Raw genomic sequence first — 72089 nt, 5'->3', positions numbered from 1 at the left:
ACAATTGACCTGCTAGATTCTGTGGTAACACACTACAATCTGAAAAATAGAGTGTCTATACTGATTGATCACTGCATCATAATTAGTTAGTTTGCCTCTGGCACATAAAATAGATATCAAAGTACTTATTTTGAGTCCTTTTTCGTTATCTGTTGATCTTTCTTTAACAACTTAGATATTCTGAACAATGGCCTTTGAGTAACACAAAAGTTTGCAGTTTATCATTGCCATCATCTATTCCTTATAGACTTGGCTGTTTTAGTTGATATAAGGGGGTCTTGTTAGATGACGGAGTCTTCAATTACATTTATGATGGATGATAATTCATAATTGAGATATGAGTATGTAATCTTTGCATCAAATGAAGGTCTCGTCTAAATGTAGCTAAAGCTAACTGTAATACGATTGGTTTTTGACTAACTGTTTGTTTAATTCATTTAGATGGCCAAAGAAATGGAGCAAATGGAGATGTAGCCCATGATCACTACTTGGTATTAGACTTGCATTTCTTTTATAATTAGTCTGTACATTTAAATTGCATAACAAAGATATGAAAAAAGATCGTCAAATTAATTTTATCTTATTCTGATTATTACAGGAGGACATTGAGTTAGTGTAGTCATTGGGGGTCAATGCTTACAGATTCTCAATCTCATGGGTTAATGCCACCAGCAGCCTCTTGTAGGACAATGTTCCCAGTCCTTTTTAGTTTCCTTTTCAGTCTTCTGCCTCCAAGTTAGGTTAATAAAACCTATCCAATATAGGGTATTCCATAAGAACAACCAAAATAGACAAAGTTGTATAACCATAGATAGTGTTTCTATATCACATTCACTAGCACAGATAATATATATGCTCACTTCACTCAACCCTCTATTTTGAAACTCACAGCACTTGACAAGAAATTAAATCTTTGGTTGGAAATTAAATCTTTTTGGAAAAGAATTTATTGCTCTTACCATCTAAACTGCAGAATAGAAAAGATAATTAAATAAGGTTTTGTCATTGGATTTTTGTTTTTGAAGACAATGGATAGTGGAATATCTATATTTTAGTGAATAAGCAAAGATAATCGCCTTGATTTGTCAATCATTCATGTGAAAGTTCAAAACTAAATTTGATGCATGATAGATGACTAACTACTCTGCTGTGATCCCATTGAGCTGAAATAATTTTAGGGGCCACGCTTGGTGTACTGTGACCCCGTTGAGCTGAAAGAATTTTTATTTTATGAATAATTTCATCTATTTGAGGTTAGTTTGATATAATTCTAACTTGGGAAGAGGGGGAATTGAATGACCCCTTCAAACAAAATTCCTAAGAGTGTCGAGAATAGTCGGTGGCTGTGGAAAGCCAGAATTGCTATTTACTCATCATAAAGACAATCTTCTACATAATTCATGTAACTAACTAATTTGAATAATGATCCTTTTGCCAATTCTTGATGTTGGTATATATTTATATGAATTAGAGATGGTAATTTGAGTGAGAAACTCAAATTTGCTTTCATCATAAATTCATGATATGGAATTTCCAGTGATTATCTTTGTCTTTTTTTTCTCTCTAATTTTAATTGTTTATAACTTTCTATAGTTTCATTTTGGATTTTATTTTTTTACTTAAGGATGGTTTGACTGAATCCCCAAAGTTGAAGAGCTCAAGGATTTATGATAAAACCTGAAGGTTGGGAGTTAGAGTAGAATAAGCCCTAAACTTAGTCAAAAAAGGGATTTCCAGGGGCCAAAATTCAAAACAACCCCCGAACTACCGTGTGGCTCACACGGATAGCTTCACCATGACAAATAGGACTTATGAGAACTGACGGAACGTAATTCGACCTGTAGGTTGGGAGTTAGAGCCGAAAACGCCCTAAACTTAGTAAAAAAAGGGCATTTCGGGAGCAAAAATTCAAAATAGCTCCTGAACCACTGTGTGGCTCACACTGACAATTTCCCCATGACAAATAGGACTTGTGACAATTGACGGAATGTAATCCGGACCAGTAAGTTGGGAGTTAGAGCTGAATACACTCTAAACTTAGTCGAAAAATGACTTTCTGTGAGCGAAAATTCATAACAGCCCCTGAACTATTGTGTGGCTCACACATACAGTTCCCCCCTGACAAATAGGACATGTGAGAATTGACGGAACGTAATTTAGACCCGTAGATTGGGAGTTAGAGCTGAATACACTCTAAACTTAGTCGAAAAATGGCGTTTCGGGGACTAAAATTCAAAACTGCCCCTGAATGACGGTGTGGCTCACACGGATAGCTTCGCCATGACAAATAGGACTTGTGAGAACTGACGGAACGTAATTCGGACCCGTAGGTTGGGAGTTAGAGCCGAATACGCCCTAAACTTAGTCGAAAAAGGACATTTCAAGGACGAAAATTCAAAACAGCCCCCGAACCACCGTGTGGCTCACACGGACAGTTCCCCCATGACAAATATGACTTGTGACAACTGACGAAACGTAATCTGGACCCGTAGGTTGGGAGTTAGAGTCGAATACACTCTAAACTTAGTCGAAAATGGACTTTCCAGGGGCGAAAATTCAAAACAGCCCCCGAACCACCGTCTGGCTCACACGGATAGTTCCCCCGTGACAAATAGGACATGTAACAACTGAGGAAACGTAATCTAAACCCGTAGGTTGGGAGTTAGAGCCGAATATACTCTAAACTTAGTAAAAAAAGGACTTTTCGGGGGCGAAAATTTATAACAGCTCCTGAACCACTGTGTGGCTCACACAGACAGTTCCCCCATGACAAATAGGACTTGTGAGAACTGACAGAATGTAATTCGGATGCGTAGGTTGAGAGTTAGAGCCGAATACGCTCTAAACTTAGTCGGAAAAGGGCGTTTCGAGGGCGAAAATTCAAAACAGCTCCCGAACAACCATGTGGCTCACACGGATAGTTTCGCCATGACAAATAGAACTTGTGAGAACTGACGGAACATAATTCGGACCCATAGGTTGGAAGTTAGAGCCGAATACGCCCTAAACTTAGTCAAAAAATGGCGTTTCAGGGGCGAAAATTCAAAACAACCCCCGAACCACCGTGTGGCTCACACGGACAGTTCCCTCCATGACAAATAGGACTTGTGATAACTAACGAAACATAATCCAGACCCGTAGGTTGGGAGTTAGAGCCGAATGCGCTCTAAACTTAGTCGAAAAAGAACTTTCCGAGGGCGAAAATTCATAACAGTCCCGAACCACCATGTGGCTCACACGGACAGTTCCCCCATGAAAAATAGGACTTGTGAGAACTGACGGAACATAATTCGGACCCGTAGGTTGGGAGTTAGCGCCGAATACGCCCTAAACTTACTCGAAAAAGGACTTTCTGGGGGCGAAAATTCATAGCCCCCCCTGAATACGCCTTGCACTTAGTCTAAAAATGTGCAACACTTAGTTAAAAAAGCAACAACTTTATTAAAATAACATCTACATATTCTAATAATTGCCTTTATATATTTATAGGATGAAGAAATTACATATTAACATTGTTTGTGCAATTGGTTGGAATAAATATTGCATGATACATATATATATATATATATATATATATATATATACTTTCTTTTATTTCAAAGAAGACATTTCTCGATTGTTCTATCTTAAATGCATGTTAGAACATGTTCCATATGGTTGGCTGAATTGATATTTTGCAACCAATTCTAATTTTTCGTTTTTTGTTTTTTTTTTTTTTTGTAGAGGGCTTTGTTGCATGGACTTGTGGATAATCCATATTGGTGTATGGAGAAGAATTTTCATTTTTGTGTAGAACTAATATAATACTTTTGTTGTTCTCAGCTTTTGTGTAGTTCATTATTACTGATACAGAAAAACTTTGGCAATCAACCGATAATGACTGTCATGGTACATAGATCACCTTCTGTCGTGGTACATATATACCATTTGTCGGCGTACATATAAGACGTTTTGTCATGGTCCATAGAAAACTTTTGTCGTGGTACATATATCATCTTTTGTTGTGGTACAGATTACGATGGTACGTAATCTATACCATGTCAAATGGTAATTTCGCTTGGTAGTAAATGTATTTTTTTTTTATATGGAGGACTTTGATTTTTGTATGATATATTTTGTATAGAATTATTATTTTAGTTTGGACAATAGTTGATTTGTATGGACTTTGATATTTAATGTTATTTATTTTCGGTATATGAATGCAGATTGTGGAATGATTGATAGTATGTATCATTTTGTTTTTATACGTATTACAGGTTGCATTGTATATAGACAGGTTGTGGAGAAATTATAATTCCGCGATAAAACATAATATCATGTTTTTGGCAACTAAACAATTAGTAGCTAAAAAGAAATTGGGAAAAGACATTTGGCGACTAAAAATTTTGTAGCAAAAAAAAAAATAAGACATTTGGCAACTAAAACTTTAGTAGCTAAAAGAAAATCAAACATTTGGTGACTAAAATATTTCGTAACTAAAAATAAAAAACTAAATTATAAACACACTTTTGCCGACTAAAATTTTAGTAGCAAAAAATGTAGAACTTTAGGCGACCAAATATTTAGTAGCCAAAGAGGAAATCTTTGCCGACTAAACATTTAGTAGCCAAAGATGGGGACTTTCGGCGACTAAATTTTTAGTAGCTAAAAAAGAACACTTTGCCTACTAAAATTTTAGTAGCTAAAAAGATGGGGCTTTAGGCGACTAAAAGTTTGGTCGCTGAAAATGGTCTAATTTTATTTAATGTCCAACCTTTTGACAACTACATATTTAGTTGGCAAATGAATACATTTGGCAACTAAAATAATTTTAGTCACCAATTAGCTTTCCCGACTACTCTTTGGCTACTAATTTTGCAACCAAAAAATTTAATCACTAAAGTCCTTTGGCGACTAAAAATTGACTTTTGACGACTAAAAATTTAGTCGCCAAAAATAAAAATTCTTATAGTGGTTAGAGGTGAAACAAGAGAGAAAGAAAAGAGCAAAGAAAGAGGGAAGAGTTTGGTTGCGTCACCACGTGTATACCACTTATATGCATGGATTTTTTTGGTCATTTTGTTTAATTATGTCTTTATAGATAGAAAGATTTAGTGCGTGGACTACTAGCCAAAGAAAATTCAAATTTAAGTTTTTCGTTTGAACACTCGTACCGATAACATTAACAATTTTGAATCCATACGTATAATTATATAAAATCATTATTAAGATGGATAATCTAATTTAATTTTTAATGTAAATATTCGGTGGATCCCTCAATGCACCACTGTGGAATCATACCTTTTTTCCTTATTATATTAGTAAATCAAGATTTCATTAATCAGCACTAATTAATTATTTATTATTATATAATTCAACATTCGGTCCTCCTTTTCTTTTCGTTCTTTTTTTTTTTTTTTGGTCTATTTAATTATTTATTTTATAAATCGTTAATTCTCTTGTAGTTGCCAATTGTTCCCATGCAAACTTGGCTAATAATTTGAGTCTAATTGGACCAAAAAACACATGTAAGAAAGATTTAACAATAGTTAATCATTCTGGCATCCACTAATTACTTTTTTATTAAGATTATTACATTATTAAAAAATGTTTATTTGTTCAACCTCATGTACGGTAGTCATATAATAGTGTCGTAAAGTTGACAGTTAAGTCCAACTTATGGAATCACTTATACCCATCGTTGGGTGTTCTAATTGATTTATTTTTGTAATTTATAAATTAATTTGATAATTTTAATTATATATATATATATATTTTTTTTTTTATATAAGTTGGTGGATTGCATCGTTCAATTTGCCTTTTGGGCTCACTTCGGTTCGAGTTCATTTTGATGGTCTGACTTATTTATCTTATTCTTATAATTTTCATTGAATATATTATTGATAAATATATATATATATGAAAAATGTATGTCTTAAAAAAATATATAAGGGCGAAAATAATTTTGCTTGTCAATGTGCAAGTTTTCACTCCCATACCTACCCACTCCTACCCCACATGACATGACCCCACCCCTTTAGCAGCTGAGCTAAGCTACAAAAATGTTAAAACATATGTAAAAGTGCTCTAATTAGTTTTGCAAATTATATAAAAGGCATATACAAATATTAAAAAAATATATTTTAAGATATATATAAAGATTATAAATATTTTATATTTTGTGATCCTTAAAGACAGTCCGCTTAATATTTTAAAAATCCTAATATTCAAAAGACAAATTCTCTTTTTTTTTTTTAACCCTCTCATTCCAACCACCAGCCTTTAAAAAATATGAGATAAGTATAGTTTTGAAAATGAATTACTTATTTTAAAAAATATATATAATAAAATTACATATTTCTGAATATCAGAACAATTTGAATTTTTTAGTGAATGATTTAAACACAAAATCCTACCAAATGGACAGATCCCAACACCTCTTTAGTCAACAGTGAACAGGAGGAGAACTCCTTCCCAAAAATTGATAACATGTTGGAGCAGAAAAGGAAATGTGGGCCCGAAATTAGTAGGAAAGGATATCTATAACATGTTGGAGTAGAAAAGGAAATCTATAACATGGTGATATTGATTAATTTGATTTTTTATAAGTATATTATTTTTGATATTTTTTAAAATTTGAACAATTTTGATCATTAAAATAGGACTTAAAATGAGTTTTACAGGTCACACAACAGTCACTGTTGTGCTTTATGCACAGCATCCAGTGTCGATGTTGTACATGAAACACAGTAGTGACTGTTGTGCGGCCTAAAAACTCATTTCAGGTCCTATATTAATGATCTGAACCATTGAAAATTTAGAAAATATCGAGAATAATCATACTTGTAAAAAATCAAGTTGATCGGATATTAATAACCTCCTCATCAAATAACATTTGTATTTAGTTTCATACATACATATTCATTTTTTTATATATAAAAATGTTATTTGATGAACAGGTTATTGATATCTGATTAACTTGATTTTTTACAAATATATTGTTCTCGATATTTTCTACAAATATATTGTTCTCGATATTTTTTAAAATTTGAACGATTCGAATCATCAAAATAGGACCCGAAATGAGTTTCACGGGTCACACAACAGTCACTGTTGTGTTTCACGCACAGTAAAAACAACAATGACACTGACTCCATATATAAATAATAAAAAAAAGAAAGAAAGAAAATGAAATCTTGGACTCTAAACATAAAAGAACAAAGAGATTGAAGGTTACCCAAGGTGGAATTATCTTGTGATGACAGAAACTTCTATAATAATATTGATAATACCCAACATACTTCACAATGAAGCTTTTGTTGGTAGGTTATAGATCTTCTAGTTGAAAATAATATCTATCCTATCTCTATCTATTTGTTTCTTGTTTAAAAAAGAATGACCTTTAAATTATTTAAATAGAGGGTCCATTTCATTTTATTTTGGAAATGCATTGAGTGATAAATTTGCAAACACAAAAATCAATTACAAATATATATAGACGAATAAGATTTTTTAAAGCCCCACTAACAAATTTTATGAAAATTTATTAATTTATGTGTATTTTGTATTAAGCTTTGTGATTAATTTTTGTGTTCATAACAGAAATAGTTCATTGAGTGGCTCTCACAATTAAGAAATGCATGGTGTGTGATTTGATTTCTCGGACATTATGAGAGAGAGAGAGAGAGAGAGAGAGAGAGAGAGATAGATGGGCTTCAAGATTTTGGTGTCTGATATTGGAAGTGCCTTTGAATGATAAAGAAGATTCACTAGAAAGTTACTGAACTATAGCTTTCTCAATTATTTGGGGGGCGGGGATGTGGGGGTGGGGGTGGGGGTGGGGGTTTGAGAGAAACATACAAAAAGCCCTAGAATAGTGGTGGCCTTGTAAAGGTTAGAAAGATAATATATACATATATGTTCAAAAGATGCATTTATGTATATGCTAGGGCTGGGAGCCCTAATAAGACATTGGCTAGGTTTCTTTAAACAGAAAAGACCTTGATCATTAAAAAGTGTTTATTTGGTCTTTGATGAACATTATGTGTTATCTATGAATATGATATATATTTTGGAAAAATTACACTTTATTCCTTAATTATGGACAGTTGTTACTTTACTTTTTTCAATTAAAAAATGTTACATTTTGTTTCCTAATTTACTTTTTAATCTTTACTTTCTGTTAACATTTTTCTATGAAAATAGAATGAAGCCAATTTTATAACAAAATATATATATATTTGATTCACAAGGAAAACTTTATTAAAAACATGCATAAATCAACTTTTAAATACAAATCTTTGACATATATATATATATATATATATATATATAAATCAACGGTTGAATGAGCATTTTGAATATAAAATTAGTACAGAGAGCTCAAATATCAATTTTTTTTGTCCCCTTCATTATTGAGTGTTAACATAAAATTGAGATTAAAATAAATTAAAAAATAAAGGGTAAATATAGTAATTTTTTGTTGAGGGGTAAGCCATAACAAACCTTTAATTGAAAGGGTAAAGTGTAATTTATGTATACATATGCTGCATTGACCCTCATTGCATGAGTGGACTTGAAGATATTATTACATTAATTGAACAATGTTTACAAGTTTTTTCATCGTGAGAGTGCCAATCAACCCCACTTTCTCTAGTGGAGAGACAACTTTACCTCCCAAAAGTTAAAACATTTCATTATGGTATAATATTTCTTTATTGTGTTTTGATGCTAGATTTAAATAAAAATTTAAAGAATAATAATAAAAAATTGAGTAAAATAAATTGATATTTTAGAGGGACTTATGTGTAGATCTTACTAAGTGAATTTATTATCCAATAGGTCCTATGATCATTAATGACGTTTTTCATCAAAAATTATGAAAAAAACGTCACTAATTGTTAATTTTCAGTGACAGTTTAAAAATTTTACCCTAAAAATGTCACTAATTATAAGTTTTAGCGACAGTTTTGAAAAATCGTCACAAAAAGTCACTAATTCTGAGTCGAGCCAAATTTTTCTAAGTTGGACGAAATTTCTCTGAGTTTGACAAAATTTATTTGAGTCAAATTTTTTCTACGAAAATGTTAAGAGACCTTAGCTAATAAAAAAAAATATATCTTAAACATCTTCTACTACACAAACCTAGAAATGAATATTTAACTAATTTTTCTTCTACTGCATTGTTTTATTATCAAATAAATCTATATTTTTTTATTATTTATTTACGTATTGTTTTTTTGTAAATAAGCTACACACAGATGAACCGGTCATGTGCATATGTGGGGTTGAAAGCAAGCTCAACTTGACACTCACAATGCAACATATTTCCCGAATTCCAAAACTTATTTCCACTACATGATCAGATTAAAAAAAATCTACTAATTTTTTTTAAAAAGCCTTGAGACGAAGGAGTAGAAAGATCCGGAGAGAAGGGCCTGTTTGGTACAATTTTAAAAGTTAATTATAATTTATTTTAATTTAAAAATTTGTATCAGACTGTTTACTGAAAAAACTGAAAAAAATAATTATTTAAAAGTTAAAAAAATAATATTTTTAAATTCTACTTTTTAATTATCAGCTTAAAAAAAATTCCACCAAACAAGGTTAAGATCTCTTTGACTTTCCCTTCTTGCTCCTCTAACAAGGATGATGAAGTTTTTTCCTTTTTATATTTTTTTATAAACAACAATAATATAACATGATATCCACTCCACTTATTTTAATAATTTTAATACCAAACATTCTCTGCAATTTTAGTCATGCACATAAAATTATAAAAAGAATTATCAACAGCAAGAAGTTATAAAGTGGTTATAATGCTTAATACATATCAATCATAATACATGTAACGAAGGTCTTTAAATTAATTTATCTCTAGCACTTTTTTAATATATTCCATTTCATTTTATTAATTTAGTTGTACCAAGATTCCAAAACTGTTACTTATAAATTGTTGAAAAAAAAAAAACAACAATGATTCATCCCACTAAAAATATCACCACTAATAGCACTAATGCATTAAAAAAGTAAAAAAATAAAATAAAAAATACAACTCCAAGACCAAAACATCACATCATTAATGACGGGACCCACTGCCACCTAATTAGTGGGAGCACTAATTAGTGCTCCCAAGCATTTTTCAAAAAAAAAAGTGTTAGGTACTATAACCCGTGCCTTTCTTTTTTTAATTGTGCAAAAAAAGAAAAAATATTTGTATAATTTTTTACTATAAATGGCAAACATTTGTGGATACTCTGCACCATTTTCTTTTTTATTGCAAGTAGCCAAGTATGAGCTCATATGGGTATAAAAAATTAGGACAAAGTATTAGTTTTAAATCAATATTAATAATCGGTAGAGGTTGGCTTGTCCTTTGCTCAAGCCACAGTTTTGCACAATTCATTATATGAGATTTGGATGCCACAACACCAATTTGTCTTCTCTCCCATGTACCATTAGGTGTTTTTTCTTTTTCTTTAATTGGTAGGAGGAGAATATCCTAAGAGAAAGCTGCAACGCATAGCAATTAATTAGGGTGGCAAACGATTTGAATGGAGTCGAATTTTAGTATGTTTGAATTTATTTATTAAGATTTTAACGAGCTCAACCTAAATAAAAATTTAATGAATCGAATTCTAGTCGAGTTAACTTATACTTGACTCAAGCTCGAGTTTGCTCACAAGACTTAATGAGTCAAAGAAATTATAAATTCATACTTGCGTATGAAACTAAATTTATAATTCAAATTTTGATTATACAATTTTATATATAATTGTAGACACCCTATTTTGATCGCCTTTAAGACTTGGGCGCTTCACTGTAAATACTTGATGATGAAATGTTACGCTATGCAATCATTCAAAATCTTCAGCAAAAGGATTCGGTTTCAAGCTTCAAAACCTAAACCTGTACCACCTTCGGACCAAAACCTTATTTTTTCTAGCCCGACCACTTAGCTAATAGCTAGCCAGCAGATGGCCAGTAGACCATTTTCATTGGGCTGGCCATACATCCTCATGGCTGGCCGGCCATGTTCAACGTAACAGATATTGACAACTACCAACTGCTCCCATGCACATGCTTTGGACTAGTTGTCTTCTTTACAGATATTTTCGACGTGAGAAACTATTTTTCTATAAATACAACACCCCCCCCCCTCTCATGGTTTGGGGCTAAAAAAATTCGCCAAGAGCGTATAGCTTGCCCAACCATCTTCTCTATCCTTTTGCAATATAGATACACAATGCATACACCTTACAAGCTTAAACTTAAAACTTTTGCTGAGGTTCTTGAACACAATTTTAGTTGCTTGAGAGTATTTGGATTGTGGTTTGTGAACTAAGAAAAACATCCTCTCTTTCAAGAGGTGATCTTTGAACTTTTTCACCATCTTTTCTCCCTCTTTTCTTTGTTTTTTATACTGATTTCAGAGTTATTTTTAAACTTAAAATGTAATTAAAACTTTGTTAAAAATGAGTAAGCTAGCCACCCTTCCATTGGCTAACTCACTAGTTGTGCAACCCTTTGTTTTCTTTCATTTTTTTTACTTTATTTTCACTGCATTTGGTTAAATTCCAGTACCTTTTTAGCACTGTTTTTAGGTTTTTTTTTTCGTGATATGACTTGAATATGTGAATATGGGCTTATAAAAGGGTCCTAGTCTTCCCAGCTACATCTGCTCTTACTTCCTATACTTTAAATATCATATTTGTGTTGTTGTAAGTCCTCTCAGATCTGGCGTGTTTAAAATATAGCGGCCAATTCATTGAGTTGATTGTTTTTACTTTGTTATAGTTTTCCTTATGTAACTTGGAACCTTGTGGTCATGGGAGGATTAGAGCTTAGGCTTAGCCACCCCGCCACAAGTTTGCTTAACTAGTGATAAATTTCTTGCTTTCAAATTATTGTTGTCCATCTTGTAGCTAGGTAGTAACTTCTATGTTCAAAGTGTTGAAAAACTCTTTTATCAATCATTTTTGAAACATGGAAATGGATGTATCATCCTTGTTCCATGAAAAAGATGAGTTGTCAACAACTTTGGCTAGTTGTATGCTTAAGTTTTGATAGATAACTTGTTTTTTGTCTTTTTTTTTCTTTACTTGTTTTGTTGCTCCTAGAAAGCTCTTTCTTGAGAAATGTCGAAAGCTCTCTCCTAGTTCCACTTTGAAGCATGGAAAGGGATGTTTCATTCTTATTTCATGAGTACAGAGATGAGTTGACAACACTTTTTGAGTAGTTACTTTTGTTAGGGCTGAGCAAGGAATCCGTGAAATCCGTAATCCGATCCAGTCCAGTCCAATCCAGTAGGTTTGGATTGATTTTTTGAATCCGTAGTTCGGTTCTGGATTGAAAAATTAAAAATCCGTAATTCACGGATTGGTTTCGGATTGAACCCCACGGTTCCGGATTGGAACCGATCCGGACCGTATACAAATAATCTATATTTTTATTATACACCCTCTTACGTAGTAACTTCTTTGATTTCATATAAAATTTAAATCCAAACCTAAACTTACATAGTATCTTCTTTTATTACTTTTGTTTGCTAGTTTTTAGTGTTAATTTATAATGGTCTAAATACTTATGGTGGAACTAGTTTTCTTATGGTTGTTTAAATTCTAGAATAGTTTGTCGCTATTATGAAAAGACACGTTGCTATTGTGAAACTAATATGGTGCTATATTTATATTTTTATGAAATTAAAGTATTATATATATTTTTTTGTTATTTAATTATGTAAATCCGTGGTCCTAAACCGATCCAATCCGTGTTTAAATGGATTGGTTCGGATTGGTTCCACGATTTAAACGGATTGGATTGGTTCCAATTTTTCAGGATCCGTAGATAACGGATTGGTCCTGATTTTACTTCAATCCGGTCCAATCCGGACCATGCTCACCCCTAACTTTTGTTCATTTTGGTTGCTCTATGATTATCACGTACTATCTTGTGACTTGATGATTTGTGAGTTAAACATGTCTACATTTTCCTTGAATACATTTCATAATAGGAAGAAGGTAAGGAGAATAGCTTTGTTTTGTATTTAGCCAAGTCTTTTCCTTTTGCTTTTAAAGATCATCATGCAACAAATTTGTAATGATTGATGATTTGAGAAGCAAACCTACTACTTCCTTGAAAACCCTCATGACAGGAGGGAGCAGGGAGGATGAACAGCTTTCGGAAACCCTTTTTTTGCTCTATTCCAGTTCTACTACAACAGAGTATTCTCTAGAAATAGTGGCCGGCCGACCATTATTCTGTACGGCCAACCATCTGATCAAGCCGACCGGCCAAGCATGTTGTACAACAGTGGTAATTTTTTAGCAAAACAGAGCAGATTTTGACGCTAAAACGGAACTTTTTTCTGACTGTAAACAGAGCAACTTCTGGCAGCAAACAGAGAGGTTTCCGGAAGATGTTCTCTCTTGTGTGTATGCGACTCGCCGCTCATTCAAGTCCATTAGTGTAGAAGTGCTCGAACGTCCCGGGAGGGAATCCCGTTTTGTTCATTTTGGGCTTACTACAGTTCGGACTCAATGTCACGGTCCTGTATCTAATCTCGCAGAGTGCAATGCAAGACCGATGAATCATCAAAAAGTCCAAGTCCGGCAAATCGTTTTGGAAAACAGATTTTTAGAAAGAAGTGCCAAACATGGACTGCTTTGCCAGATACAGAGTCGCCACCTAAATGTTTTATTTTTGAAAAATTTAGGAAACCCTGACTCGTGCCTAAAGCCACGTGTCCGTCATCACCAAAGTTGCCTCGGCTCAGGAACTTGGGTACGATTGGGGAAGGTCAGCTATGAGCACCCCCGCTCGCCCGATCAAAGATCGGCCACTACTAAACATGATATCTCGTTTTTGAAATCACATGCGTTCTTATTCCGATTAATTAGCTAGAATTACTATGTGATGCGCGCAGCAAAACAAGTATAGACTAGATCGCCTAATTTGGAACAAAGCATCGCATATCCGTTTGTTTGGAAAATGATTTGAAGTTTGCTACTCGTAAGTAGGCTAGAACACGGATTTCAATGAATTATCCCAATTCAAGCAATCCAACCTTCACCCACAGGCATTCAGGCAGTTATATCACCTATGCAATTAGCCTCATGGAAAGGATGCTGTCATGTTAACATTCACATTCATGCGAGATGCTAAATCATAAACACTTACAGTGTACTCCGAGCTAAAACAAGAAACTAGTTAGTAATCATGCATGATCCTAGTTCATGTTAAGATGGCTAATGCAACGCATGCAAAATGCAACTAAGATAGGCTCGGCTATCCTAAGAATGGCATATGAGATGCAACAATCCAATACATGTATTCAACTTGGAATTGAAATACAATGCAATTAGCATGATGCGCCGAGCTCGGTGCATGCAATACTGATGAATGATGCAAACATGCTATCATAAGTATGCTAATTGAAACGTGCCCTAAAACTAACCATTGAAAGCAGGTAAGTAAAAGGGAGAAAGAAGTGGGGGTTAGAAGACATGCACACACTTACGCACACTTATTACAACATTGCCCTCTCTCGGAGGGTCCGAATAAATAATACAAACCAAATAAATAATTAACTACTCTAGCTAATTAAGTATTACAAAATTCTAATTAATTAACAAATTAATTACAAAAGAAGGTGGCCGCAGCCCTGCCTCGGAATGATGGGACGATGCATGCTCGATTCGCCTCGCTTGGAAACCCATTGCCATGCCACACGTTGCCTTTGTTTACACTGTTCTGCACCTCTGAGAACTACACAAGTCCCAAGGATGCTTCTGAACCACCTTTTGAGTACTGTGGAAGGTCACCGGCCAAAATGAAAGGCCACCGGCCATTGGAAAATGGTCATCGGCCATAAGTGGAGCACTCGGCCAACAATACATGGCCGACTGGCCATCTCTTCCTGTAGAATCCTGTTTTGCTGCAGCAGAGGGCAAACAGAGCATGGCAATGCATTTTCAAAGCAATGTATGCACAACCACCCTCTCTATCATGTTTAAGATTCAATGGAGTGTAGTCCTCGACCCTCGGACCATCAATCACGCATTTGAATGTATGATGGCCAAAGAAGTCAAATATGCAACTCGATATGGAATAAAATGCACAAAACACATAATAGGCCTCAACCTCTATCATGATTGATCAAGAGGCAAGGGATGCACACACAATGCAATGCAACTTAGGCAAGCAAGCGAGCATGCAAATAACTCAAGTATGCAACAAATTTAATGCAACATGAGCATGTTAACATGCAATATGCAATAGGCATACAACCTAAACATGTGGACATGTATAGCATGCAACAACATGCAAAATGAAACAAGCATGCAACAACATGGTGAGATGGACTTACACTAACATGGGTAGCTCTCAAGCATGCCAAAATCGGTGGCCAAGATGATGCAAACAAGGCACCGAAACTCATGCAAACATGCACAATGCAATGGCCCCAAGCCTAAACCACAAGATGCAACTCCCCAAGAGCATGGCAAAGATGAAACATGGCATACAATGGCATACATTCCAGCTCTGAAATGGCATACTAAATGGCTCCAAAAATGACTCCGAAGCATGCAAACACTCATGTAATGCATTGTTAAAGACTTAAACATCGAAGCTAGTGAAATGCAATACACTATAGACATGCAAAGCGATGCTCAAATGATGAAACCAACCCCAAACAGTCCCTATGCAAACCAAAATCAGTGGCAAAATGTGTTAGGATGGTGGCTCGGAATGCATTTACATGAAACTCATGCAATGGCTCATAAATGGGGCATACAAGCACAACTCTAAGGAGCACTTAAAACATGGAAAATATGGAAGTGTAGCACCCCTATAAGCTCTGAAATATCATGCTCAATGATGTCAACACATGCAAATACTTCAAGTTAGGCAAGCAAGAGTGCTCAAAACTCAAAACTAGTCAATGCTATTACACAACAAGTATGCATGGCAAGAATTTTTTGACCATGAGGCCACAAAACAAAGCTAAGGCAGCCCAAATCATGAACAAAATCAGTTTAGAGCAAGGTCAAAATGTGCTAGAATGGAGGGCCAAAACAACATGCAATGTAAGCTAGTAAGCATGAGTTACACTACAAGCCTATGAAGCATGTGAGGGACCACCAAACTAGCCAAAAAAAGATTTATGGCATGCCAAAATATGACCGAAAACCCACTGAAATAAGGCCAACATGAGCTAGAAGGACATGCTCAAACATGAAGCAAACAAGACTAGTTTGTAAAATTTACACTACAAGTGTATAAACCAAGCATGGATTGACCAAGATAGGCAAAAACAGTGGCATATGACAGAAAAATAACCACAAATACCAGCTAAGACATGGCCAACATGAACTTAACAAAGGTGCTCACATATGAGGCCAATATGACAAGTATTGAAGACAACAAGGAGAGGGGATCCCTCTCCTTCTTAGGACCTCAAAAAACCATCCCCACCACTGAAATCCCTCTGGATTTCAGTGGTGAGAAGGCCAATATAAGGTGGTCCCGAAGCTCACAAAAAAGGCACAAAAATGAGACCAAACAAGGCCTAAGAGAGGGGAAACAACCCCAAACACAAAAGTGATCTTAAACAAACTTCAAAAGCATGCAAAAACAGAATTTTTATCAGTTATACACTAAGCTCAAAAAAGCATGCAAGATAGGCTAAAAGCTTGTGCAAAAATGGGGAATAAAGAGGGAAAAGAGATTACCCTTGAAGCTCAACAAGACCAGCAGCTTCTTGGACCAAAAACCAGCTCTTTGAGACCTCTCAAGACCCTCCAAGAACCTTAGGTCAATGGTGGAGGTATATGGCTATGAGGTGTGGTGCTAAAAGCCAAGAACAAACACTTTCTAAGCCTAAATTATAGAGACAAAGAGAGATATATGCTTCTTGCCTTAAACAAATTTTTTGGAACCTCTCTAAAGGAGAGGGAGACCCTCTCTTATAAAGAAAGAAGAGGGTTCAAGCTTCTTGGAGAAGCTAAAGAGGTTCAAGCTTCTTCAAGAAGCGAAGAAGGTTCAAGCTTCTTGGAGAAGCTAAAAATGTTCAAACGGTTCAAGCTTCCTCAAGAAGCTAAAACAAAGGTTCAAAAGGTTCAAGCTTCCTCAAAAAGCTTAAAACAAGGTTCAAAAGGTTCAAACTTCCTCAAGAAGCTAAAACAAAGGATGCAAATCCTCCATAAACGTGTATGGAGGGCAAGGTCTGTGCCACCTGGCACTAAATATCTACATAAAGCAGATGAACAGGGTTCAGCCAGCAAAAAAGGCCGATCGACCAACACAAAGGGCCGACCGACTAAATGCATTGCCGACCGGCCATCACTTTTGGCCGGTAGCAATAAAACAGGGCCAGTGGCCTCAGGCCATGGCCGGTGATGTATGGGGATAGCCAATAAGCCATTTCCCGCCCTCAGGTGCAAAGACCACAAGTCCTTGGTCCAACCAAGCACAAAACAAATAAGTCGAGAGATCTTGAGGCAAGGCGTGTGACCGAGACCTCCGAGAACTCAAGACGAACACGAACATGGATGATCATTGAGTGTTCCAATGATGATGTCCAAGTCTTGAGGACGGTTAAAAATGGGGTGTCTACAATTAGATTAGTAGCTTTGATATTTATTTTGTAATAAATAGTTCATTCATTTGTGTTTGTAATAATTAGTTAATAAATAGTTAATTAGGTCATTCAAACCCTCTTGTGCGAAAGCCAATTTGTAATATGTGATGTATGTCTTCCAACCCCCATTTCTTTCTCTCTTTTATTTACATGCTTATCGTGATTGTATATAGTATCATGTTTTCGTTTCATGTTATTGTCATGCATTGCATCCATTTTTGCATGCATTAAGGTTTGGTTCATCATTTTTGAAGATCATTATCATTTCCTACTTGCTTGAATACGTATGGTACCGCATGCTTTGAGTTAATCCATATGACATATTAATAAGCCAAACCTAATAGTTGTATTCTTATATGTGTTGCATTAGTCATGTGCATTGTTAGGTTCATACATTTTTCTAATTGCTTTCTTTTTCTTTGGCTTACCTTGAAGTACTAGGTGAGCACTTTTTTGCTTCAGCATATTCATATGTGTAATTGTTGCCACGCTTAGCATCTTACCATGAGGCTACGTGGGTACTCGAAATGAACTGTTTGAACGCTTGTGGATGAAGGTTATTTTATTTGCATTAGGGTTGATTTTGATGAAATGTATGTACGAGCTCATTTATTTCCTTTTGAGTTGTGTGCACTCAAAACTCTTTTCAAAACCATATAAAATCAAGTCATTTCCAAAGCAAACGAAACAATCTATAATTGTGTGTCTCGCATAATAAGTTAGCATAATAAAATCAAAACAAGAGTATATAATGTTAATAAAATTCATATCATTATTAGTAGAGACCGATCTTTGATTAGGTGAGAGGGGTGCTCAATTCATGAACTTCCTCTCTCATACCTAAGTTTCAGAACCGAGACAACTTTGGTTACGATGGATAAGTGGCCTTTGGCACAAGTCACGGGTTTTCTAAATTTTCTAAAAATATTTAGGTGGCGACTTTGTAATTTGGTAACGCAATCCATTTTTGGCATCTCTGATAATTAATAGATTTTCTAGGATTTGCCGGATATGGGCTCTCATTCATTTTTCTGATTCACATTGCACCTGTGAAACCAAATTCAGAATCACGAGAGTCCGAATTGTAGGGCTATCGTACCCGATAAGACTAAATCCCTCTGAGGGTCGTGAAAAACCAGCTACAATAATATATATAAACATACTAAAAAAAAGTCATTATTTTACCAAAATAATAATATCTACCACCACTAGTATATAAATGTATTGTCTATAATTAGTTATTATTTACATATAAATAAATTTAGTCATTATCTACATTTACATTATTTAAATTTATAAATAACTTATTAATTCTATTGTTTATACATATTTTTACGTTATTTAATACATTTATTCCATTATCTAAATAAATATTAAACGAGCCTAACTAACGAGTCGATATTTAGTATATTTAAACTTATTTATTAAAATTTTAACGAGATCGACCTCGAACGCAATAAAAATTTAATGAACCGAATTTAAACAAGACCTTACCGAGTTGAGTTCGATTCTGTTTATAAACAATTCTATTCATTTGCAACCCTACCAACAATAAGACTCAAATCCAACATCAAGTCTCGTATAAAAAGTGTCTCATTCAACAAGTTAACATTAATCTTCATGCACCGTAAATTAACACATATAATTGTCATAGAGTTGAGACCTTGGTGATTGTAGAAGTTTTTTTTGATATCTTGGTATTTAGCTCATTGGATTGATTAATTTGGGAGACTGATTTTATCGTTCAGTGTTTTTTTTTTTTTTAATGACTGGCGTCCGGGTTAATTTCTGCACATTTCAACTAATCTCAGAACCCACGTAAAGCACCCCCTTTACGTGGATCGGGTAAATCTCGAGTAGTACCCATGTGTGTGGTCTCAAAGAGTTAATAGCACATAATGGGAGTTGAATTTGAGACCGAGAGGGAGCACACCTCCAAGCCCCAAGTTGCACCCACCAAGCCAACCCCTTAAGATATCTCACTGCCCACTTGTGAAAGTCTAAATTAAAGCTAGGCCAAAGTCTTATATACACTGCCATCAAAATTATTTACACCTAAGAGATTTTAAACCTAAGATCTTGTAAAAATTAATTATACATAAGTGTGTTGCAAATATAGATCTATTTGGCCATTTTTTAAAAATAAATTTAAGGGCGGTATATTATCTTTTACCCTTATAGTTTGAGGTGAATTCTACTTTTTGTCACTATAATTTGAATTATTATTTATTAAACTTTATGCTTATTCCATTTTGTTCAACATGTTATTAGGGATCCCATGTGACTTTCTTTAACCACGTCGAGCTCATGCAAAGCTAACATTTCCTTCTTTTTCTTTTTCTTTTTCTTTTTTTTAGTCCTCCAAATTCATGACAAGGAGTAAAAGAATATATTTAATTGAAAAAATAATACGTTACAATTGAAATTACAAAAATTAATGTGATAATTTCAAGTTAAAAATTTAATTTACCCTCCATTGAATTAGTAATACAAGAATTTTATATCGAAGGATGAGTTAACGAAAGAGCATGTTTGTAATTTATGAATTCAAAGTAGATCTATTATTAATTTATGAATTTTGTGTCAAATATATTATACATGAATGAAGCATTTACATGATATTTAATCCTACCACACATTGTACATCCTCAATTATGATCATATACTCATTTTCTTTCATAAAGATGCATATGTCTAATGGAATTGGCAATGCACATGAATGCACATGAATATGTCTAACATGAATTAAGTGAATTGTTTCCCACTGGACATGATTTCTCGTGGTATTATTGTAACACTCCAACTTTTCACATGTTATCGATATTGTTCGTTTGGGTCATGTCCACACGGATTTGTTCTTCCCAGTGGGTTACCCATCCCAAAACTACTCCAGCCTAAGCACGCTTAATTGTGGAGTTCTGTTAGGGATTTCACCACCTGGGAAAAAGCCTCAATGTTATATAAGAATCTAGGTTTTTACTTTTATAACCCAGAAACTCCCTTTCTATTCCTGATGTGGAACTCCAGGACCTTACAATTATCACCATATTTAAATGATGTAATTAATATTTTTTTAGTGAAACTTAAGACAATACATCAATTGTTGTGAATGTACCACATCATATTATAAATAAAATATGATAAATATAATATTATTGAAGGTATATATTGTACTTGAGCTTTATTTGGTCGTGCAATCTATTTTAGAAGCTTAGAAGTCAAAGTATTTTATTATGTGCTTGGCTAAAAACTAAAAGTAGTTACAACCACTACAAAAAAAATTGACTTTTTGCGACAGTAAAATACCGTCGCTAATACTCCTAATGCCGTCACTAATACTTTTTGCGACGGCAAAATGACTTTTTGCGACGGCAAGAGGGGTGTCGCAACTGCAGGGGTTGCAAAAGAGTTTTTGCGACGGCACCGTGCAGTCGCTAATAACGTTTGAAATTTCTTGACTTTTTTGCGACGGCCATATTTTACCGTCGCTAAAAATGTTATTTGAGACGGCAAAAAATACCGTTGCCAATAGTCTTTTTTTTAAAAAAAAACACTGTTTTTTGCGACGGTGTGGTGCCCGTCGCAGAAAGTATAAAAAATATGAAATTTTCTATTTTTTGCGACAGTGTAATGCCGTCGCAAAAAATATTAAAAAATAATAAAATTTCTATTTTAAATAATAAAATTTCTATTTTTTGCGACAGTGTAATGTCGTCGCAAAAAGTAAAACCTGTAACAAAATTAATAAAAATATTAAAATTTTCTATTTTTTCCGACGGTGGTGCCGTCTCTCTCTCTAAGAGCTGATTATTTACATTCCATTCACAGAAACATCATAACAAAAAATAAAAATAAAAATTGATCAAACCATCAAATTCAATATTTTACAAAGAACAATTAAACTGTACATGTTTATAAAAGCATATTTAAATTATAAAATTCACCCAAATCCTAAAAAAATAAATAAATAAATAAAATCTAAAATTCACCAATCAGCACATTGGATATTTAAATGCTCTTACAAAAATTAAAAAATTTCCAACAAGATCTCAATTTTGAGCCTATTTCAAAAATCAAGCTGCAAATTCCTTACTTCTAGAATCAGATCTTCCCCTCGGCAAAATTTATCCTTTTGACCTACAAATAAATAGATAACAGTTGCAAATTATAATCTTTTGGAGAAACCAACTATTTAAACACCAGTAATGAAGACAATGAAGACTGTGGAAAGAACACTTACGTTGTCATCAGGAACAACTGCATACCTCTCAATTGGAGAAAACCAAAGCTTTCCCTGCTCACAAAAAATAATAATAATAATAATGGAATTCAACGTAGTCCAAAATAGTGCAATAAACTCTTATTGTAATATACCTGGGGAATTTTTTCATGTCTGATGGGAGTGGGAAGGGTTGGACTTAAAGGGTTCCTACCTGTCTTGGATTGTAGAATACACAAATTTATTTTGTAGGAACTCACATGCAGAGGGTCCATCATAAAGAATTGTGAGAAGAATACTAATATGTGATTACAATTAACTCTATATATGGTAGTTAATCAGGTGTAACGAAAAAAATTTTACAAAAAAATAAAAAAAAAACAAGGTGTCCACTAAAAATTAATTTTTTTTTTTATTTTCTATATTTTTTGTGCAATAATTTATGATCTATGGTTGTTAGGAAAGATGAGAGGGAGACGATATAAATGCTTTAGAGCTCTAATATTGGAGTTCTAATAGCTCTAATGGAAAGTGGGTTCTACTCTGATATAATATTTTAGTCTTATTTTTTTTATCAATAATATTTGAGAGCTCTAATACAACTCTAATGATGTGGAGAGTACTCATGTGAAGGTGGGGTTCACACTCCTCTCTTTATTTATCTCTACTCTCTTTTTTCTACCTCACTAGAGCTCCATTTAGAGCTCTTAAATTAGAATTATGTTTCATTACTCTATTTTTCACTTTACTAGAGTTCAATTAGAACTCTAATTTTAGAGGGATGAATCATAAGCCAAGAGACAATGAGAAAAGAGTTGAATAGGAAAATGGATGATTGGATGAGTGAAAGCGTAGGAAAGTGGGTGACAAGCATTTTTGTTACTCCTACTCCTATGCTAAACATTCAACCTTCCGAATTTGTCTCCTACCGATCCCAACTTTTCACGCCACTTTGTTTTTCTTAACTTTGTACCTTCATTCAAATTTAATGTTTTCCCATCCCTATCTTTGTCTCTTTAACAAGGGAGGTGGGATTTCAAGAGGAGAGAGAATAGAGAACTAAAAGCTAAAGACAAAAGAATCTCACAAAGAGAAGGAACTTGAATCGATGTGTTTTGAATGGAACCATTTAATACAAGTTCCGTCTCAAGAACACCCTCTTATTCTCTCAAGGTTAAGGCCACCTCTGTTTTCCGAGAGGGAATCTCAATGCACTTGTCTGGATGGAATGGCCTTCAAATGGCCATCCAAAACAAGTGGGGAGGCAGTGACTCTCTCAAAAATTTCGACCAACTCACCTCTGATATCCTCTCTTGGTTCTCCCAATCCAAAGGTCTATTCCTATTCTTGCTTCCTCATAAGCCACCCGCACCAGAGATTCCATTCCATGCACACCAAAACAATAATGTTTGTTTGTATGGTTTGTAAAGACACTATTCAATTAAAAATACTACCTGCTTTAGTCTAGTCTTGAGCTTTCAACCCAAAACTTATTTTATTGGAATTAAAATGATACACAAACTTTTTGAGCAAGGTCACTTGAAATCAATCTTTACCATGTAGAACAACAATAGTTACAGATTTTCATCATGTTATATATGCTCGAAATTATTAAAATTTCATTCAAAATAATGAAATGAAAAGAAATAATATTAAAAGTGTGTATATTGGATTTCTATTTGTCTGATTTCCTTATATTGTATTCTTTTTTTCTTTTTTAAAAAAACCCATTACAACCATCTATACATATGCTCTCATTGTACAGATTGCTTATTTTGAATATATTATTTGTGTTGGCATCATGTCATCGCTAAAAGGAAAAATTTCCATCACAAATAAGTTACAATGGTAATGCTACTGTTGCAAAAACTTTTTGCAATCCCAATATTTGTGAACCCTTGTTTTGCCATTGCCACGCCATCACAAATACTTTTTTCAACGATTAATAAAGTATTTACGAATACAAAAAATATAAATTAATTAATTAATAATTTGTTTAGTTTTATTATCTTGCATATACTTTTGCTCTTCAACTTTATCAAATATAACGCTACGAAGTGAAATTGAGGCAGCAAAGTTGTGCACGATAATTTTCATCTTGACTTCTAATCGTATCGCTTTGAAATTGAAACATAACCCCCCCTAAATGTTTTTTTTTATTTGTAGAACAACTTCAGGTAGATCAGTTATATGACAAATCACTTCTCGTTTTGAAATTGAAACAATATTGAGTTACGTTATTTATTACATACATTTATTTTTTTCCTTTTGATTTGTAGAACAACTCTTTCCTTTTGATTTGTAGAACAACTTCACATAGAAGATTTGGAGAACTTGTTGCACGAGAGCTTGCTACTTACTTTCAACACAGATATTGAAGATGGCAGCATTGAGGAAGTACGTTTTCTATTCGAATAGACTATTTTTATTATATTTTTCTTTTATTCCCATGACATCGATTTATTGTATATTACAATGTTGAGTTCATAATTTGTGATGCTCATGAGCTATTAATATCTCAAACAGGTCGCGGAGCAATTGATGATTACGCATGAAGAATTCTTGCAAGGAAGTCATGCATTAATGAACAAAAGAGTAATTGAAATAAAAAACCTTGGAAGAACAAGTTCATCTTCATAGTTCACAGGTAATTAATGATGGTTAAACTTGTCATTATGTGTACTCACTTTTCATCCTCACTTGTCCAACATTGTAATAGTCTAAGAATAAACAAGAAACAACTACATATATGTTAAAATCCACCTACTCTCCACCTACTTCACCCACTTAAACCTACTCCACTAAACCTAACCCACTACACCACTACCACCTCACCTACTCCACTAAACCTTCACCCACTTAAACCTACTCCACTAAACCTAACCCACTACACCACTACCACCTCACCTACTCCACTAAACCTAACCCACTACACCACTACCACCTCCACTTCACCTACTCCTCACCTACTACACACTCACCCTCTCCTATATATAGGAATCATTGTAACCATAACATATCAATCAATAATAATACATACAATTTATTCTCTCTCTTTCTCTATACATTATTTCTTACATGGTATCAGAGCTGGTTTAAAACCTAGTATTTTCGCTTCCCCGGCGGGCGGCAACCTCACCTTAGCCGCCCGCCGGACCTCAACCTATTCCGCTGATAAAATCAACAAAGATTTGTGCAACTGTAGTCATGTGTGAGGCTGATGGAGAAGAATTCTTCACCTCATATGACGAGACAGTCTGGAACTGGAAACACTGCAACATTCTGCTCTGGAATTCTACAGCAGCTAGATTATAGCTTGGTTGAGTGCCAAGCTTAGGTTCTTCCTCCCACTCTTGAACTTGCCCAGCAAAGTGTGAAGGTTCATGCTTGTGTTGGAGGGACTAGTGTGCGCGAAGATCAGCGCATTCTCTCCAGTGGGGTTCATGTTGTTGTTGGTACTCCTGGTCGTGTGTTTGACATGTTGCGGAGACAATCACTTCGCCCTGTTTACATCAAAATGTTTGTCTTGGATGAAGCTGATGAAATGCTGTCACGAGGTTTTTAAAAATCAGATCTATGATATTTTCCAGTTGTTGCCACCAAAAATCCAGGTTGGGGTGTTCTCTGCCACAATGCCACCAGAGGCTCTTGAAATCACCAGGAAATTCATAAATAAGCCTGGAAAGAGAAAAAGCTCATGCTAGGATTTGCGAAGTGATTCGCTGCAGGAATTTTGGCTTTGGATGAAACCCTTACCATACTCCACTCATTCTCTCCAACTGTTCTAACTTTTTATTTTTATTATTATTATTATTATTATTATATCAAATAATCAATGCACTCATGTTCCCCACTAACAGTGTCCACTTTTGACCCAAACCATTTTCAATCCATCATTTCTCCTTCACCTTTTGCACCCCACTCACCGACTCTCTCTCCACTTTATCACATGGGTTTGTCCCTCTCTCTCCTCCATTTGATTTCAAAAATCACTTATTTTTATTTATTTTTTCCAAGTCACTTTTCCTCTTTTTTAAATACCCCACTTTATTTTGAAACAATCGCACTAATGTTTTTCATATAATCCATCTATAAATATTTTTTATCTATTTTCTTTCTCCCTTGTTTTCTTTCATTTTATTTTTATTTTTTCAACAAAACACTCCCAAAAAAAAAAAAAAAAAAAAAAAAAACAACATTTTACAAACTTGTCATTTCTTCATGCCGGGGATCAACCCCGATCAGCATTTTACACCATAAAAAAATAAATAAATAAATAAAAAATAAAAATAAAAAAACACAAAACAAAACAAAACACAACCAACACAAATCGGAACAGTGGGATTTTTCTTCTCGCCTATTCCGCCGGTCTTTTCTTCTTGCCTCCGTCCTGAGCGGTCCTTGACGGTGTTGCCTCCGTGCTTCCTCGACCACCAAGCAAGTTGCCTCCTCCCTGCTCCTCCACTGCAGCATATGGTGGACCTCCAAATCGGAACATCACGGTGGCCTTCCGCTTCAGCTCCTTGTTTTCTGCCTTGAGCACACTTATCTCTGCTCGCGCATCCTTATACATGCGTTGGAGCAGAGCCAGTTGGGCGTTTAGCTGCTGCACCTCATTTGTTCTACTTTGCAGCCGGTGCGACAAGTTTGTGACCGCCGTCATGGTCTCCACACATGACTTCAGAGTATACTGATTGGCCTCAATATCAGTTTGCACCGCCATTTTTTGCTCCACCGACCGCATCGGAAAGTTCAACGGAGCAAAATCAGAGGTGTTTGGTTGAGGTTCACGGGCCACCGCACCAGTTATCTCTCTTGTTGACTCGTTGAGGTCTGGAAAGAGAGTGAGCAGACTATGGGACGAAGAGGCCATTTTCTGGGCAACCGAGTATTACAGAGTGTTTCAAGATTTGCAGCTCTTAGAGACACTCTCTCAGCAAAAGGAACTATCTCTCTCAGCAACACGAAGAGTTTTTTTTAGAGTTTTTTAGCGGGTTTTCTGCCTCAGCCTCAGCCTCCGCTTCGATTTATAAAGACCATGACAAAGAGGCCGACACGCGTTCTGTCGATCACGTGCATCGCCGCGTGTCTGGCGCACCTTTTGATGGCACGCCTTTTTATGGATTGGGCACGCCTTTTGATGGCACGCCTTTTGAAAACATGGGCACGCCTTTTGATGCACGCCTTTTTATGGATTGGGCACGCCTTTTGATGGCACGCCTTTTGAAAGATTAGGCACACCTTTTGAGGGTGCGACTTTATAAGGGTCCGACAAGACTCTGTAAACTGTCCCGACATTGATTCCGGTTAGCTCCTTTATGGGTCCGACAAGACTCTGTAAACTGTCCCGACATTGATTCTGGTTAGTTTCTACAAGGGTCCAGCAAGACTCCATAAACTGTCACAACAACTGTCACAACATTGTCTGCTACAACGGTCCGACATGACCCCATAAACTGTCTTCTACATCGGTCTGACACCGCCATCCAGTGTCCTCTACACCGTTATGACACCCCCATACAGTGTCCTCTACAACGTTATGACACCACCATCCAGTGTCTTCACCAATGGTCTGACACGACCATACAGTGTCTCTTATCCTCTTTTATTTTTATGTATTTTCTTGTTTTGTTACTCTCTCCAAACTCAAGTTGGTTAGTTCCTATCCCCCTTGAGTTTGCGGGGGGCTGTTAAAATCCACCTACTCTCCACCTACTTCACCCACTTAAACCTACTCCACTAAACCTAACCCACTACACCACTACCACCTCACCTACTCCACTAAACCTTCACCCACTTAAACCTACTCCACTAAACCTAACCCACTACACCACTACCACCTCACCTACTCCACTAAACCTAACCCACTACACCACTACCACCTCCACTTCACCTACTCCTCACCTACTACACACTCACCCTCTCCTATATATAGGAATCATTGTAACCATAACATATCAATCAATAATAATACATACAATTTATTCTCTCTCTTTCTCTATACATTATTTCTTACAATATATATATATATGGCATTTAGCTTATTGGAGAAAAGTTGAACACTAAAAAAAATTTAGCTTATTGAGGAATACTAATATGTGATTAAACCATTTAGCTTATTGGAGAAAAGTTGAACACTAAAAAAAATTTAACCATCACATCGTTCTAAACCAAGGTTCACAGTCTAAAGAAAAAGAAAAAGAAAAAGAAAACTGCTTCATCAGGTAAGTAGAATCCATGTTGTCTACAAAAAAAAATGTAAAAATTCTTCATACAACATTCAAACCCTTCACAAAGATAGCATGCTTATCAATTAACAATCAGAATCAATTTTCAGATCAAACAAAACAAATTCATATTTCAGATTCAGATTCAGATTCAGATTTAGATTTCAGAATTAATAAAATTAACATACAGATTTCAGATTTCACAACTAAGATCAACATTACACAGTGTGAGACACAACTAAGATCAGATTTCAGATTACACAGTGTGATCAACTAAGATCAACATTTCAGATTCAGATTAACATACAGACATTACAGACATCACTGAATGAGGGAGACATTACACACAGATTCGATCGGTGCAGTGCAGAGATGAGAGATCAGGGAGAGAGAGAGAGAGAGAGAGAGAGAGAGAGAAAGAGGCTTACCTGTGAGACAGTGTGAGTCTATCGGGGCGAGAGAGGGAGGGACAGAGATGAGACTGATCTGATGAGATGAGAGAATGAGGGAGACAAATTAGATCAGAGATATATCTGATATATATATATATATATATATATCAGATATATATATATATATATATAAAACAACCATCGGGCCGAGAGAGAGAGAGAGATTGAAAGAGAGAGTTTACCTGTGAGTAGATCGGCGGTGCGATGATCGGTGCGAATCGATGAGATGAACAACGAGAGAGTGAGAGAGTGATCGGTGCAGAGATGAACGAGATCGGTGCAGAGATAAACGAGAGGGTGAGAGAGAGAGAGAGGCGACTGAGAGAGTGATGTGAGGGAGACGATTAGATTTAGGGTTTTTTTTGTTCTAAAGAGATTAGGGATTTTGGGGTGCGGGAATGGAAAAAATGGGGGAACCGAGCGGGCGGGATGGGGAAAAAAAAATTTCATCATAAATAAATATTTAAATAATAAAAATAAATAAATAATAATTTTTATTTTCTTTCCATTATTAAGGCTGATTTGTTTCATATATATTTTAATGAAAAATATTTTCACTAAAATAAAAGTTAATTTTCTGTAGTTAATGAAAAATATTTTTCTGCGGCCTATTTTTTTTTATTACTAAAAATTATGAACTAATTTTTTGTGATAGAGGAAAAGGAGCGGCAGCAGTAGTGAAGGTGGTGGATAAGAGATGGTGGTGGTGGTGGTGGTGGTGGTGGTGGTGGTGATGGCGAAAGAGATTAGTGGTGAAGTTGTGGTAGTGGTAGTGTAAATGGAGTGGCAGGGGTGAAAGAGAGGTAATGGTAATAGTAGTGGTAATGGTAGTAGTGGAGTAGTGGCGATAGTAGTAGTAATGGTAGTGGTAGAGGTGAAGTGGCTACAGTAGAAGTAATGGTGGTGGTGGAATGGTGTTTGCAGTAGTGGTGAAGGTGGTAGAGGAGATGGGTGGTGAGTGAGAGACAGATAGAGGAGAGAGAGAAAGACAGAGTAATGAGCGAGAGAGAGATAAAGAGAGAAAGAGATATAGAGAGAGACAAAGAGAGAAATAGATAGAGAGAGACATATAGAAAAATAGAGATAAACAAGAGATGAGAGAGACATATAGAAAGAGAGCGAAAAGAGATGAACGATAGAGAGAAGAGAGATGAGCGAGAGAGACAGAGAGAGAAAAGAGATGAGAGAGATAGAGAGAAGAGAGATGAGCGAGGGAGACATAGAGAGAAGACAAATGAGAGAGATAGAGAGAAGAAAGATGAACGAAAGACACACAGACAAACAGACAAACAGATAGATAGACAAACAGACAGAGAAATAAGAGTGATGAGTGAAAGAGAGAAAGAGAAGAGTGGTGGTAGTTGAATGGCGTTTGCAGTAGTGGTAAATGTAGTAGAGAAGATGGGTAGTGAGAGAGAAAGATGAGTGAGAGACGAATAGAGAAAAGAGATAGAGAGAATAGAGAAAAGAGATAGAGAGACAGAGTGATAAGCGAGAAAGAGACAGAGTGGTCGCTAAAAGTGCATTTTCTTGTAGTGGATCGATAAATCGATAGGGAGCTCAATAAATAAAGAAGACAGATAATTCAAAACTCTGTTCAAAACTTGATTCAAATCAATTTTTAAAATATTTTAAATATTTTAATATTTTAAAAATATTTTAATTTTGTAAGAGACAGATAAAGAAGAGAGATAGAGAGAGAGAGACACAGAGATAGAGTGATGAGCGAGAGAGAGAGATAGACAAAGTGGTTGCTAAAAGTGTATTTTCTTATAGTGGATCGATAAATCGAGAAGGAGCTCGATAAATAGAGAAGATAGGAGTAAGAGAGTGAGCAAGGCGAACATAGTGAGGGAGAAATAGACAAATAGACAAGTAGACACAGAAAGAGAGAAGAGTGATGAGTGAGAGAGAGACAGGGAGAGAGAGATACATAGAAAAAGAGATAGAGAGAGAAAGAAAGAAAGAGATGGAAAGATAGAAAAAGAGAGAAACAAGAGATGAGCGAGAGAGAGACACAGAAAAAGAGAGAGACAGAAAGAGAAGAGAAATGAGCGAGAGAAATAGAGAGAGATAGAAAGATAAGAGAGAGAGAGAGAAAGAGAGAAAAAAAAATGAAATGAGAGAGATAGAGATAAGAGAGATGAGCGAGAGAGACAGAGAGAGAAAATAGATGAGAGAGATAGAGAGAAGAGAGATAGACGAGAGACACAGAGAGAAAATGAGAGAGAGAAAAATAGGCAGACATAGAAAGAGAGAGAGATAGAGATAGAGAGAAATGAATGAAAAGAGATAAAGAGAAGAGAGAGAGATAGAGACAGAGAGACAAGAAGATGAAAAAATGAATGAAAAGAGAAATGTTATATCAAAAGAGTAAGACGACATTGTTTTTTTTAATTTTTTTTTGCGACAGAAAAATACCTTTGAATTTATTCAAACCATTTTGTGACTGTATATATATGAAGCTATCTCAAAACCACAATCACCAAAATCTTTTAAAAATTCACTAAATACCAAAAATACAAAAAAAAAATACCATAATTCAATACATTTTTTTTTATGTATTTATTAATTTTTAAAAATATTTTTTCATAAATTTTTTATTTTTTAAATACATCTAAGTAAGGTACATCTAAAAAAAATATTTAAAATTTTAAAAATATTCACTAAAAAAAAACACGAAAGCCACTTTTTGTGACGGCAGAAAATGCCGTCTCAAAAAAGCAGAGTATTTGCGACGGCACCATTTGCCGTCTCAAAAAAGCAGAGCATTTGCAACGGCACTATTTGCCGTCTCAAAAAATGAGAGTATTTGCGACGGCAGAAAATACCATCGCAAATATTCCTATTTTTTGAGACGGCAAATAGTACCGTCGCAAATGCTCTGCTTTTTTGAGACGGCAAATGATGCCGTCGCAAATACTCTGCTTTTTTTAGACGGCATTTTCTGCCGTCACAAAAAGGGACTTTTTGAGACGGCAAGTGTGCCGTCGCAAATAGTTCCGTCTCATATACCCAGTTTTCTTGTAGTGAACTTACAAGAATTTTTTCTTTTTGGAATATTAGATCGTTCAAGTTAATTAAAATTATAATAACCAAATTAACATAAGCAAGAAAGTATAGAAATTATTAGGATAATTTGTCCACTTTTATAAATAAAAAATAAATCAACCCATTCTTATTGAGAAAGAAAGTTATCCAGGGACAAGAGGGTTAAGGTTTTGTTAATGTTTGCTTTATTTTCTTTACTCATTGTATATCTTTTTTTCATTTTTTATTATTATCGATGTTTTCACTTTGTTATAAGAAAAAGTAATATTAGTCAAATTCAAAAAAATTTTACTCATATATGTGACACTTGATATTATTGTAAGTAATCCCATTTCAAATACCCAAATTTCATTAATACATGTCATAGTAGCAAGTAAAAAAAAATTATTTTGTAAAACTTGTCATAGTAGCGAGTAAAAATACAAAGCAGGGCATAATTCTAAAATGATTTAAAACCAAAATAAAAAAATAAAAAATATGAGAAGATCCACTGGGCAATACCAATATCTAATTCCCATTAAAGTTACCTTTATAAGGGGGAAAAGAAAAAGGGAGAAATAAAAAATAAAAAAAGAAAGGAAAACCTCTTTCCAAGGGGGAAAAAAAAAAGGAAAGAAGAAAAAAGAAAGCCTTTGTAAGGAATTTTGTTATTTCATTGAATTTGTTTGAAAGGCCTTGTAAAATAGTGATCAATCATCAACACACAAGTCAAGGACAAGGAAGGGCCTTTAGAATGGTGAGCATTCAAGTTCAACTACATAATTATGGCACTAGGTTATTGCTTCTAAGTTCTCATTTGAAATTAGGTTATTTGGTTAAAATAGTCATAAAATGATAAAATAAATAAAAAAAAAATTAATAAGACAAAATATCACATTTAAACAATAATCATTTTATTTTTTCTCTCATAAAAGTCAAAAAAATCAAAAAATTCAACCTAAATAAGGCTTTTTAGCCCTAAGTTAAATTAGTTAAAAAGAATAATGATAATATATATATATATATATATATACTTGTCAAATATTAAGAATAAATATTAGATTCAAAATATTAAAGCCTTATTTATATATATATATTTATATACAATGTTCATATAATATTAAGAATAAATATTAAATACTTGTCAAATATTAGATTCATACTTTTAACAAATATTAAGAATAATGACAATATATATTTTTATATATATACTTGTCATCAGTTAAATACTGCAAATGAAATTATATGAACATTGTTTATCTTTCCGTAATTCAGCAACATGAAATTTTATTAATTTGTAACTTAAAAGAAAATGTTAAAAAGTTTTAAAATATTCATATTTTGCATAAAAAATACGTGTAATAATGTCAGTTTTAAAAAGAACACATATTAATAGGACTTTTGATAATATCATCACCTAACATTATGGTTAATTACACTCAATATTTAATAGTAAATTTTAAAGGGCTTTTTTTTTAAGGTCCCTAATATTATGATTTTATAGCATAAAGGACATCAGATATTTTCATAATGTCTAAGGTCCCTCAACCTTGATCCAGAGAAATTTCAGTCCAGAGAAAATTCGTCCAGAGAAATTTTAAATTTTTCTGGACCAAATTTCTCTGGAAAGTCTACAGTAATTCTGAATTTCTCAGAATTTCTCTGGCCCAATTCTTCTTACAATTTCTCAGTATTTCTCTAATGCATTGGCTGAGTCTAGAGAAATTTCTCTGTTCCAATTCTCTTCAAATTTCTCTGATTTGCAAATTTCTTTAGTTTTCTCCCAGAGAAATTTAGAATTTCTCTGGACTCCAAACTAGAGAAAAACAATGCACACACAAACACATTAAATAGAGAAAGAGAGAGAGGGGTTAAACAAATGTTGATACCTAGAGAACAAATAGAAGAGACCCAACTAACCTGGAGACATGAAAGCAAATAGCACTCAGGAAAACAAATGGTCTTACTTTATTTATGGTTTGGTTGAGGAGACGATAGTGTAGTAAGTTTGGAGAAAAACCAAGACAAGGAGACAAGTTGCAGAAGCAAAAATTTAGTTTAAAAACCAAAGAATTTCTCTGATTCTCTGGTTTCAACCAGGAGAAAATTCAGTTTAAAAACTAGAAAATTTCTCTGGTAGACCCAAATCTTCATTACAATGACTGTTATCAAACTTTTCATTATTTTGTTCACAAAACATGAAAATGAAAACAATACCCAAAAAATAATTTGAATGCCACTGCAAACAAAATTCCTAGAGTCACCACTACTGACACTCTAAGATTCTTAAGAGATACTCTAACAGAATTCTCCATCTTATTGAGTGAATTCATAGTATCAGAATTTCTCTAACTTACTGAGGATCGCGCTTGAGTTCTTGTTTGTAGCCGAGCTGGTTGAGGCGAGCATGGCCTGAATCGAGTGTTGTGTCACCGTTTTGAATCTGCGATGGGAGTGCCATGTTTTCTTCACCACGACCCCAAACCATCTCTCTCTCTCTCTATATATATATATATATATATCTCCAACCTCATTGGAGCTCTGTTGAATCTTCTAATCTGCAGAGAGGCTGACTTTTTATTTGGTGTGTGAAATGGAATCTGATTTGATTAATCTCCATCTATCAGCATCATTGTGCCACAATTCCGATCAGAGACGATGCTTCTCCCCCTCTTCTTGGGGGCTCTCTGCTGCAGCTGCGGCTGCGGCTGCAGCTGCGGCTTTAGGATTGGAGTAACAAAAGGACAATCTGAATCAGAATGAGAATGCTCTGATCATACTCCCACCTCGCACCTCCTTCGACTCCATCTTCCCCGGTGTTAAACCCTAACTTCCATTGATAAGTAACAGAATAAATAGAATACGATGAAGATGAGAGAAAGAGAGCACGAGATCGTAGAGCCGCCCAATCAGATCACACCCACAATATATATATATATATAGATCATAGAGCTCAATCGGCTGGAGAATGAAGTCAGGGGTGAGGAACAAGAGTTGATCTGGACGGATCTGAGAATGGAGAAGTTTAGAGAGAGAGAGACATGAGTTTTGATTTGGTAAGGTCAAATTTCTCTGTGATATGTTCAGGGATCTTAAACATCAAAAAATTTTTTTGTAGATCTCTTCCATTACGAAAAGTGGGAGAGGGACCCTTCACTAATTTTCTCAAATTTTAATTGGTCCAGCCATCACAACAAGGCACTCAACACTAAGAAATTATTTTTTGTTCCGAAAGCAATGTCACGTGATACTCTAACTTAATATTTATTAACTTTTGTTTGGAATGTGAATTAATTTTTTTATTTTTTTTATTTTTTTAACTATTTTAGTTTGGGGTTAAAAGGCCTAATTTGAGATAGAGTTTTTGACTTTTTTCACCTTTGTGAGAAAAAAAATGAAATGATTATGATTTGAATGTGATTTTTGTCTTATTAAACTAAAAAGTTTATTTTATCTTTTTATAATTATTTTAACCCAAACCTTATATGCCAACCGAAGCCTTAATTAAAATTGGGAGGCTTAATATTTTTTTATTAGAAATTTGAGGAACTTCTTGATAAATGTTAAGGGTTTGTTTGGTAACGTTTACGTTTTCAGTTTATATTTACAAAAATTTTATAAACTGGTTTTTGTTTATTTTTTGTTTATTTTAAGAAAAACATAAACTACAAACGCATTTGGTAATTGACAAAATGTTAAAAAAAATATAAAAATATAAAAGAGAGTGAAAAATGACAAGTGGAGCAAGTGGCGGTGGAAGACGGTGGTGGAAAGTAGTGGCGGTGGGTGGTGGGTAGCAGGTGGTAGTGGGTGGTGTCGGGTAAGTGGTGGTGACGGGTGAGTGGGTGACGGTGGTGGGTGGTAGCGAGTGGGTGGTGGTGGTGGTGGTGGCGGGTGGTGGGTGGTGGGTGATGGTGGCAGGTGGGTGGCGGATGGCGAGTGGTGGTGGTGGGTGGGTGGGTGACAGTGGCGGGTGATGGGTGGTAACGAGTGGGCGGCGGTGGTGGCGGTGGCGGGTGGTGGTGGTGGTGGTGGTGGTGGCAGGTAGGTGGCGGATGACAGGTGGTGGTGGGTGGTGGTGACGGGTAAGTAGCGGGTGGTGATTGTGGGTGGGTGGGTGACGATGACAGGTGGTGGTGGTGGCGGCGACGGCAAGTGGGTGGTGGATAGCGGATGGTGGATGGCGGTGGGTGGTGGCGGGTGGGTGGTGGTAGCGGGCAGGTGGTGGGTGGTGATGTTGGGTGGGTGGATGACGGTGGTGGGTGGTAGCAAATAGGTAGTGGTGGTGGTGGCGGTAGCCGGTGGTGGTAGCAGGTGGGTGGCAGATGGCAAGTGGTGGTGGGTGGTGGCGGGTAGGTGGTGGGTGGTGGTGGTGGTGGGTGAGAGGGTGGGTGACGGTGGCGGGTGGTGGTGGTGGTGGTGGGTGAGTGGGTTGGTGGGTGACGGTGGCAGGTGGTGGATGGTAGCGAGTGGGTGGTGGTGGTGGGTGGTGGGTAGTGGTGGCAGGTGGCTGGTGGTTGTGGGTGGTTGGTGGTGGCGAGCGATGGATGGTAGTGGCGGGTGGGTGGTGAGTGGTAGCGGCGGGTGGGTGGTGAGTGGTGGTGGTGGCGAGCGATGGATGGTAGTGGCGAGTGGTGGGTGGTGGCGAGTGGATGGCAGGTGGGTGGTGGGTGGTGGTGGTGGTGGTGGTGGTGGTGGCGGCGAGGGGTGGGTGGTGGCGGCGAGTGGGTGGCAGGTGGGTAATGAGTGGTGGTGGTGGGGGGTTGGTGGTGGATGGTGGTGGCGGAAGACGGTGGTGGAAAATGGTGGCGGGTGGTGGCTAGTGTTGGGTGGTAAAAAAAAAAAAACTCAAAACTCAAAACGGAAACACATTTTTTGAGTTTACATTTTTTGGCTAAATTTATAAACTGAGACCCTTGATTTATAAATCAAAAATTTACCAAACAAGTTTTTATTTGACTTTTTAAAATTTTTATAAATATAAATAAAAAACTGAAAACGTAAGTGTTATCAAACGTCACCTAAGTAATAAGTAATGTGAAATAATATTTCAAAATTACAAAATAATCACTGCTCAATACATGACCTTTTAGTCTCTGGAAAAGAACTAAAATCCAAGAGAGAGTCATTTCTATCAAATTGTTTCCACATATATAGTAAAGAAAGTGTGGAGGAAACAAAACACACTAACAGCAACTCAATATTTTAATTTAAAAATCAAAAAATTATTTAAAAAATTAAAAAAAAAACTAATCATTCATATTAAAAAATTAAAAGGTCTTTTTTTCTCTCTATTTTATAAATTTTTTCATAAAAAATTAAAAAAATTATTCAAAAATAACATATTTCTAAACATGGTCTAAATAGTTACCGTTACCCCCAACGGGAAATATTTCTAAACATGGTCTAAAATAAAAATCTTCTTAGAAAAAAAAGAAAACAAAGAAGGAACGGTTTTGTGTTATGTAGAAGCCACTCAAAGGACTGATTTGTTACAATTCATTTTTAAAGTTTAACAATACTTTTCTTAATTTTTAAACAATTAATTTTTTTCAATTTGTTTTAAAAAATAATTTTATGTCATAAATTATGAGGAAAAGTTATACTACTAAACATTCTGACACAATACTTAGGTCAAGTTTGGCATGATTGAAAAAAGACAAAAAGTCAAAAAGTCACTATCCTATTTAAGTCACATCATCTTATTTAAGTCACATCACCTCTCTAACACATCACTTCAAACCCAACCCAAACTCAATCCATATTTCATAAAAAGTCAAAAAGTGCACTTATTTAGTCTTCCCAAACTAGGCCTTATTATTTTATATATAGGTCATGTTTGGAAAGGTTTATTTTCAGCTTATTTTACCTTTTAGCTTAATTTAAGTTATTTTAATATGTTTGGTTCAACTTAACAATATTGATTATAGCTTTTTGTAAGTCAAAAATCAACTTATTTTTTAAGTGTGGGAGGAGAAACTTAATTTATAAATCAAAAATCAATTTATGTTCACAACTATAAGTTATAATCTGTTAAGTTATAATCTATAATTATTTTCCCACAGCTCTACCAAACGGAGCCATAATGCAAGTCCAGTGGAACATCATGGGGTAAACTTTTGATTTCTTTTCTCTTCAATAATGCTTGTTGCTATATGTCACCATTCAGATATGAAGACTGTGTCCTTGTTTTTGAGAAAGACTTCCACTGTGATTTGGACTTTACAGATGAAAAATAATTCATAAAATTGATAGTGATGATTTATAATTATAAATTCACAAAATGTCACTTTATTTTGTACAGAATTTGTGGAAAAGTTATGTTCATATAAGAAGAAGGGGACAAAGAGGGAAAAATTGAAAAAGAAACATTTGAAGAAATGGATTATTTCAATGTATAAGAAGAGAACAATTCCATTGTTTGGTTTTGAAGTGAAAATTCAATGACGATATGTGTTGAAACCCAGTAATTGAGTACGTTCTTTCTTTTCTTTTTCTTTTTAATCAATTAGACCAAGATTATTCATAAACAATAAAATAATTATATAAAATTAAACAATTAATCACCTAAAAAAAAAATCTTATTTTATTTTATCGAAATTCTTACCATGGAAGTTGTACTCTTGGACCTTGTAACTTGTAGTTTAAGCTTGTTTTGACAATTATTTAAAATAGTTTAAAAGTTAAAAAAAATCATTGTATTAAAAAAAAAAAATTCCTCTAATTTTTTACATATTTTTTATTAAAAAAATCAATAAAAAATAATTAAAATAGTCAATTTTTTAAAACATCTCATTAGTTTCATCAAAATGTGCAAAAATAAATAAACTGGAAATTCCAACTGAAAATATCTCACACACAAACAATGAAGAGAAAAGGTAGGGATCATGAAATTTTTTTCATGAAAATGATCATGAAAGATTTGTGACCTTTAGATTACCTTGATTAGTATGTGGTACTTTATTTTAAGTGTAATCCAAAAATCATAAAATTTTCATAATTATTTTCATGAAACTTTTTTCATGACACCTAGCAACAATGAAACAAACAAAGAGATGGGAAATTAATGTGTAGCATATACTGTACACCAACCAAGGAAGGTTATTTATGTCATTTCCACTTCCCCTCCTCCTTACACCACCGTACAGTTAGATTCATTCAAGAAGTTACAACGACAAGAGAGAGAGATAGAGAGTCTTTTAGCCCTTCAAAGAAAAAGCGAAAGAGCTAAAAATGAAGAAGAAGAAAATAAAAAAAAAAAAAATAACAAAATAACTATTGCACACATTCACAACAGTTAATAATTAAACCATTTTGGGAAATAGATTAAAAATTAATTTTTTATTTTTTTTAATTTTTTTAAAAAAAATAAAATAAAAATAAAAAGATAATATAATTTAAAAAATTAAAAAGATTATTTTTAATCCACGTCCCAAAATAATCCTTAATTCCACAACAAAGACTCATCAAAACTACTGTGAATTACTCCCTCCGGCGTCGCCGCCACCTGGTCGGAAAAACACTCACAATCATTATCACCACTCTGCAACCACGGCGGAGGATAAAACCACCCATCAAGCGAGTCAACGTACACAAACTCACTGTTCAACTCGGCCGATTCGTAACTCGTTCCCAGACTCGGCAGCTCGACGATTTCGCTCAGTTCATTATCGGAAGTCGTCGACGACTCCATAGCTGAAACCGATGACGACGCCGGCGAGCCGAACATGTCCATCGCGGCGGCTTTGGCAGCAGCGGCTTGGACGTCTCGGGGAGAAAGAGAGTCGGGTCGGGGCAGAGACCCGGTGAGTTCGGGGAAGTTGAGGACGGCTGAGCTGCCTTTGATGCTCAGCGCGGCTACGTCGTGGGCTCGAGCCGCCATTTCAGGAGTCGGGAAGGTGCCAAGCCATATGCGCGATTTCTTGCGTGGCTCGCGGATTTCGGATACCCATTTGCCCCAGTTTCTCATTCGGACCCCCCGATAAACCGGGTTTTTACCGGAGTCTCTGATTCTCTTGATCTTCTTGGGTTCTGGGTTTTGTGACTTGGGTTGTTTTTTTGTGAGAGACTGAGTTAACCCAGGTGAGGATGGACATGATGAGAATGAGTTGGAGCTGCTTTCTGGTTCTGAATTTTGAAGTTCAAAGCTCATATTTTCTAGTGTGGGTAGGAGGTATATACACAGAACAGAGTACTTATATATATATAGGTATATTAATGCACAGAACAGAGAGAGGACTAAGAACAACAGTGATGGTACTTGTACAAGGTTTGTTTATCAGAAAGAGAGATAGAGATAGAGATAGAGATAGAAATAGAGAGACAGAGATGAAGAAAGTGTTGGCAAAGAAGGGGAAGAGAAATGGCACCAAAGCTTCAGATATACAACTGAACAAGAAGGCCTTTTTCCATCATTTCCCAATGAGTCCATACAACACTTATATCGTACGAGAGAAATGGGGTCACCATGGTAGGTTCGGACCCTATGCTACAATGGGGTTAAACACCCTTATCAACCCACTATTAAATCAACTTTTATGATATGTTTTCACCCCCCTCATCCACTGTTCCTTTATCCCTCCCTTATCATGGCTTGGCAAACCCCCACTCACTCCCACCCCTTTGCCCATTGAGACCATCTCTTTCATCCCTTTGTTTTGGAGGATTGGTTTAAGACGGGGGATTCGTAGTTATCATACATGTTGAAAACATTTATATCTTTTTTTATTATTATATCTATTAGTGGAAAGTAATTTTGTATAATCATGCTATTTAACTAAGCAAATTGAGCAAATTGAGTGGCGACCAAGTCTCCGGTCGCCCATTAACTTTGTAGATTAGACAGTTAAATTATTAAAATAATGTGTTCAGTCACTTAATTAACTTTGTAGATCAGACAGTTAAATCAATAAAATAATATTCCTAATTGATCACATCAGTTAATAGAGACTCACTATTTGAAATGGTAAGTTTAAAAGAAAAAAGTGCACAAATGTTAATTTTCATTATTGTCATTTTTTTTTAAATGTGATAGAATTTTCTCCCCACAGTATTCTTATACGAGATGTATATTCCTTTTAAAAATGTGTGTGTTATTGTTAGAGGTAAACAAAATCATTAAAGTAAAGCACCTACTATAAATTATCTCATAAAAATTTGACTTGTACAAAACTCTCTTTAAATTTTTAAAGTAACATTTTCAACACGTTTTGCAAACTTGTTAAAAACTTTTGGAAAATATTGTTCTTTGAAGAAACATGCTTCTCATATTTTTCCATGCTCTTAAAATCTTATTTTTCAATATTAATATATAATTTTTCTAATAATTTCGATAGATATTAGGAAATACTATATATAAATAGAGTTTTTACTCTGATAAAATATATATATATAGAATTTTTATTGAATTTTCTTATTATACAATGGGCTTTACTATCTTTTTATCTTGTAGTAAGAAAATTTAGTAAAAAATCTATTTATACATAACGTTATACATTCCTTTATATTATTTTTCTTAAGGTTTTTAATACTTTTTTGTTATTATAATATTCTATTTAATCTTATATCACCAAACATTTCAAGTTCGACATAATATTTTTGGACCACGTTTAAGTTATCTAGAATCATTTGCCATATGGGTAACTATGCATTAATAACTAATAAAATATATTGCCCACACGCACAATAGTTTATGGACAAAAAAAAAAAATTCTAAAATTGAAACACTTACTATAGTAGATAAGACATTACAATGATCTAATCATACATTGGATCCCATTAACCAATTTGACCAATTTGATTGTCTTGTTTGATCAATCACACATTTTTATTGTTCCATTGATGCATATAGGCTTATCCTATCACAATAATATAAATGAGTTTTAGAAATTTAATTTTTTTTGTCTCTATAAGTATAAATTTGTTGTAAAAAATATTTAGGGATTAATTTCAGTTGTTACAAGACTAGTCGCTAAAAGATCGTCTCGAAAAGTCAAAAAATGAGCTTTTATGGACAAAATAACTTGGTGCCAAAAAGGTTTATTTTTTAAGAAAAAATTTTTGGTCCCAAAAAGTTAGTGATTCATCACTAAATGTTTAATTTTGTAGCTAAAAATAAAATAATAATACTTTTAGCAACAAAATATTTTGTCCCTCAAAAGTGATTTAGTCTCTAAAATTTTAATTTTTTATAGTGTATTTTATTTATTTTTTATTTTTTTATTAAAAAAATTATCTCATCACTAAAATAAAAATGTTAATGTAACGTGTGTGATATTATATTTGCGTAGATAAACCAAGAAAGTTCATAAAAAAAAAAAAAAAAAAAAAAATTTGTTTCGAGCTCCAACTTATGATAGACTAGTTAAAAAATATACAGGCTTGGTTGGTGTAGTTAGCCTTTTATTTATTGTTTTTTATTTTTTATCTTTTAGTTTATAGAATTAGGCAACTACTATACACTCAACTTTGTAATTATACATTAATTGATGATGTGGAACCACCTACATGGTCTTTTTTTTTTTTTTTTTTTAAATTAAATAGTGGTTATTTAGTATCTCTTGAGGCACTAAACTAGGGTGTATATACAATGTCACCATGTCTTGTAACCTGTGGCCTGTGTTGATTTGGTCCCAACTTGGAAGGGAGGGAACAACTTGAAGATTTCAACAATGGGTCCAGACCTCTAGGGGAGAAACTTGCAAGTAATGCCTTGTGGTGATTATTTCAATCGATTGTGTTGAGTGCATGGGTAGATGTTTTGTCTTGAGAAGTATATTTTCAAAACAATATTGTGAATTTTAAATTGTTTTATTTTCACCTAAAAAAACTATCTAACATATTCGATTTATAAGATAAATTGTATGTCGCTATTTTTTAATGATTATGTGTACTTCATTATTAGATATGCAATAACTTGATACTGGTGCGATGTCGGTCAAGATACATGCAATGTCTAAGCTAAAGAGCCTATGTAATTATATACCTTTGAATGAGGAATTAGTTCTTTACATAGAAATAACTGATCAACATTTGGTTAAGCATTGTAATCTTTTGATTTTTTTGATTATCCCATCCCCTATGCATCCAAATTATGTTTCCTTATTGGAGAGAATTCTAGCTGGACTTTAGGTGAAAGTAATTTTTTTTTTTTTTTGTTTGTTGGAGGGGGGATTCTTGACAAAGTGTTGGTAATCAAGACATCATGTTTTTATGGGCTAAATTATAAATATATTCATCTGATCTATCTTGTGACACTAACACGATCGACGGATTGAGCTATCACAATGAAGAATTATACGTAAGGGATTGAATTGGAATTTTCTTCCTTCTAATTTGATCAAGGGGAAAGGTCATATTAAACTTCATTATTATTATAAATAAATAAAAAACGTGATTAGATTTTTGTGTTCAAATATGTAAATTTACATTTTTAAACGAGTTAGCTCCCCATTTCCCTTTCCTTGTCCCCCACCCCCCAAGTTATTTGGAAGCCCGAAAGGAAAATGATTCCCACTTCCTCTTTCTTTCCCCCTCCTTCCCACCAACACAAGAAACCACTTCTGATTTTCTTTCCTTGGCCGAAAGGAAAATGTTTTTCCGCTCCTCTCTTCCCTCCCCCTCATTTCCCATTGAAAATAAATAAATAAATAAATTCGACCACTGAAAACCCAATTTTCACCATACCAAACACACCATTGAGAAACCAACATAAATTAGCAAAATGGATGGACTTGATCACAAGGTTACAATGAGAAGAGTATGGTGAAGAAGCTAGAAGATGGGGCATATGTAGGGCTTGGTTTTATGAGAAAATTGATCTGATAATTGCTTCATGATTTATGGTTTTTCGAAGAAATCAATACTATGAACCGATGATTGTCCAAGATGTTAGGAAAGGACAGTGAGACAAATGGTGACTATTGGTTTGTTTTTATCTTTGTAATCGTCTAGGGACCATCACAATAGTGATAAAATATATATATATATATATGTCCATGAACACGAAAAAAATATATCAAAACCACATGTTTTCAACTGGTTATACAAAGCCCTTTAGTATTATTATTATCACTCTTGACATAGATTTTGGGGGAGTTCATGTGTTTGGTTTTTGTTCTTTTCTCCCTGTTTTCTTCCTTTGTTTTTTTTTACTGTTGTGGTTTTTTTTTGTGGTGGCAATTGATTGGGTTTGCTTTTTGATGTCAGTAATAAGACGACATATTAACGCCTAATTGAATTCAAGAAAGTCTCTGACAAATCAATCTCGCTACATACACCCAGTGACGTAGCGACCCCCAGTGACGTGGTGTTGAGGTGGCAGCTGATGTGTAAACACAGCTGGAAAAAAAAAAAAAAAAAAAAAAGGGAAAAAGCGGGAATTTCTGTCTTCCCTCGTCTTCCCTCGTATGTCCTCAACTCTCGCCACCATCCTCGTCTATCCTTGTCTGTCTTCCCCCGCCTATCCTCACCTCTCGCCGCCATCCTCCTCCTCCACCATAGCTTGCCGGGAATTTCTGCAAAAACTAGTGGCTAGTCTTTCTCCAGAAGGATTGAAATTCTCTGTATGGGTTGTGGAAGTGGGTCTCAGATGTTAACTCATTTCTTCAAAAGAATGTGAAATTTCCTCCTCCTCCACCATATCAGATTACTAGCTCTCATCTATCCTCAGAATTCCTGTAATTTTGCTCTGTCTGGTTTTGTTCTGCTCTGTCTCTGTCCATCAATCTGGTTTATGAGGTAAAAAAATCAATTTCATATGCTAATCTTTCAGTTATATGCTAATTCTGAAATCTGAAATATAATCTGTAAACTATAATCAATTTGTCATTTTGGACAAGAGTTATGTTTTTTAGGTAAATCTGTTAGCTGTGGACAAATCTGTTAACTGATCTGACTAACTTGGCTACACTAGATTGACATAGTGAAACATCACCGTTAGTGAGTTGGCTCTAGGTGGTAATCGTCACTGAGTTCCTACAAGAGCAAACCCCTTCATAGATTAAAATAAAGATAATAAAAATATATATGAAAAAAGTGGGGGCCTCCATTTTCTTGGATCCCTTCTGCATAGAATTGCAATTACTAAGTGTGAAATGAAGTTTCGTCCACTGTTACCTTGCATTGATAGTGCATATTGGAACTCCACTCTTCCAACTCCGGCACTCTGTTTGGCTACAGTCCGTGGCCCTCCAGCCAAGAAAGGCATGCTTGGTAGCAAAAAGATAATCTGGGCATTATGCTCAACTAGAATATGCGTGAAATTGTATCCCTCAACATTTTACTTATGGATTTTCTGCAACCATAGCACCATTTTAACCAAATACAATTTATATAATTTTTATCAGTAATTATGCTCAACTGTGGTAGCAAACTTCATAATCTGTAATCTGTAAGCTTGGTAGCAAACTTCATAAGCTTGGTAGCAAACTTCATATAATTTCCATAATCTGTAAACTGTGTAGTTCCATAATCTGTAAACAGTTTATATAAAATCTGAAATATGAAGTTTAGTTCCATACTCTGTAATGATATTTGTTTAATTGTTATTTCAGTACGCAAAGTACAGAAATGGAGGTTGATTCAAATGTTGAAGGTGAGAATCCTTTAATAAATGAGGGCGAACATGTTGAAGAACCTAAAAAGGGTATGTGTTTTAGCTCAAGGGAAGAGGTGTACACATTTTATGGCAAATATGCTAAGCATGTCGGATTTTCTATAGCTCATAGAGCACAACATTTTGGAGATGATGGGCAATTGCTAAACTTTGCAATTGAATGTTCTCGAGTGGGGCAGAGAAGAAAGACATCAGAAGTCAACCCTCTGAAGCCATGTTTGTCCACAAAAATTGGTTGCACAGCAAGGGTACGAGGTAGTGTACAAAAGGATAGGAGATATAAACTAACCATAGTTAACCTTGAGCATAATCATGATTTGATTCCCACTGACTCACGTCATTTTGCAATAAATAAGAAAATTCTTACTCCTGTGAAGAGAAGATTAGAAATTAATGATGAAGTAGGGATTGGGGTGTCTAAGAACTTTCATTCAATGGTTGTCGAAGCAGGGGGATACGAGTCATTGACATTTGACGAGCGAGATGCAAGAAATTACATTGAGAGAGCTAGAAGGTTGAGGCTTGGGGAAGGTGATGCCGAATCACTTCAAAGTTATTTTATGAGGATGCAAGCACATAGTGAGAGATTCTTTTATGTGATTGATGCTGATGAGGAGTTTCGCATTAGAAACTTGTTTTGGGCTGATGCAAGGAGTCGGGGGACTTATGAAGCATTTGGAGATGTCGTTTTATTTGACACAACTTATTTGACGAAACAAATATGACATGCCATTTGCTCCATTTGTCGGAGTTAATCACCATGGTCAGTTCATTTTGCTTGGTTGTGGATTGTTGTCTAGTGAAGACACTAACACATTTGTTTGGCTATTCAAGTCATGGTTAAGTTGCATGTCAAATCATCCGCCAAAAGCTATCATAACTGATCAGTGTAGAGCTATGCAAAATGCTATAGAAATTGTGTTTCCACAAGCTCGACATCGGTGGTGCTTATGGCATATCATGAAGAAAATTCCGGAGAAATTGAAAGGATATGCTCAATATGAAGCCATAAAGTTGGCTATGCAAAATGCAGTTTATGACTGTTTGACAAGAGCTGAATTTGAGAGTAAATGGGAAGAGATGCTTGCAACATTCAATCTTTATGATAATGAGTGGTTGGGGGTACTATATGATGAGCGGAATCGATGGGTACTTGTTTATGTTAAAGACTTTTTTTGGGCTGGCATATCAACTACACAACGAAGTGAAAGTATGAATGCGTTTTTTGATGGATATGTAAATCCAAAAACTACATTGAAGCAATTCATTGAACAATATGACAATGCCTTGAGAAATAAGGTAGAGAAAGAGAAGAAAGTAGACTTCAAGTCTCGACACAAATTGTTTGATTGCCTAACTATATACGGGTTTGAGAAGCAATTTCAGCAAGCCTACACTAATGCGAAATTCAAAGAAGTTCAAGGAGAGATGAAGAGATTAGTTTACTGTCAGGCGGTGATTATGAAAGAGGAGGGATCAATTTGTACATATAATGTCCAAGAAGCGATGGTAGTTTCTGAGAAGATGAAGCATGTGGACTTTGTTGTCTATTTTAATTCAACTGAATGTGAAGTTCAATGCATATGTCGGTTGTTTGAGTTTAGAGGCATTATGTACGTTCACTCACTCGCTGTGCTTGTCAGAATATGCATAAATAATGTGCCAAGTAAATACATTTTTCCCTGGTGGAGAAAAGATGTGGATAGAGAATATGCATGCATCAAAACCACATATACCGACTTTGGGAATGATTTCAATGCAAGTACCTATGAGAGGATGAACAAAAAATTGATTGCCATTGTACAACTTGCTGGTAACTGTGAAGGCAAAACTAGAATTGTAGACCTTGGGTTGGATGAAATCAAGAAGAGAGCCGTGAAAGAAGAATCCGGTGATGGGAGTAATTTACCATGTTCAACAAGAAGTCCGATTCACACCGGTTCTACACAAGGAGGTACTAGTAGGAAGGTGATTAGTCCTTTGGTTGCTCGGCGAAGAGGTCGTCCTGTTACAAAACGGAAGGTTGCCAAAGTAGATCAAATTGTTAATCGGTTCAAGGCAACAGCAAAAAAACAAACAAAAGCAAAGGTAAATTGTTTATTCAAATGTTTTTTTTGACAAAGTATATTGAAGTATGTAAAAGCAATTCATAAATTTCAATATGTAATTATTCTTCAAAACATGCAGACTGCTAAGTTGCTCCGATTTGAACCTGAAGCTCAAGCTCAAGCTCAAACACCGTATTATCCTTATATGGTTGGCACAGAAAATAGTATGTATGTACCGGTACGTGTTCCAAAGAGGCCTTCATGTACTTTTACAAAGTGTATTCGAAAGAGTACTTCTTGTACTTTTGCATCTTTGTATTGTTCTAACATGTACTTTTTGCAATGAATTGTCATAGGTGGCCCATGGTATTGGAGGCACATCTCTTACTCCATCGAACTTCATAAGTGGCACACAGGGAAGTTTGATGAGTGCTCCAACTCAGATTTATGGTTCTGCATCGGGAAACTTGGATATTACAGACTTGTTTGACTAGTTTCTATGTATTCCAACTGTTTGTTTTTTAGATTGGAAATTATGTAGTCTATTATCATGAGTTTCAAACTTTGATGTTGAGAAGATTGGATACTATGTAGTCTACTATTATGAGTTTCAAACTTTGTTATTTAATATACAATGTTTATTTAGCATGTTCAATTTACCATGTTCAATAGTTTACCTGTATTCAACAATAGTTACCTTGTATTCAACAGTTTCCTATATTTAACAATGTCCATTCAATGAGTATTGAAGAAAGTGTACAAATTTGAACAAGTCATTTTCCATTCCATTAACAACAAAAGAGGTACAATAAGTAGGTTTCAATACACAACAAAACATGACTTCCTCCAAAACATCACAAAAGTATTAAGTTTACTTCAACTTGTACATTGACATCTACTTCTACGTATTATATATTCATAAGTTCAAAGGCACCAATTACAAACAACACGGACAACATATATATCAACTTTTGCATCTTTGCGTTCTGAATTTGAAGTTGTTCTATCAGCTGTATTTGTTGTTCGGTCATAGCTTGAAGTCGTTCGGTCATAACTTGTTCGCCAACAGTTGGGACTTCGTCTGTTTGAATTTGATGACCTCCATATTCTGGATTCGTAGGTAAACACCATCCGATAAAACCACAAACATTACAATAGTAGAATAACTTGTTCTTGTTTTGCTCGGTTTGTGATATTTTGATGGTGGCCTTTTTGTTACATGTACGACAAATTCTGTTCACGTATGTCAACCAACCTGAGCTACTGCCACTGACACTTGAAGTTGACATCTGCAAAGAGGGACAAATAGCAAGTTAAGTTAAGTTAATAAGTTAAGTTAATGGAGAATAAGTTAAGTTAACTTAATAAGTTAAGTTACAGTTATAAGGAGTCCTGTAGCAACCAAAATATAAGCTTATCAACCAAAATCCACTTAGAGTAAGCAATATGAATTTTATTAGTCAGGCCCATTCTATAACTGCAGGAGTTCAATTGGTGTTGGTACCAACATAATACTTCAAGTTGAGGAAACCATTTCACATTCTGAAGTTCAGTTTTCCTTTATGTACTATTTACTCACTGATAAAACAGAAATTTCAAATATATATATTCAAATGATCTTATAATTTAGCAATTAAAAATAATACATAAAGGAAGGAAATTTCTGTATACAGAAGATGAATGCTGAAGGTGCAGGTTTACAAGGCTCTGGATGACAAGGTTCCGTTTTTTATTTACATTCTTATATATGACAGTGGCTTGGTGGGGACAAAGAACTGAAGAAGCTTGTGGTTGAGACCACTGCAAATCAGGTAACACTCTGCAGAGATTGCCATCAAGTCATTCCATAATGATCAATCCTAGGTTTGCTCTCTTAGATGGATTCCCACTCTTCATTTGTAGAGGTCACTGATGCTGATATATGTGTGTTAAGCACAAGTTTGCTTTTAGACTAATGCTACTTGTCTTATTCCTCCCTTGTTTTGAAAGGAATTCTGCAATAATGAAAACTTCTTATGCATTAGAGAAACTAGAGCTCATTATGCTTTTTATTATAACTGGTTACTCATTATGCTTTTTATTATAACTGGTTACTTATTATTTATTATAATTCTGTAATTATTATTGTTTAATCATATTTTTAATGGCTTGAATTATCTGTTACAAGACCCACTGGTTTTCATAATTGATTATAAGCAACAGAAATGACAAGTCGAAATTATGCACCTTCAGCATTCATTGTGTCATTTATTTAGTCGAAATTATGCACCTTCAGCAATTGCTTATAATCAAAGCATTCACCTTATGCACCTTCAGCATTGACTATTAAAGCATATTAAAAGGTAAACCATATAATGGGCATTGACTATTAAACCATCTTCTGGTGCATAGAAATTGAACCAATTGAACCAATTATGTACAGAAATTTCTGTATAATCAAGATGAATCCTGAAATTGATTTAATGAAGAAATTATGCACTGGAGAAATTGAACCAATTCAAAAACGTAAATGATTAGATTAAACATTTCGTTGGGGAATTTCATCGAACACGTTTAAGGCAATGTAAGACTCCAACCGAAAATGCCACAATTCGTAAATGAAAATGCCACAATTCCCAAATCAAAAGGAAATTTCACAGATAATACATACAAATTTCACAGATAATAAATGAAATTTCACAAATTTCCCAAATGCCACAATTCATCAAACAGGAAATAGATATATATATATATATATATATATATATATATATATGCAGATATACATACAGTTGAAGTGAAGGGAAGGAGAGACAGAGAGATTCCACAATTCATCGAACAGGAAATAGATAGATAGATAGATAGATAGATATATACGCAAATATACATACAGTTGAAGTGAAGGGAAGGAGAGACAGAGAGATTCGCGAGTGAAGGGAGGGAACGAGCTGTCGGTGTCGGAGTGAAGGAAATGAGTGGTCGCCGGCGTCGGAGTGGGAGTCAGACGTCGGAGTGAGGGGGCAGTAGCAACTCAGATTTATGGTTCTATTACCGTTGTTTGAGAGAGGAGAGGGGAAAATTTCAAATGAAATGTGAACCTGTTGTTTGGGTCTTATAAACATAGTCACGTGACTATCACGTGAGTGCCACCTCACTGGGGGTCGGGGTAGCTGGGGTTAGGAAGCATTTTTGCTGACAAATATCAACCAAATAAAGCGTAAAAATTCGTGTAAGCCGGCAAGAATCATGCGAATCACTACACTACTTGATTCAAATGGTTCTCATAAAGACCAAACATACCTGATTAAATTTGAAATTTTTTTTTAACTGAGATAAGAAAAAAAGACTTTTTTTTTTTTTGCATTGTACAACCAACAATTTTAAAAAATCATAGGATTCTTTTTTGATTCCTTTTTTTTTATTCATGAAAACTATCTATAAAAAAATTAGATAGAATAATTTCAACCTTGTCAATTGATAATGAAAGAAAGAAATCAAGGTAAATACCAATACTTACTACAAGTAAAAAAATAGAGATCGAAACAAATAACTCTCATAGTCCAAAATCCAAAAAAGAATAGTTTGGAATATTAAATAACTTGTATCTATAGAACATCTGGCGTGACATAGATAATAAATAAATAGGAGTTAATATCATTCCAATTGCCATTACAAAAGTAATTAGTATTTTTGGCTAGTAATTATTCCAAAAAATACAACTTAATTGAAATTGATATGTTTTGTTTGGAAATTGGGGATGCTGCAGCGCGGACAACTGTTGTGCAGCAAAATGAGCCTATTTCAAGGACCATTTTGATAATCCGAACCGTTCACATTTTAAAATACATCAAATAGAACATGCCTGCAAAAAATCAAATTAATCGAATATCGTTTACATTTTTATCCACTCACATTTATATCTACAAAAATAAATAATTGTGATTTAAAATATTAAAATGAATACAAATGTGAGTGGATGAATAGGTCAACGATATCCAATTAGCTTAATTTTTTTCAGGCATGCTCTACTGGATGTATTCTAAAATGTGAATGATTCGGATTATCAAAATGGGTCCCGAAATATGCGAACCGTTAACATTTTAGAATATATCAAGTAGAACATGTTTGTAAAAAATCAAGTTAATCGAATATTGTTTACCCTTTCATCCATTCACATTTGTATCTACAAAAATAAATAATTATGATTTAAAGTATTAAAATGAATACAAATGTGAGTAGATGAATGGGTAAACAATATCCAATTAACTTGATTTTTTGCAGGCATGCTCTACTTGATGTATTCTAAAATGTTAACGGTTCAGATTATCAAAATAGGCCCCGAAATGGGCCCATTTCCCCGCACAATAGTTACTGCTGCGCAGGCTACGTATCAGTATCCCCAATTCCTTTGTTTTGATGTTTCTTGTACTTGCCTATCTTTATTGTTGTCGTATCACAGACATGTTATATACTTTAATATTTTCATTAATAAAGTTTTTTTTTTTTTACTAATGAAAAAAAAAAAACTATTAACCAAGGTTTTGAAAAGCAGTTATGGTCATCATAACGATTGTGGTGACGCAATAGAGGTTGCAAGGTGTAAAGGCCGTAGTGTAACGGTTGTGGTAACTGGAACTGTAATTTTTTTTTTCCGTATAATTTGAAGAAAACTTACCAATACACATTTTTTTTCTTTCAAAATCACATTTATTGGGATTTAAAATAATTTTTGATCAATTTTTGTTAATTTTAAGTATGATCCAATATATTTCATTTTTTCAAATCACTATAAAAAGAATTTTTTTACATTTTATTTCAATAGTTAATGATTTAAAGAATAATTGATTTTAAATGTCTACAAATTATTTTTTATCAATACCTGAACTAACTGAATAAAAAATGTTCAGGGCTTGTTTGGGACATTAGTTTGGGTTAAAATAGCCATATAGGGCAAAATTGTCTATTTTAGCCAAATAGGACAAAATGTCACATCCAATCCATAATCATTTTATTTTTTCTCTTACAAAAGTCAAAAAAACCTAAAAAGCCTATCCCAAATGAGACTTTTTAACCCCAAGCTAAAATAGCAAAAAACCCAAAAGCCAACCCACATCCCAAATGAAGGCTCACAATTATTAAATGAAATGATTATAAAATAAAAATTGTGCCATAAATTTTTTTTAAAAAAAAAGTTATAAAGAAAAAATTCATATAAGATTTTTTCTTTAAATTTGGATCAATTGAGTATTTATTCTTTTTTTGTAGGCTTTTATTTATTTATTTATTTATTTATTTAGAAAAAGAAACTATTCAGAATATTGTAAAAATATGTAATAGTATCTAATGGGCCGTTACAGTACCGCTACAACCATTATGTAATACTGAAACGACCGTTACACATAGAAATTTCTGTCACACCGCTATAACAATCGTAACGGATAGCGGTAACCACTACAACTGTTATATAATGACATTACGTAACGATTGCGACCGTTTTTTAAAACCTTACTCCTACCATTTGACGGTACTTATAAAACAAAAGCCAAATATACAAGAATGGTTACATTTCACTTTTTGTAATCCTGGAAGGAATTCAAGTGAATGAATCTCATCACCAGAGTGATACATGTACAGATGAACATCTTGGAGGAAGGAATTCACATTGGAATAATTCTCAGTCCATATATATATCATTATCCCTACTGAATTGTACATTTTTATTTATTCATTTTAAATATATATAAAATAATATATATAAAAAAAAAACTTTTAAACTCAGTTATTATTCAAAAATACTACCATCACATCATTCTTGTAAAAAAATTTATATAAATTTTTTATTTGTAAATTATTTTTCATTCTTGAAGGAAGAAATCTCTCTCTCCCCCAATCAATTAAGGGCCCATGGAGTGATTGTCCATGGGTGGGTTAGGTGTGTATTGATCTTCCTAACTTTGAGCCACCAAGCATTGGTCCCTATCTTAGTTGGGTCCCAACCTTAATGTAAGCAAGTTCGTGTTGCACCCACTTCCCTACGTGTGTGGGTCAACCCATGTCCTATCTCTCATCGCCCTTGACACCATAGTCTCATAGAAATTTGTTCTTGCTTTGGCTTTTGTTTTAAAAACCCTAATAAATTATCTTACCCTACAATGTTTAAGCATTGGCTTTTCAAAGACAAATCAAGGGTGTCCTTTGCCTAAGAATCTTAATATCCGTATCACTACAAGTCTTCTATTAGGGTGATTTGAGAAGTTGGTTAAAAATTAATTTTTTGACTTTTATTAGCTTTTTTATTCTTTTGTATATAAAAAATGTGAGTGATGCTATGACCTAAAATGAGTTAAAATCTAAAAGTTAAATTTTTTTTTTTTGGCTTCCCAAATGGCCCCAAAATCACATTGTCATTATTACAATTCAAACGATATATATAAATACGAATAATACATATAAAAAAAAAATTGTTACATATTGAGAAAATTTATTACTTATCGGTGCCAACTTAATTGGAATTATTTTTGTTTGCGATGACGCTTGTGCATCCATCCTTTTTGTTGATGTATGTTGTATTTTTCTTCGTTCATCAATAAAATTTCCTTTTGCTAATAAAAAAAGAAACATACTCAAAAAAATTATTTAAGATTACATTCAAATTTACAATATGTAAACAAAATTCATTCTATGTATGACTAACAACACATTAATTTAAATTTACGCTTCAGTTTCATGATAGGTTTTGATTTTCATGGTATCTAGAATTATTGTATATCAACTTGTTGACAAAGTGAATTTCACATTTCACTCACTTTTTTTTTTTAATGTGATTAGGAACCTTAACATCTTTGATTTACCAAGTAAATTTTAAATAATCACGTTCACTTATAAATTACGTATATCAATTAAAATCAAACAGAATATCAAAAAGAGATTAATCTAGAACATTAAGATTTACAATTCATCATGAGACAAGTTTTTTTTATTACTGAACTACACATGTAAATTCATTTCACACTCACAATTGTTAGTAAAAAAAAATTAACATAGAAAGTGTTTTAATGAAGCAATACAATGCCATAAACGAATATCAATAATTTAATCTCACAAAAATAAAATGTTAGAGGTTGATTTGTGAGATTATCATGACATAATTTTGTGTTTCAATGGCAACTACTAATGTACTTCAATGGTACAAATCTTATGTTGAAGATAACCAGAATGGTCTTGTCATGCATCTACCAAAATCAATATTCAATAGTCTTGAGATAGTATTCCCTACCCTAGGTGACACGACATGATGACAACAAATTGGCTTCACTAAATGAATTGGTCACAGTGGAGAAATTATTGTTTTGTTGTTATGTGGTGCTACATTTCTCCCTATTTATTTTCTTCTCTCTTTAAATCACTCAATCCAAGCACAGTGTCACTCTTTTGTAACTATATTGCTTTTATCAATGCCTTCTAGTTACAAACTTCTCTTCAATTTACAAATAAATTTCTCTTTCCCTTTCTTCACAAAACCTTCCAGTTACTCCATATAGATTTCATCTTCAAAATCACAATGAACTGCTCTAACTTGATATTCATTGGTTAAAACAGTAAAATTCGATATTTTTGTTGTATTTTGGAAAACAACTTTATATATGTCAAGCGATAAATGATGAGGAGTAATACTCCAAAACTATCAAATAACCACTCTGATCACTGAGCTAAGTTGTCTCATGAGCCATTCAATATAAATATGACAAGTTTGTTTTTGCTGATAAAATTCTTTTTTGTTTTCGTTTTGTGTTTTCGAAAATAACAACAATAAAAAGTTTGAAAACATTCATAACATTTTTCTTCTGGTGTGAAAACAGTTTTTGGAAATTCAAAAACAACTTTATGAAGTTTCCTGAAAGAATTCCAAAAAGGAATTTTTGCATTTACTGAAAATGAAACCAGAAAATGAAAACGAAGTATTTTGAAGTAATCATATAGTGTAATTACTAGGTCAGAAGGAGTTGAATTGTGGTGTTTGGGAAGCTAAATTTGGGCCTTTTTTTTATTAAAATCAATAAAAAAGATAAAATAGGCTAAAATAGTTAATAAGATAAAGATGGTGTTTGAAAAGTGGATTTTTATGTAAGTTTTTTTAGGTATAGGTTATTATTGAAGAAAAAATTTTTTGTGTTTGGAAAGATAGTTGGATTTTTTTGTGATTGGATGTGATGTTTGTGAGAGAAAAAGTGAAATGATTATGGGGTTGGATGTGATATTTTGTTTTGATGTGTTTTTTTTTGTTTTGCAAAACTTTTGTCTTTTAATGGAAAAAATGAGAAAAAATCCAACTACAATTCTTCCCAAACACCACCAAAATGTTACATTAAATCCATAATCATTCTACTTTTGGGCAAATTACACAAATAGTCCCTATAATTTGGGACTTGTGTCATTTTGGTCCCTGACTTTTCAATTGTGACACATTTGACCCTGAATTTTGAATCTTGTTCCAAATAAGGACAATTGAATATATAATTAGATTTTTCAAGGGTAAAATTGTCAATTTGATAAAATATAAGCTAATTTGACAAAAATAAATGTCAAACAAAATTTTTGAATTTTTAAAAATTATTTCTACATACTAAAAATAAAATTATGTAAAATTGATAAATCTTTTAGACATTTATTTTTTTTTTATCAAATTAATTTTTATTGTGTGTTTGGATGATGATCATGTAAAATTAATTTCAAAAAATTAATCATGTAATTTTTATTAATTTTACATAATTTTATCATTGATGGATAAAAATAATTTTAAAAAAAATTAAAAAAAAATTTTGACATTTATTTTTATCAAATTAGTTTATATTTTATCAAATTGACGATTTTACCCTTAAAAAATCTAATAATATTTTCAATTGTCCTTATTTGGAACAAGATTCAAAATTTAGGGTCAAATGTGTCACAATTGAGAAGTAAGGAACCAAAGTGACACATGTCCCAAACTATAGGGACTATTAGTGTAATTAACCCTCTACTTTTTCTCTCACAAATATCACATCCAACTACAAAAAAAATTCAACCATCTTTCTAAATATAAAAATTTTACCCTACTAAAATAACAAAAAACTAAAATAACCTACTAAAATAATCAATTTCCCAAATAAGGCCAGCGTTGAGATGTTGATGTGAGAAACATATTTTGGACTTCAATCATTGAATATCAAGTCACCACTGCTGCTGAATCATTCATTTTCAGATATGGATTTTACTAAAGGAAAATGCCTCCGACCCCAGTGGGGGTGTTGGGGTCGTGCGTGTAGGGTTCTGATTGGGCGAAAAAAAAATTATTTTTTTTTTTTATTTTATTTTCAGCCAATGAGGCCGCACCACGTCACTGGGGGTCGGACCCCTACTGGGTCTGTAGCATTGTTCTTTACTATAATGTGTACACATTCAATGGCAACACAGCACAAATGGGTCAAATATATATACATATTAAAAGGAACATTAAGTACAGAGGTGTTTACAACTGGAATTGTAACAGGAACAATGAAAACACACATGTTAGTGTTCAAAAATCGGATCCACAAAGTTCTGATAATAATATGTTGGGTGTTATTTCTTATGAAAAGTTACGTAATTAGGTCCAAGTTTTAACAAAAGCAAGCCGAGGTAGCCTAGAGGTTCAAAGACATCACTGTGTCCAATCATAAACCCAAAAGGTGTGTTGGCTTTACAAGATACCTATAGCTTGGATAACTAATTGCAAATATTCGGGGTTTACTGTGAAAAAAAAAAAAAAAAAAAAGAAAAAAAAAGAAAAAGAAAGAAGAAGTTAGCTTTTGGGTTTGGCCACAAGGTGTTAGTCATTGCACCCCTCTACAATACCATTTTTTTAAAAAAGGATTTTGGGTTGTATAAATTTGTAGTGAGAAAAGAATCAGTGAATAGCACAGGACCATAGTCCTTTAACACAGCTGGTGTTAAGGATTTGATATTGGGCCTTCATGTTATCAAGGGACCATCAGGTTGAAACCAAAAGGCTGAGAGAGGGCAGTGGTTAGAGCTGTAAAACGATCCAATCTATAACAGTTCGACATGTTCAATTTCTTAAAAGTTCATTTAAGATTAGCTTATTATGTAAACAAATCAAACTAAAACACATTTTGAGGTTTGTTAATTGAATGTGTTAAGCTATGGCTATGCTCAATTGGGGACACTATTCACACACAGATGATCATATCTATTTCTAATTTGGAAACTTAAATTTCACTGCTCTAGAGGCATTTATGTGCCTGCCACCAAAAACTTTCCAGGAAAATGTTTCACAAGCCAAAGCAACTCGAATTTTAGAATCCTCCTCCTATGGCTACATGTCACCAAAGAAAAAACCAAACCAAACACAACCCGTAAACATATCTAGCGTGTTCAAAACTTCCCAAGCTTTTGCCCCAAGAATTGGGGACGTCCTAATTCAACAACCATGTCCCCATAAAAAAGCATATAGCCATACATGGACAGAATCACAAAAACAAAAAGCCTCATAATCATCACAACAAAGATTTCTTCTCTTTCGATGCTGTTACTATCGTTTGACTAGTTATTTATGGCAGTTTTCAAACCCACCCCCCACATGAGCATATTGTCAGATTCTGAATGGAGATGGTGACTCACCACCACTCAATGGCTCATCTCCTGTCAAATAAACTTCAGTCTTATTATCCAGGATTTACTACAGTCCACGTCTAGGGGCTAATCTGAACCATTTGATAACTCTCAACTCAAAACCCAACCTAATATGGCTACCCATGTAGTCACTAACTAATGGATAATTGCATAGGTGATGAAGTAAGTTCATTAACTACTTTATTAACCTAGATTGACATATTGAAATGAGTATGGTGTGCGTTTTAGTACTGCTACTAAATGCGAAAAGGATATATATATATATATCAAACTCTCATATCTAACTTCCTCTTACTATATAAGAGAGTTATATTTATGTATAATGTAATTCTAGCTCTGCTCTAGGGCATTCTGTCATGGTTATATATGCTACTTAAGTCCCGCAAGAATATATTTAGCACATCATCAACTCAGATATAGATAGATGAACGAGAAATAAACAAGAATTATGATTTTTTTTTTCCTTTTATTATTTCTGAACATCAGAAAATGTAAAGAATGTCTCAATATATCATCAGTTTGATGGATTTCTGTCACTTGCCTCATCGCAGTTAAATTTGAAGGGTTCAATTAAAAGCAAATCTCTAAAAATACACCACCAAAAAGGGCAAAAAAAGGGCATTTCCTTTTTACACTTTTCTCCTCTTGGGGCTCAGTATAAAATCGTCGTCGTCATCACTATCCACGATTCTTTTCTTGGCTTTTACTTCACCATTATTTGACACCAGCTGTTGTTTTTTCGAACTCTCGGGTCTACTTGGTGGCCGTGGTGGTGGAGATTTTATAGGAGTCCCCATCCGAAGTTGCTTTTGCTTCCTCTGCTTCTTCTCATATGCCTTCTTTGCTCTTTCCAGTGACAACATACCGTGTTCCATCATCCTGCTCATTGGCACGCATTATCTCTAAAATTAGTAACTTTTCTTTTATGTTTTTACTTGTTTGTTTTTTGATATGCTATCACTGTCATTATTAACTTAAAAAACTGAAATTTGATCAGAGTTCAAACTAAGCTGCAATGTCAAAATAAATCATGATTGTTACATGTTTGGCATAATAATGCACTTTCGAGGTTTCAAACAGGGGAAGTTTAGTTCAAGGCCATATATTCTACAGAGACTAAAATCAGATACAAAGAATAGATACAGGAAAATTACAAAATATGAAAATTTTAAGTTCATGTCCAGCAAATGGCGAAATTGACAAAATACCCTTACTACTAAACCTAGTAAAAGCCATTAAATCTGTCTATCATGACCTAACCTATAACATACATAAACAATTAACACTCAAATTCAGCCAAGACATAATTGAGTAATGCCCAGCTGTGCTCCATATAAAAATCTAATTTTACCCCTTTTCTTCTTTCCATGCTGGCTGTCACCAATTTTTTTGTTTGTAGGTAAAAAAAATATATTTTTTTATAATGCATCAAGGTTGCCCTAGTCAAGGGTGGTGTACCATCCGAGATGCAAGGTACAGGGAAGATTAACTTTCACCTCTTCCTAATCTCATTCTTACCTTACTTTCACTCCTTCGGGTGCTTTTCTCACCCCCGCTCCTTATGGAATTTTCATCCACTTCATGCCTCTGTTTAGCTTTAATATTTTTTACCAGATTCAAAAAAAAAAAAAAAAAAATCTCTTGCTCAAAATCCATCAAAGGAAACCCCAAAAGAAAAATCTCAAATCTTCAACCTTCTCCATAACCCACACTTCTTCCTTCCTCCCCTTTATAAGCACAACAGTAGGCTCACCCACTATCACTATCACCGAAGCCACCTCAAATTTTCTTCCACCAAGTTCTCCTTCCTTTGCACTGAAATATTCCCTCTTAACCAAGCCAACTCGCTTCCCTTCGTGAGTTTCGAACTTTTGGTCTTGGGTTCTCAATTCAAAGAAGTGTTGGAAAATAATGGTTTTTCAGCAACTTTAATTCGAAATTAGAGTGGGACCCAAGTGCCGGTTGAGGTGGGTCTGAGTAGTTTTGTATTCTATTAAGTAAGAAGATTACTATACAAAAATAATGAGCCGAAACCATTGAGTTGTGAATGAGAATTGTCTCATAAAGTGGACATCAATAAAGTTGGGCTTAGATTTGCACTAGTCTTAGTTTGGACTGAGCCTAGGCTTGTGCTTGTGCATATGCTAGGTTTGGTATTGGTCTTGGTCTTGGTCTTGGACTTGGACTTGGACTTGGACTTAATCTTGAGCTTGGGCTAAGTTATGTTGTGTTGGGCTTAACTATGTTATGTTGGGCTTACCTTGTGCATGTGTTGGAGAATGGGGAATGTGTTTGAGAATTGGTCTTGGATCAAGTTACCCAACATTAGTATCCATTTTGTGACCCATCAAGTTAGTTTATTCAACCATCATTATATACATATTATTTGTATATATTAAGCACATGAGAAGTTTAGACCTTTGTAACTCTCATCTTTTGATGATGGAGTTGATGGCCATATTAGTAGCTATAGGTTTTCAACCTTTGTAACTCTAACCCTAATGACTAGAGTTGATGGTCTTGGTTAATGGCATTTGATGGCCCTATTGATTTATAGCCTTCATAGCTAGGGATTCCCCTACTTGTATAAATAGAGGCATTTTCCCTCCAACTTGGAAGAAGAATATTAGAAAGATTTTTTATAGAAAATGGAGATGGTGTGTTGAGATAAAAAGTTGGAGATGTTTATTTTACATCAAATTTTTTTTTTCCTATCTTCTTTTACTAGTCCCTTCTTTGGTTCTTGTTAGAGAGAGTCTAGCCATTGTCAAGCTTGCTGAAACTATTCAAAAGGTGCTTCTGCATTAGCTAGTTTCGACCGTCGTATTTTGGAAGATAAACGCCAGCGTACCTCCAGCACCCACCAGGAGGCAGTGAATCTGTTTAAGGAACTGTGGTATCACACAGGCTTCGGTTTGCTTCCTTTATCTTTTTTTCTTCAAAGTTTTAAATTTAAATAATTTCTTGTATATTATTTTATATGTCCATTTGAATCCACCTTGCAATATGTTCCATGGTATAATCTAGTTCATTCTTGTGTTTTTTTTTAGTTCTATAGTTTATTGTATATTTCATTCTTTAATAAATAAAAATAATAATTATTATTTTGTCATTTCTATTTAATTTATTTCGTATATTTTTCTTGTATTATTATGGAAAAATACCAACAAGGAGCCCATCAGGCCTAGCTATGGACAATGCCCCACTCGAAGTATTCCTTCCATGCTATATCGCCATCACCAACCTCAAGCAGATTTGTTCAACCAAAACCATTAGGTTGGTACTGGGTAAAAAAATAGACCAGACCCTAATTTGGTATAGTTTCTAGTTCATTCCACCTCATTCCCGAAACTAGGTAAAATAAAGAACAAAAAATTGATGGAATAGATATATCACAACCCTGAAGGCACGGATACATCGATGAACAAACCCCAAGACATCGAAATTGTTTCAAAAGAAATAGGGTGATTAATTATATTATTATAAATTTTGAGGCTATTATAAATATATCAGCATCTTGAAGAAAAAAATATATTGATGGGAATATCTCACATATCACTGATATTTAATCCATAAATTGAAACCTTATGAGAACTTAATCTAGCTTAAGAGTCCAAATTTCTACCAATGTTGAATTGATAAGATGTACTCCAATAGAAGCACAGATTACATAAATAAGTCATATTCAAACATGGCTAACTCTTAACCTAAAAGATGATTGGCATGTGTTATTTGCTCTTCGTATTGCAGCTTGAAATAAGATATGATTCAGCAATCAGAGGTATGATGCAGAGAAAAATGTACTCATGAAGTGAAAAAAGAACTAAGCATTTTCTTTCTCTCTTTCTTTGCTAGAAACAAGCACTAAGCAGATGAAAATCTCCACAACTAACGTCTTCTTCTCAAATTCAAGTTTAAAAGATTTTTGAAGAAAAAACCTCCTTTGCAAGCCTGTTTCTCCATACCATCTTTCAAACATCTTCCAAAGTAAGTATGTCAAACTTCCATTTGTCAGATGCTGGTGAAAGTTACCATCTACATTCAAAAACTTTAGGATTTACCTTCTCTGACCCTCATCTGTAATTTCTTTGGTTTGGTAACATGACTCACATCACCTCATTGGTAGGAACATGATCTCGGAACAAAACAGTTCCAGTGTTTCCCTTCTTAAGTACTTTACTGTTTTCACTAGGCTTAAGGTTCTACTTGTATTATTACCTTCATTACTCAAGACTGATTACTATGAAATCCTGCATTAAAAAAAAATTACTATAAAAATGCAGGAGGGTCTATACTGGGACTCTTTGAAAAGCAGTGCTTGTTATCTCTAATATACTAGAGACAAACCAACAATTGCCAAATCAGAAGATAGAGGATAACAATACAGATGAAAGGAAACAAGAATCAATCAGCCAGAGCTCATCACTAACCAACCAAAAAGGTAAGTAAAAAATTCTCTAGCCTAGAAGGAAAATAAAATACATGATAACCTCTAATCAGTTATTGTACTAACTCTTTTCAATTCATGAAAGTGCAATGAAATGTCTTCTAATTAGCATTTGAAAACCATTTGATTTAACCCTGGTCCAATGTTTTTATTATCTTTTGAAAAAAAAGAAAAGGGAATGACATAAGTTGGTCAGTTATCCTTTTCCTATTTTCTTCCAATGCCCACAATTTATAGGTGCATTTGGCATTTAGGCCACATTGAAGAATTAAAGAAAATAGACAATTAGTAATCGCCACATCCTCTAGAGAGATGTCAACTTGAAATAGATGCAAATATCCAAGTTGTTGCAATTCTTTTATTGTTATAAATAGATGAGAGTTCCTCTATTTTGGTTCTTCTAAAAACTCTCCAGCCTTGAAGCATCGCTGGTTTCGAAAAGTGATCTTTATTGAAGAGATTGCCAACAGCCAACCTGTGATAATACATTCTCTCCTTCAACTTTTCTTTAAAATATATTATCATTTAAGGAACATTATAGTTTCATAGATTGACTAGCAACACATTTATTGTCTAGAACAAGCTCCAAGTCAAACCAATTTAAGAAACCTCGGTATCATAATTTAAGAAACATGTCTATCATAAATTAAAAGTTCAAATAAGTTCAGATCATACATTTATTTCATTTCCTGATAACCACAGAACAAATGCTGCGGAATCATGATAAGGAAGAGTGTAAACACACATCAAAAACTTAGCAGTACCACTCTCCCTACTTCTAGAAGTTCTAAATTACCAAAGATTATAGAATTTTGATAAGAAGCCATAAAAGAAGATGATAAGTTTTAATCAACTAGCTTCTATTACAGTTTGGAAAAAACAAAATTACTTTTTCCTGAATCCTATCTATTGGTGATATAGAAAGTAGGAAGCAATTAAGGGCATTTTAGGAAGTAAAAAAAGTATCGCACCGCCATTGTATGCCAGTTTTCTGTTGCAGTTCATGCATCAAGGAATTTTAAGTAATTAAAGCCATATTCAAACCTTAAAATGAACAGTTCAAGAGAGTTAACTTTGAAAAAGACAGACTAAGATTAAATAAACAAGAAGCACCAAGAATATTATGAGGAAAACTCACCAAAACTCTGCCATTTCACTTGAAGGTATTTGTTTCGACAATGACTCGTAAAATATCCTCAGGGGTTCTCTCTGTTAACAAGAAGCAGGAAAATAAGAAAATCAATGGGACTTGGTAGCCAAATGGAATTTCAAGCAAAGGAACACAACTGAAAGCATGTAATGGGTCCAGCACCTCTTCAGGAACATCATACTTCTGCCCTGGCAAGCTGTAAACTTTCTTCTCCCTCGTTTTAACCGTGGTTGTTTTCGTCGATGAACTCGATGTTGTTTTTGATGAACTTGAGGCTGTTTTCACTTTTACCTTCACTTGAACAATATGTAAATATTATAGTTATACATACATATCAAACCTATTATACAAAGCACACAACTCAGAAGCTTTGTCAAAAACAAAAAATAATATTTTTCCAAAATACCTATAAAATCGGTAACAGCTACAACTCCACATCATGTAACTGCTAAACAATTTTCAAATTCAATCCCCATTCGATAAACAACCCAAAAGTTCAGATGTACAATTGCTAGTGTATATATTTCTAGATGGATGTAGAGAAATAGAGGATTTTCAGATGCCTATTTTCAGATTCCATCAAATAACACAAAAGGGTACCGCCAAGACCTCTTAATTCGCTAAGATTGTATAAAATACAACACCTAAATTAACCAATTCTCAAAGACCCAAATCTGCTAGTTCATTGGAAAGAATGAAATCAATTCAGAAACCCACAAATTGCCCAAATGAGCTGATCAAGAAAAACATATAATTTGATGCTCAAACATTACAATCTACCCAAAAAAAAATTTAACAAATCTGAATCATGAAAAGCAATAATGAATTTTTAGCAGATGGGTACCTCAGTTTTTGAGACAGTGGTGGTAGATTTAGACTTTGAATCAACAGGGCGTTTGATTGAGCTCTCAGAAATCTTCTTTTTGGTGAGAGATGAATCAAACTTGGGCTTTGAAGAACCATCTTGACTGCTGGGCTTGACCTTCACAACAGTAGCTTTGGTCTCAGCAGCCATGCCTTCTTCTTCTTCTTCTTCTTCTTCTTCCAAATTCAAATCCAAATCCAAATCCAAATCCAACCACCACCTCTGTTGATATCAATCTTTCTTGTATATACTCTCTCATCGATGAAGGGTATACATATTAGCTCTGTTTCTATATTCTCTTTTTGGTTTCGGGTCTGTCAAATTAAAAAATTCGATAAAATCACAAAATCCCATCAAAAGTATAAATCAAATCATGAAAATGAACATTAAAAAAAGGAAAGCTTGAGATGCTGTTAATGCCGTTTAACTGCCTCTTTCAGGTAGAGTTTCTTTTCCTGTCCCTTTAATTTTAGGTTACCATTGGCTAGTTCTGGTGAGATTTTTTTTTTTTTTAGTTATAATTTTTAACTTTGTACTTTCATTTTTTTGTTTTAAAAAAGAAATAATGATTTAGACTACTAATTTTGGTGTTCTAATAGAACACTAATGACATAATAATGAACAAAAAAAAAATAAAATAAGAACAAATCAAAATCAAAACATCACATCACTGTGGATAGAGCCCACTGTCAACTGCTACTTTTAAAACTCAAAAATTAAAGCTTCAAAACATTTTTCTTAAAAAAAAGTCATCCCTTATGATTTACGGAGGAGGCGTTACTTATAAGGATTGGTTTGAGAATTTGTTTTTTTAATTTTTTTATATAAAGACGTGTAAAAAAATGAAAGAAATAAATTTTTTTATAGTTATTTTTTATTATTTTTTCATTTTTCAAACAATTTCTAATGTGTAAAATTTATATTAAAATATTATATAATACGTGTTAGAATTTTAACTTTTTATATTATTTAAAATTTAACCAATTTTAATTGAGACTCGTGTCGTGTCTGAAATTGATTTTTTTGTGAATTTTTTTTCATAGTTAGTTTTGTGTTTAGTGTAATTTGTTTAATTAAAAAAAATAATTTGCATATCCTTTTACAAGACAGATTTGAAAAGTTTTATAAAAAAAAAATTATAAAAAGTTCAAAAAACAATCACTAAAAATCTCTTAGCTCTCCCCCAAACCTGGCCTCTTCAAACTCAATACCGATGGTGCCTCAAAAAACAACCATGGGCTTGCCGCTGCTGGTGGTATCATTAGGGACTAGACGGGTAAATGGATATCTGGTTTTTGTTGCAACATTGGCCACTCGTCCAGTATCGAAGCTGAACTTTGGACCATGCGAGATGGTCTAATACTTGCTCTTGATCTTAATCTCACAAGAATAGAAGTGGAAACAGATGCAACCATCATGCAAAACCTCATTCTTGGTAACTCCAACCATTGTCATCAACTTGGTAATCTCATTCATGACTGCAGGTATCTCCTAGACTAGCTCGGCACACCGACTATTAGCCATACCTACCGCGAAGGAAACAAATGTGCAAACTTGCTTGCCAACGAAGGATTCAATCACGAGGGTCTACTTGTTTTTTCTACTATTCCTAATTGTATCTCCCTTCAAGTTTTTGAAAACGCTAGGGGTACTTTTTACCCTAGAAATGTAACTGCTTAGCTATTATCAATCTAATTTCCATCTTTATTACCAAAAAATAAAAAATAAAAAAAACAAAAATAAAAATAAAAAGATTGATTTTTTATATAATGATGCGAACCTCATTCTCAATAGCTATTAATATTTTAGATTTCCCTTTTTTAAGGTAAAATTATATTTTCACATAACTCACTCCCACCTAAAAATTAAGTTTTTCAATGGTTAGTTACATCTAAAACCCATTCTTGACTTTTCGTTAACAAGAAATGAGTTTGTCAATTAAATTTGATTTTTTCCAGCTAAATATATATTTTTAGACAATGAAATTAATTTTTTAGGGTTGATTGATATCTGTTGTGGGCTGAAAACTTTGAAAAATAAGAGTAGTTTTGTTCTTGTTTTATTCAAAAATTAAATTATATAGACAAAAATATTATTAATTAATATAATCAAAATGGAGGCAAGGACAAGATAAATCTTGTTCCCATCGGTATTTTCTAATTTTAAAAATGAAAATATTAAATATTCAATGTGACATTAATTACATAATATTCAATTAAAATATGAAAATATTAAATATTCAATATTCAATGTGACATTATTATATGCCTATTAATTATTTAACAAATTTGAATTAACATGTTTCACTATAAAAAAAATTTCATTACATAATTGATTTGAAATATTAATATAAAAACAGTATGATCTTATATTCGAAAATTACTAAATAATTGTCATTGGTGATTTACTAATAATAGCTCATTCCTAACAATCAGCTGAACATGAATAATTTATTATCTTATTGTCTTTAAATTTTTTTTATATTTCATTACGTAATTGATTTGAAATATTAATATAAAAACAATATGATATGACATTTTAAAATCATATATATATTATTAAAAATAGTATTTTTTTTTCAATATACAAGTGATACATTATAAGGATTTACTTTTTTCTAAAATATTAGCATGTATTTTTTTAATTACATATAGAGCTCTACACAAACCTAAATCTAATTTAAATTATACTAACTTTACTTATTTTATATGGACTCAATTTGACATATATTTCTTTTCTATATACTTTTCATGGTAAATTGAGATAATTTACAAATTCAATACGAATTTTGTGTTTCACGTTTTTCTTCTTAATTCTTTTAAGAGTATTAGAATTTTTTTTAATGCTAAATTGCCTTTTTTTTTCTTTTTTTTTTCCTGTGCATTATTCTATACTCAATACCAATTCTATATCATTCCATATTATGGATTTGGTTTAAATTTTATAGTGATCCTATATATGAAATTATATTTCATTTTCTACATTATTTTATATAATCACAACTTACAAGAGAAAAAACATATATAATAATGATACTCTCGAGGAACATCTAAAGTTTAAATTTACAATTTGAGTTACTTTTTCAGTTATTGAACATTAAGTTCTTTTATGTTTTGACATCACATTACAGATGATTAATTACTTCACATATTGAGATGCATTTATCGTTTGGATATTTTCATTATTTTTTCTTTTTGGGTTTACATGTTGTTATGTAATTCTTTTTTATTTAGTCGTTATTGAATTTCTTTTATATAGTTAATATTTTAATTTAATTAAGAGTGTTAATTGTACAATCTTATAATTTAATAGATATATCATATAAAATCATTATATGTCCAACAACAACATATTTATATTTAATTTTTTTAATAAATTTTATACAATTTCTATATATATATATATATATATATATTGTACAATTTCTATATGACATATTTTTATTTTCTAAATGAATATAAAAGAAAATTAAATAGTTAGAATTACTTTTAATTTTATGTTATTAATTTTTCTTCTAATTCAACTATTATTTTTAATATCAAAATGAGTATTTATTTTATTATTTTATAATTTAATATATAGCATACAAAATTATTATATAATAATTATATTTTTATAATATGATTGAACTAAAATTATCAAAATACACAAATAATTTAACTAAAATTAATATATATAAGTATTCAAGAAACAATTTTTATAGAACGATAGCGTTAATATTATCAAAATAAATAATTAAAACCATACTTTGATTTAAATTTTAATTAAATCAAAATCAAAATTATTCTTGTATAATCCACATTATACTATCAATTTTTTTTTTAAAAAAAAAATAATATGAATATTACACAAGTCAATTGCTACTTACTAAATAATTATCGTTGGTGATTTATTAATAATAGCTCATTTCTAGCAATCAGTTAAACATTAATAATTTATTATCTTCTTGTCTTTAAAAATTTTTTATATTCAATTTAGCCTGTGTTTGGCAAGTGGGTTTGCAGGTTTTTTTTGACTATTTTAGCCACAAAAAACAAAATAGGCTATTTTAGCCATAACAAACAAAACATCACATCCAACCCATAATCATTACATTCTTCTCTCACAAAAAAATTTAAAAAAGTCAAAAAACCCTAAGCTAAAATAGCCAAAAAAGTCAAAAAGCCAGCCCACTTCTCAAACGGAGGCTTAAATGATTTATTTTATGAAATTATTAATTGTTCAACCCTTTTTTAAACAATCAACGTGAGACAGAAATTAACGATGCTAAGACTCACGTGATTCCCTCGTTAATTGTGTATGAATATAATGGAGATTGGTTGAAACAATAACTCATAATAAATAAAATAAACAAAAATGCTTTAGAGCTTTAATATAGGAGCTCTAATAGTTCTAATGGGAAGGTGAGTCTCACCTGATGTGATGTTTGTATCTTGTTTTATTTTATTTTTATTTTTTTACTTTGATACATGATTAGAGCTCTATATTTAGAGCTCTCTATCATTTCTTTAAAATAAAAAATGAAGGGCAGATGATTGGGTCCTTCCGCACACTGAACAGTTCTGAGAACCGGACGATCGTCCTTTTCCCTTCAGATTTACACGTCAAATCTGATCGGACGGTCAAAACGGAGAGCTTTAAGTTTTTTTAACATGAGGACGCCCGCTTCGTAGTTTCTCATATTCAGAGCCCATGACACCTTCACGCGTAAAGCAATGACACACGTCGACTGATTAGCTTATTCTTTTTGAGAAATTATTCATTGTCGCAGGACAAATCAAGGTGTCCTAACTGAGGGTTGTTTTGGAAGTTAAAAGTTAGGTTTTTTTTTTTTTGAAAAAATATATAAAAAATGTGAGATATGATATGATTTTAAATGGATTAAAAATAAAAAAATAACTTTTAATTGAGTTATGCTAAAGACTCCATCTAATAAATTTTTCACTAAACCTCTCACAAAACTCACACACTGCGAATTTATATGAATCTTACACTTATATAAGAAATTTAATAAATTATTTAAGATTTATAACATTTTCCCTTTTAACCATTCTCCTAATTGTTTAAAATAATAAGTTTTACTATTTATTTATTTCTTTTGAAAAGATAATTAAACACTTAGAGCATCTCTAACGATGAACTTTTTTTTTCCTCAAATCTGAGGAAAAAAAGAACGATTTTCTCAATTTGAAACCACTGACTCCAACGGTGAACTTTCATCAAATCTATGCTGGGACAATTGGTTGGTCGATCGGTAAGGGCAAAAAAAATTTTTTTGAATTGTTTGAACCTTTTTTTGAACTGTTTGAACCCTTTAGTGGTCGACCAAGGCAAAATTTTTTATTTTTTTTTTGAATTGTTTGAACCGGGCAACCGGCTGGTCGACCGGTTCCTCTCCCCCAACAGTAACGAACAGTAATTTGCTGAAATCTGGACGTGTTCTCACTTTGATGAAATGTTTAGTGAATTCTCAATTTAATATCGATTTGATAAAATCGTTAGAGCTCCAAACAATAACTTTTTTATCACTTTTCAAATTTAATGTCAAATTTAGGCCAAGTTTGGCATGTCTTGAAAAAGATAAAAAGTCAAAAAGTCACTATCTTATTTAAGTCACATCATCTTATTTAAGTCACATCACTTCAAACCCAACCCATATTTCATAAAAAGTCAAAAAATACACTTATTTAAATCATCCCAAACAACCCGACAATAAACCATTGAAGATGATCTTATCTAACCATAAATAATGTAAAACAACCTTACAAATGAATAATTTCTCATTGTCTTTCGAGTTTTTCACGAAATTTAAGGGCTCAGTTCGTTTATCGAGGTGCTAAAAATTTCGTGCGCCTATGACGGCGTGTGGTCGGTGTATTTTTTGGGGTGTTGTTAATTACTTTCTCCCCCGTCACAAAGTAATGATCCTTTTAAGGAATTTAATTTTTTTAATAATATAATTATTACATCTTAAAAAAAATTATTTTTTAAAATTATCTTTTAATAATATTTTTTTTAAAAAAATATCAATGTCATAATTATACTTTTATGTTATTAATGAATTTAAAAAAATAACAAAATAAAAAATTTATATTATTTTTATACTTAATTTTTAAAAATAAATTAATATTTTGAGATAATAAAAAATAAAATAAATGACTAATATTTTGAGACGGAGAGAATTACTTTAAAACCTTTTAACTTAATTCCGGTTTAGCAAATCAGTTAGGATTGAAAAAATATAAAAAGATAAAATAAATTTAAATAAGTTAATAAGATAAAATTTTACAATTAAATTATAATTATTTTTTTTTCTCACAAAAAAATCAAAAAATTCTTTCCAAAATAAACTAATTTAGCCAAGCTAAATTAATCAAAAAAATCAAAAAGTCAAGTTAAAAATGTTGTTCGCAAACAAACCCTTATACGTAATTTGATTCAAAATTTGTGTGAGCTTTAAGTTGATTAAATTTTTAAAAAAATACAGAAAAATGAAGGAATATGAAACAATCGAAAAATTATAGAAATAAAAATAATAACAATATACATGAAAAGTTAAAAAATAAGTACAAAATACAATTAAAAATTAAAATTATTTTTCATATTTCATTTTTATCCCACATCCCTCCCTCTTCGGCCTACCGGTCTAACCCTCTTTAGCCGCCGGCTACCTCTCTCCCACCCTTCAGCCTCCCCACCTTTCATAGCAGCCAACCCCACCCTCCCTATGAAAATGTTCAATTTCTATGGTTAAAAGAGACTGTATTTGGATTATAGTTTGGGTTAAAAAAAAAAAAAAAGTGCCATATTTTCACCCACTATCATCTTTTACTTTTTTAAATTTCTATCCAAATTCACAATTCAAACATAATTTACAAAAATAAAATTATGAAAAAGTTTGTATATATAAAATAAAGCAGTCAACTAATTACAACATGATGGTCATGAGTTATGCTAAAAACTCCAAATAATTTATCAAATTTTCTACCAAACCTCTCACATGTGTGTGGTATGAAAGGTTTGGTAGAAAATTTGATAAATTATTTAGGGTCCATAGCATTTTCCTGATGGTAAGCCATAAAAGAGTAAGAGAAGTGCCTCAAAAAATGAGAAAACCTGATAATAGAAGGTATTTGTTGGTTGTATAATTTGTAAAAGCCAATCACAATTCAATATGTGGCATGAAGGGGGGGGAATTTAAAGAGTTAATACAATTTGCCAAACAAAGTCAGACACGTGTCAACCCGTATTGATAATAATGGATCTGCGTAGCACTGGAACAATCAAGAGATAGAAGGTCATGTAGCCTAACGGTTACTCACAAAGCTCAAATTCAAAATCAAGAGGGAAGCCTAACTGCAAGAGTGACGTAGTGGGACTGACTGTGAGAGAGCATGTTCAGCAATCATGGGAGGACATTTCGACAGTTAAAAGCCCACTTCGACAGTTATCATTGAAAAATATAAATAGCAGAGAAGGCCCCAGAATGAAGCATCCAGACTCAGATCAAAAAATCAGTTTATTTACTTTGTTTTTCCTTCCAATTTTTATAGTTTTTTACATTTCTGCACTTTAATTCTTGTACTGTACTTCATTCCTAGGAATAGTTTCAAATAGCTTGTTGCTGTAAACCTCCACGAGACTGGGTTAGATCATTGTAAGTTTTTCATTTTACTTAATGAAATTCTGAATCTGAAATTATTCTTCACTTGTTGTTATTTACTAAATTCTCCTAAACAAGCCACCAGTAAAAGTCCTCTTCATTG

At 33.4% G+C, this 72089-nt stretch overlaps 4 protein-coding genes across 4 annotated transcripts; 2 read left to right on the top strand and 2 right to left on the bottom strand.

Annotated features, from left to right (window-relative positions):
* Positions 1-38604: 38604 nt before the first annotated feature.
* On the bottom strand, positions 38605-40106 carry LOC114261961 (dehydration-responsive element-binding protein 3). The gene has a single exon (XM_028202290.2). The coding sequence runs from the start codon at positions 39698-39700 to the stop codon at positions 38993-38995; it is 708 nt and encodes a 235-aa protein (XP_028058091.1). The 5' UTR covers positions 39701-40106; the 3' UTR covers positions 38605-38992.
* Positions 40107-45117: 5011 nt separating this feature from the next.
* LOC114262304 (protein FAR-RED IMPAIRED RESPONSE 1-like) lies at positions 45118-45888 on the top strand. Its single transcript, XM_082900335.1, has one exon. It carries the CDS (start codon positions 45118-45120, stop codon positions 45886-45888), a length of 771 nt encoding a protein of 256 aa, XP_082756461.1.
* A 1-nt stretch (position 45889) lies between these two features.
* On the top strand, positions 45890-47705 carry LOC114262306 (protein FAR-RED IMPAIRED RESPONSE 1-like). The gene is made up of 3 exons (XM_082900333.1): positions 45890-47251; positions 47351-47449; positions 47568-47705. The coding sequence occupies exons 1-3, from the start codon at positions 45890-45892 to the stop codon at positions 47703-47705; spliced, it is 1599 nt and encodes a 532-aa protein (XP_082756459.1).
* A 10592-nt stretch (positions 47706-58297) lies between these two features.
* On the bottom strand, positions 58298-65078 carry LOC114261962 (uncharacterized). The gene is made up of 4 exons (XM_028202291.2): positions 64303-65078; positions 63621-63749; positions 63447-63517; positions 58298-58740 (listed from the first exon to the last, which is right to left on the bottom strand). The coding sequence occupies exons 1-4, from the start codon at positions 64471-64473 to the stop codon at positions 58491-58493; spliced, it is 621 nt and encodes a 206-aa protein (XP_028058092.2). The 5' UTR covers positions 64474-65078; the 3' UTR covers positions 58298-58490.
* Between the last annotated feature and the right edge of the window lie 7011 nt (positions 65079-72089).

The sequence above is a fragment of the Camellia sinensis genome, chromosome 13, assembly GCF_055761805.1.
Source record: "Camellia sinensis isolate YWXY chromosome 13, ASM5576180v1, whole genome shotgun sequence".
NCBI classification, from domain to species: Eukaryota; Viridiplantae; Streptophyta; class Magnoliopsida; order Ericales; family Theaceae; genus Camellia; species Camellia sinensis.
This window is presented reverse-complemented; position numbering and strand designations above follow the sequence as displayed.

Coding starts and splice junctions, on each gene's coding strand:
- LOC114262304 (XM_082900335.1), top strand. CDS start 45,118: ATGGAGGTTGATTCAAATGTTGAAGGTGAGAATCCTTTAATAAATGAG.
- LOC114262306 (XM_082900333.1), top strand. CDS start 45,890: ATGCCATTTGCTCCATTTGTCGGAGTTAATCACCATGGTCAGTTCATT. Junction 47,252..47,350: donor AAAAACAAACAAAAGCAAAG/GTAAATTGTTTA, acceptor CAAAACATGCAG/ACTGCTAAGTTGCTCCGATT. Junction 47,450..47,567: donor AAAATAGTATGTATGTACCG/GTACGTGTTCCA, acceptor GAATTGTCATAG/GTGGCCCATGGTATTGGAGG.
- LOC114261961 (XM_028202290.2), bottom strand. CDS start 39,700: ATGAGCTTTGAACTTCAAAATTCAGAACCAGAAAGCAGCTCCAACTCA.
- LOC114261962 (XM_028202291.2), bottom strand. CDS start 64,473: ATGGCTGCTGAGACCAAAGCTACTGTTGTGAAGGTCAAGCCCAGCAGT. Junction 63,750..64,302: donor CCACTGTCTCAAAAACTGAG/GTACCCATCTGC, acceptor GTTCAAGTGAAG/GTAAAAGTGAAAACAGCCTC. Junction 58,741..63,446: donor AGTGAAATGGCAGAGTTTTG/GTGAGTTTTCCT, acceptor GCCAATGAGCAG/GATGATGGAACACGGTATGT.